The sequence below is a fragment of the Capricornis sumatraensis genome, chromosome 1 (assembly GCF_032405125.1).
Source record: "Capricornis sumatraensis isolate serow.1 chromosome 1, serow.2, whole genome shotgun sequence".
Classification (NCBI taxonomy): domain Eukaryota; kingdom Metazoa; phylum Chordata; class Mammalia; order Artiodactyla; family Bovidae; genus Capricornis; species Capricornis sumatraensis.
The window spans coordinates 149480556-149552644 of NC_091069.1; the positions used below are offsets into that span (position 1 = coordinate 149480556).

The window sequence follows — 72089 nt, forward strand, 5'->3', positions numbered from 1 at the left end:
ACGTTGTTGCCATGGTCGACTTAGTTGCTTAGTGTCCAACTCTTTGTGACCCCATGGACCGTAGCCCACCAGGCTCCTCTGTCCATGGGGTTTTCCCGGCAAGAATACTGGAGTGGGTTGCAATTTTCTTCTCCAGGGGACCTTCCCAACCCAGGGATGGAACCTGTGTCTCCTGCATTGGCAGGCAGATTCTTTACCACTGAGCCACCAGGGAAGCCCAAAAGAAACATTAGTTGGGTATTAACACTTCTTGCAGAGAAGGCAATGGCACCCCACTCCAGTACTCTTGCCTGGAAAATCCCATGGACGGAGGAGCCTGGTGGGCTGCAGTCCATGGGGTCACTAAGAGTCAGACATGACTGAGCGACTTCACTTTCACTTTTCACTTTCATGCATTGGAGAAGGAAATAGCAACCCACTCCAGTGTTCTTGGCTGGAGAATCCCAGGGACGGGAGAGCCTGGTGGACTGCTGTCTATGGGGTCGCACAGAGTCAGACACAACTGAAGCAACTTAGCAGCAGCAACCCTTCTTCAGAGGTCTAGACCATTGGAAAGAATACCTCAAGATGTAAGAGAGGAGATGAAGGGCAGATGGTGTCTGTATTCAGAGAAGAAAGATCCACTGGGCAGTCTGGGACCTCAACCCCATCAGGGATACTCTTGCTGCGTCCTGGATTCCAGGCCAGTGCACCAGCCCACAGTCACTAATCACTGCTAATCCCATTCCTGCCTCCCTTCTCTTTACCTGACCAACTCTTGTGTGCCCTTCAGAACTGGACTCTGGCCTCACCTCCCATGATGCCATCCCTGACACTCGCAGGTTGACTTGGATAGCATCTTCTCCTCCCCTCGGACCCTGTGCTCACCTCTACCTAATACTTGTCCTACAGACAACAATGTCTGTTTACCCTACCAGACTGTGAGCTTCATTAGAGCAGGGTCTTTGTATCCCCAGCACCTACCACAGTGCCCAGAATGTAGTTGGCCCTGAATGCTTATAGAATGAATGAACAGAGGGCACACTAGACAGGAGAAACAGCCAGGTGTTCCGAAGGAATCAAGAAGAGTGTTGTGAGACAGTGAAATGGGGCTAGGGGGGACAAAATGAATGAAGGGAGTTAAAAGATACAAACTTTCAGTTATAAAATAAGCCCTGGGGCTGTAAGCTACAAGCATGATGACTATAGTTAACAATACTATATTGTAATTTGAAAGTTGCTAAAGGAGTAGGCCTTAAAAGTTCTTACCACAAGAAAAAAATGTTAACTCTGTATGGTGATAGATGTTAACTAGCTTATTGCAACCATCATTCTGCAATAGATACATGCTTATAAAATCATTATGTTGTACAACTAAAATCAATTTAATATTATAGGTCAATTATACCTTAATTTAAAAAAAGCAAACAAACAGAAAAAGAACTGTCACTCAAGAAAGGGTTTATTTGCCTTTTCCAGATGCCTGTGATGGAATTGAAATTCATTAATAAAAAGGAAACTTTCTGGCCTATTAATGCCTTAATTCTGGGAATACCCATAAAGTTAGTAAAAGATAAGCAGGCACAGGCTATTTTGAACATTTGTTCAAGCAGATAGGCTGGTCTTGAGCCCAACTGTCTGCTAGTTTCCAGATTTCCACTCCTCCCCATCCTTAGCCTTTCTATGCCTGGGGCCTCTCTCATTTCTTCTTCTGGTTTCCAGTGCCTTCCCTACCCTCACCTTGTTATGCTATGCTTGAAAAAAAGACCTTAACAGCCTGATCAGTGCGAATTTAAACCACAATTCCTAGGGATTCAAATTGTCTCCAAGGAAGACACTAGTATGTAAGTTTTATTTGTCAGTGTAGAGTAAAAGACAAGCCCTAATCAAGCAGTTTCAAGCATCAGAAAGTTGACAGGGATAAAATCTTGCAAGTTTACAGTAAGTGGTTAAGACTTAAGGTGTAAGGTAGAGGTTCTCATCCTTTTCGAACCCTGGTGCCTGCACTGCTTTGCGTTCCATGTGACCCTACCAGCCAAAAGATTTTGTCTAGCCTTATTCCAGGTCACAAGGTATAGGTACATTATCAGTTTTCAAATCTACATGCTTCCCAGAATCCTTATGGACTTCCCCTCCTCTATGCCCTAAAGTTGTCAGCTAAAACGCATTTCACAACCTAAATGTTAACACTTATGTTTCATTTGATGATAATTTTTAGGAGGCAGCATCTCAAGTAATCCTGAGAGAACTGTTTTGAGAAGGTGAGGGGTGGAGGTGGGGAGTCAGGATATATAGAAAATTTGCAACAAAGGGCAGGTAGTCTGAAGTCAAAGGTTATTAACAATAAAGAAAACCAGATAGCTCAAGTTAAGGAATTTAGTGCTTTTTCTATGCATGAGAAGGTGGAAGAGCCTGGGCTCACTGAAATAATTCCTTTGATATGCACCTCACCTATTGGGGCCAATATCCTGTGTTTTCACAACCTGAGTTCCCTCAGGGCTCACTAGCTCACTGTCCAGTGGTGGCTGCAATCTCTGATGATTGTGATAGCCTTTGTTTACTGATACGGCAGGAAATATCCCGTTTATCAAAGCTCTGTTGAGTAACTGACTTCAGGCCTGCCAATAATATATGAGTCTCCCTTTTGTAGAGAGAATTAGAAGAGACCCTGACATCCCTCTGGTACCTTTCCTGCCTTCTAACAACACACACAGTCATAACTCCACTGCATTTACTAAATTGTATTATGTTCACCAATTCCCAAGTTTGGAGAGCCAAACTTAAGAAATGTATTATTCAAGTGACTCAGTTTAGTTACTTTCAACTAGCTACAGAGTCAGGCTAATTATTAGCAAAGTACTGTATTGCAAAACAGATAGATATGTTTGACTTGGCTTACTTAGGCCAATTTATTAGAAATTCTAATGGGGGTGATTGTTGGTTTATAGGGCTTCTCAGATGTTGCTACTGATAAAGAATCCACTCAACAGTGCAGGAGACATAAGAGATTCGAGTTTTATCCCCGGGTCAGGAAGATCCCCTGGAAGAGGGTGTGGCAACCCATTCCGGTATTCTTGCCTGGAGAATCCCATGGACAGGGGAGCCTGGCGGGCAACAATCCATGTGGTTTCACAGAATCAGACATGACTAAAGCAGGTTAGTATGCACAAACGTGGATTGATAGCAGTGAGTTTATCAAAGAAGTGGAATATTTTAAATTTTTACTCTATTTTTGACTGAGAATTTGCATTCTAAATGTTTAGGTCTTTAGAGGCAAATATTTACACGAATCATTCAAATGATTTTTAAAGCTAAATATAAGCTAAATATCCAATTCAGTGTTGCTGACTTGCTCTTTTTCTTTACTGAGGTAATTTCGAAATTAGCTTTTCATAGAGGTATAGATATTACCAAGTATTCTAGAAAATTTTTATAAAATAAAGAAAACCATGGTGCCAGCCCCTTAAGTCTTTCATTTTCTGTCTTTAGCTCCTCTGTAATTCTTCCCTATAGTAATATGTATGTGATATCTGGAGTTGCAGCAACTATTTTGTGACCGTAAGAAAGTCCCATTAGACGACATTCTTGAGCAGATGCACCAGCCCTGGGCTGTCTACCTTTGTAGTTGTTGTTATACAGGAAAAAATAAAGAAGGTACTAGTTGTCAGATTTTGTTTTACTTGCAGTTTAAGTCTTTCTAATACTCTAATTATTCCCCCTTTGCTCAGATACCCACCCTGGAAGCCATCAACAATAGCTAAGGGTAGAAGACAGGATCATGTTAAGACACAGGGGACCTCCCTCTGTAATTAGTGTTGGAGAGAATTGGTGGTGAGTGTGGGATGTTATTTCTAGAAAATGACAATTAAATAGAAAGGAAAATGATATTGTAAATGCCTACTTTAGAGAGAAGTTTTTGAAGATGATTCCAGCAATTGAGCCAGTGTGGATCTAAAATTAACAAAAATATGAAATTCAGAAAGAGAGGAGATAGGAGGTAATAACTTTGATCCAGACAGTCATTGAAAGCGTTATTTCCTCCAGCTTAGCTGACGCTCTCCGGATGGTCCTTTGTGTGAATGCAGGAGTTCCACTTCTTTCCGCCCACCCCTTCACTATGCTATGTTCCCAACATCCATTCTAGATGGCTTAAAAATATCATGGGTCAACTGAAAAGAGGAAGCAGGGGAGTCATTTTGGAAAATGTTAGGGGAAAAGTGTGATATATGCAAGTGTCCTTTCTGTTAGGCAGTCAAGGAACAATGGGCATTAGATTGCTACTGAGTAATCTTAATGAGCAGACAGAAATAAGAATAACAATAACATTGCTCCTGGGTACCTGCCTCCATGATGACTTCCTGACACTTGCAACTGGTGGTTTTTGCATAAGAGATGAAAGCTGCTCCTCCCATTCACATCACGGAGAATTCATCTCAGGTGGTGGATGGACTGGAATATTATCTTGGAAAAGGAGAGGGTAACAGGCAGGAAGGCTAGGGGCCCCAAACAGGAACTAGGCTGCAAGTGCCAGATGCTTTTTGTCTCTCTCTTAAGTGGCAGGAGGGAAAAAGCTACAAGTGTCAGATTTTTTTCCCTTCTCTATACAAAATTAAAAGGAGGTTTCTTTTAGAATTCTGTGTTGACATGATGATACCTGGTTCCATCTGAACTTAACTCTTCTCAAACCTTGAGCTAACCAATGTCTTTTTCTTATGGAAATATTCTTCTTGAGTTATGTTAATGAATTATGTATTTACCCTAGACTCTGTCTTGCTTCAAGTCAGTTCTGCCGAAGACTCAGAACCTATAATGGTTCAACAAACCAGTGTGTTTTACCCATGGAAATGTTCTCTTAAGCTATGTTAATGAGCCTATGTATTTGCTTGGAAACCTGTCTTTCTTCAAGATTCATGTCAATCGTTTTATGGCCCAGGATGACACCTTGTGCCAGTGTTATCTCAAAATGAATGTTGCGGGTGCGGGGCCTGGTGTCACTCTCTGAGTTCTGAGACATTTCTTTTCTCTAATTAGCAGCCTGCTGATAGGTATATAACTTCTTGCTGAAAACTAGGAATGGGGCATTCTTTCTGCCCCCTCTGATGTCTGTGTCAGAAGCTTTCTTTCTTTTACACTTTAATAAAACTTTATGACACAAAAACTCTGAGTGATCAAGCCTTGTCACTGGCCCTGGATTGAATTCCTCTCCTCTGGAGGCCAAGAATCCAGGCATCTTTCATGGCTCAGCAGCAATCTTTCAGAAAAATATACATGTAAAAGCCTTTTGACGTAAACCCATAAACCCAAACATTTTAGTAAGTTTAGGAGCCAAGAATCAGTTTCCTTTGTTCTCTGCATCTATCTAGAGTGAGCTTTTCTCCCCTATCTGTTTAGCTAGAACCAGGAGTTGCTTCTAGAAGTGATGGGGTTGAATGGATGTAGAGGGAGAGAGAAGCACATTTGAAACACTTCCCTCATTACAGACACATTGAGCTTAAGATCCTGGTGGTCTGTGTAAACTGAAATGCGGGTCTAGAGAGGCATAAGGACTGAAAGGGTAGATTTATGAGATACCCATAGCTGAAATGATGAAAAGTTCACAGAATAACTTTGAAACAAAGGGATGAAGGGCTCAAAGTTAGAAGACAGGGCACCAGACACATTTAGGGACAAAAGAAACAAGAAGTCTTATGTCCCAGAAGCATGAGATGAGGAGCCAAGGAGGAAAGTGTGGCCAGTGGATAGAAAGCTGAACTTTCTGATTGGAGAGCTTAGTGCTGAGTACTGGATACTAGAAATTATGAAATCACTGGATGCCTTTGTAACAAGAGCTTCAGAAAACCAGAGAGAGGGCAGGTAATTTAAAAGAATGTGTAGAACAATAATAGCTTGGGTAGGCACTTATAAGACTGATCTTTTGTCTGAGTTGGAAGACTTGAGCATGTTTTTTGTTTTTTGCTGAGAAGAGTGAGGCAACAGAGAGAACTAAAAATGCAAGAATAGGCGCCATTAGGAGACCCTGAGGCCGGACCCAAGGTCTAATCCCTTTGCTCCTTTTCCCAAATCGAACCATTCAACCTCCAGTAAGAGAGCACAAAGGTCAAGGGGAATAGGAATGAGGACTGAGGGAAAAGATTAAATACTTTTGGTCCTAATACATGTAGCTCCAAGGGATCAGGCTTTCTTGCTCCAAGTATTTGACCCCCCTCTCACCCTCATTCTAACTAGTTCTGAGGCAGCCTGTCCTAGTCTCCACTGTAATTCAAGAGGTTATGAGAACTTTATGGGATAACTATTCTCAGTGATACTGAGTCCTGGTCATTCATTCTTCTATAGACATTTATTTAGCACCTTTTATGTGCTACATTGAAAATAACCTCATAAAAGAAAGAACCACTGTTACTACCCCCACGTGATGGATCAAGAAACTGAAGCTTAGGTTTAGACATAGAGCAAGGGTGGAGTTTGTTTCTAATGTTGTTTTAACATCACTTTACTATCTGATTCAGAGCCTTTCTACTAAAACAATGAGACCAATATTTTCTAAATCCCTACGTCTTGCTAAAAACTTCAGAGTACACAAAGGAGCTAATACCCTCTCCCACTGTCCCAGAAAGAAATTCCATTTGAGCCACCAGACAATCTCCTTAAATGAAATATCACACAGTCAGTACCCATTTTGCATGGTACTTTGGGATCATAAAAATGACCATGCGAACAGAAGCTAAACCAATCAATCTTAATAATCAATGTAAAAAAAAGACCTGTCTGTTCTGTAGTCTTTAAACTATTTTGTCAAAACATTAAAGATTTGGTTACTGTAAGTCATAAATAAAAAAATATCAAAACTTGTAAGGCTCGGAGAACCTCACTCTGAAAAGGACACTCAGGGACAGCCTCTAGTGAACTGACAAAGTTTATTATCCAGTTGTGTAGTTTTATAATTTTCAGGGAATAGAGCATAAGGCTGACTTGCACGTAGCCATTCCAGATAAACATTAAAGCATTCAAGCATAAAATACAGTTCCCACTGCCCAAGCCATAACATAGCTTTGGCGAAACTCTAAAGGGAGTCTTATCATGAAACAACAGTCCTTGCTCCCAGAAACAGGTGGTCAGAAGGAAGCCTTCAAACGCCTCAAGGCCGGGCGTATTGACCCTCCGTCATCCGTTCCCAGCCTTGGGCACTCAGTGAACGCTCATAACCCTTTGTTATGCTCGTCCCAGCTTCCAACCTTCGTCAGGAGTGGAGCAATACATTTTCAGTATTTGCTTAAAGCCTTCCAGCTCCACCACAGAAACTAATATTTACTTAGTTCCCTTCAATTTAAAACATTAGAAACATTCAGAAGTAAAGTGTTTTATTTCTTTGTACTTATCAAGAATAGTTTTGGGAATTGCCTGACTATCCAGTGGTTAGGACTCTGTGCTTTCACTGCAAGCACATGGATTCAGTCCCTGGTCAGGAAACTAAGATATTGCAAGCAGTGAGGTGTGGCAAAAAAAAAAACTGCCTTTTTTTGTTGTATATCTTGCAATATGAAACAAGCATCTTTTCTATTCCTTGGTGAATTGTCAGTCTTCTTTCTAAGTTTGTATTAGCTTCTAATATTTTATCCTTGCACTTTTGATGTTGTCAAATATTCCAAGAGTTTTGTAATGTGAAGATTTCCTGTTTGTTTCTTTGTTTACCACCAACACTTCCTCTGGGACATCTTTATGTGGCTTGTCATAACCACTTTTTTCATCTGTGTCAATAAGTTAACCTTCACGAAGTTCCTTTGATGCTTAATGCTGCTAAGTCACTTCAGTCGTGTCCAACTCTGTGTGACCCCATAGACGGCGGCCAACCAGGCTCCTCCATCCATGGGATTTTCCAGGCAAGAGTACTGGAGTGGGGTGCCATTGCCTTCTCCGAATGATGCTTAATGTTATGTATCAACTTGGTTGGGCCATTGTGTCCAGATAATTAGTCACATCTTGAATTACACCATCAGCTTTCACCTAGGTCTCCAGTACACTGGTTCACCCTGCACATTTTCACATGTCGGCCTCCATAGTCATGTGAGCCAACTCTTTAAAATATGTCTCTCATGTGTGTGTGTGTGTGTGCGTGTGTGTGCGTGTGTGTGTATATATATATATATACAAGTCCTATTGACTCTATTTCTCTGGAGAACATGGACTAACAGTTCCTCTGGCTAAGTATCTGTGTCTCAAACAGCAGCAGTGATGACATTTCCTTGATCAGCTTTTTCTAATTCCATTTATATTCAATTAGAATTTCACTTTTTGTTTCTTTACTCCACTTTCATCTCTACTGTCCAATTATCATTTTTGTAAAATGTCACATGGGTTTATCACTGGTAGACAAAGAAGCAACATAGCTACACACTCTGCTCTCTGTATGTAAACTGAGTAGCAGATGTGCAGTGGCCAGTCACCACAAACCTTTTTTTTTTAATTTTTATTTTATATTGGAGTACAGTTGATTGACAATGTCGTGTTAGTTTCAGGTGCACAGCAAAGTGATTCAGTTATACTGATATGTATACATCTATTATCCCATTCTTTTTCAAGTTCTCTTCTCATATAGGTTATTAAAGAATATTGAGTAGAATTCCCAGAGCTGCACATTAGATCCTCATTGATTACCTGTTTTTAAAAATAATCCATCTTATTTATTTTTGGTTGCGCTGAATCTTCATTGCTGCATGCAGGCTTTCTCTAGTTGCAATGAGCAGGGGCTACTCTTCATTGCAATGCATGGGCTTCTTATTGCGGTGGCTTCTCTCGTCACGGAGCACAAGCTCTAGGCACACAGACTTCAGTAGCTGCAACACTTGGGCTCAGTAGCTGTGGTGCATGGGCGCAGCTGCTCCATGACACGTGGGATCTTCCTGGACCAGGGATCAAACCTGTGTCTCCTGCATTGGCAGGCAGATCTCCATCCACTGTGCCACCAGGGAAGTCCCAATTATCTATTTTGTATTTAGTAGTGTATATATGTTAATCCCAACCTCCTAATTTATCCTCCACCCCAGCCCCATTTCCTCTTTGGTAACCATAAGTTTGTTTTTGAAATCTGTGAGTCTGTTTCTATTTTGAAAATAAGTTCATTTGTATCATTTTTTTAATTCCACATATAAGTGCTATCATATGGCATTTGCCTTTGTCTGACATATTTCACTTAGTATGATAATCTCCAGGCCCGCCCATGTCACCGCAAATGGCATTATTTTATGGCTGAGTAATATTCCATTGTATATATGTACTGCATCTTTTTTATCCATTCCTCTGTCAATGGACATTTAGGTTGCCACCAATAGACTTTCCAAAAAAGTAATGTGATTGGTCCGTGAAGAGCATGTGCATCTCTTATCTATGTAGTGATCTGTGGACTGAAGAGTTTGCACCAAGTTTGTACTTTATATATCCATCTCTATCTCTGTCTACCACATATATGTGTGTGTGTATGTGTGTGTGGGGGGGGGATGGGGTCGGGTGGGTGTAGTAACTGAAATTTGAACTGTGTGGTTCGACGACCAGTGATATTTAACTAAACCACAGTAACTAATTAAACGTATGCATATTGAAGCCATGCAATGCAAGGACTGCTTCTATTTACTTTTGAACTAATTGTCTAGGTTCCTAAATCTCTACTATGAAGGACAGTCCCTTGGACAGGAAAGAGATCAAACCAGTCAATCCTAAAGAAAATCAACCCTGAATATGCATTGGAAGGACTGATGCTGAAGCTGAGGCTCCAATACTGTGGCCACCTGATTCAAAAAGCTGATCCATTGGAAAAGACCCTGATAAAGCTTGAGGGCAGGAGGAGGGGCAACGGAGGATTAGATGGTTGGATGGCATCACCAACTCAATGGACATGAGTTTGAGCAAACTCTAGGAGATAGTAAAGGACAGGGGAGCCTGGCATGCTGCAGTTCATGGGGTCTCAAAGAGTCATACACAACTTAGCAACTGAAGAACAACTCTGATGGATAACAAAACAGGTTCTCAACTTAATCAGTAGTACCTGTGTAAAAGTTGTATCATTTCATCAACTGTTATTCTTGAAATACCTGATACTTGCTTTCTTGCCTATTTTCTGTGAATAGCTGGCTGCTTAGAAAATCACATAAAACTGTTCAAATATAGAAGGTGGTTTGTGGTACAGACAACTATTTGTCCACTGAAAATCCATTCTCCAATTCTTTCTTGAATTGTGAAAGTCACAGTTTTAATTCTAACTAATGGGTGGTTTCCTGTTTGGGAATATGCAATAATGTAACATAGTAATACAGGGGATTTACATATATTTATATCACAAATTCTTTTCCCTTCCAGCTCTAACTTAAAGAGGATAAGAAAAAACAAGGTTCTAAGTGTAATCCCCTTCTGAGAAGATAAATTGAGCAGAACCTCTTGAAGACAATTAATGATGTCACGAAGCCACCACAGATAGGATGAGTAAGATCTGCCACTCTGCAATGTGCATTTGATGTTTCACAGTTAGCAGTTACGGTGCACTAAGGCTATGAGCCTCTATTTCTAGTCACCAGACATGCTGGGATGAAGGCTTCCAATAATTAAATTTCCAGAAGCTGCTAAAATCTGATGAGACAGTTACTGCAATAATTACATAATTTTTGTGGCAAAATAAATTTAATATAGTGTTAATCAGTTAAGTTATTGATATGGAAATACTTTATCCTAACGCAGTTCTTAAAATTTGTGCATCATGCAATGTGTCTTCTCAGTAAGCAACATATTTAAAAGATCTGATTTAACATGAACAAATGCGTAACACTTCTCTTGTGCCTCAGCTGGTAAAGAATCGGCCTGCATTGCGGGAGACCTGGGTTGCGAAGATCCCCTGGAGAAGGAAAAGGCTACCCTCTCCAGTATTCTGCCCTGGAGAGTTCCATGGACTGTATTCATTAGTCCATGGAGTCGCAATTTCGTCAATTCAATGTGTAACACTTGTGTATATGCACTAGAGGGCACTCACCTACTGTTTTCTAGTTGAGCAAAAACGGTTTCGAACAAGGCTATTGAAGAATTACCTTAGAATCTTGTTTAAAATATAGACTCTTAGACTGTAAAGGAACCCTGTGAATCTGCATTTTTAGTAAGAGCGTATTATAAGGGAGCGTGGTTAAGAGGATGACTTGTGAAGCTTGACTGCCAGGATTTGAAACCTGGCTTTGACACTTGTGAACTCGGATAATTATTTAATCTCTCTTTACCTAAGTTTCCTTATCTGCCAGATAGAGTCAGGAATAGCACCTATGTCTTAGGTTGTTGAAAAGATTAAAAGAGTTAACCTAGAACATACAATATAATGCCTGGCAGTATATATTCACTCTATTATTAAAAGTTTTTTGTTTGTTTGTTGTTTTGGTTTTTGGTTTACCCAAACAATTTTATTTGGGCAGCCCTGGGGACTGGGAAGAACTGCACATAAAATAAGGTATTGGGCCTCTTGTTGGTGAACGTGGCCTGTGCTAGCAATGCAGGACCTGATGCGGCAGTGCGAAGTTACACACTGAATTGATCTTGGAGTAGCGGAACTGCTTGACTCCTGGTCAGCGGCACTTATACTGACTGTGGTCTCCTCCACCTTCATGATCAGTATTCAGTGTGCTCAGGCACCCACATCTCTGTCTGCAGGGATTGAAAGAGGGCACGGTACATGTGTACATTCCCCCATACCTCCCATCACATATAGGGGAAGAAGGCACTCGGGGACCCAATGGCCACAGCATCCGTCCCCAGCAGGCACTGGCTACCAGAGCTGTAGAACCTTCAATTTCATTTTGAGGGGCAAGGCCAGAGCCTCCCAAAGGCAATGAAATCCACTTGGTACTAGCACCTCTGTTTAAACTATAGCTATAAGGAACAGCAGGCTTCCTTGGTGGCTCGATGATAAAGAATACACCTGCCAATGCAGGAGACTCAAATTGGATCCCTGGGTCGGGAAGATCCCCTGCAGAAGGAAAAGGCAACCCACTCTAGTATCCTTGCCTGGGAAATCCCATGGACAGAGGAGTCTGGTGGGCTACAGTCCCTGGGATTGCGAAAGAGTCAGACACAACTTAGTGACTAAACAAGAAACAGCAGTTTTCAGGTTTAGGTGCTTAGAAGTATTTTTTTTATAAAGATGCACATTGATATTGTTGCAAGAAGACTTGATAACTACTCCTGAGCAACACAAGACTATTTTTAAAAGAAAAAAGAAGATATTCTCAACATTCTACCCAGCTGGGCTAAAACTTCAGGTTCTGACCCCCAGCTAGAGTGACCGCAGAATGGGAAGAACCAAAGCTACAGGATAAAGCTGGTGTTTGTATGTTCTGCCAAACAGTTTTTCCTTTATTCAGAAGTCAGTGGAAAGTCATCACAGGCATTGAGGCAGAAGAAGGCATGACCAGGTCTATATGTGAGATGGATTACTCTGCAAGCAGAGTGGGGGTTGGAATGGGATGGGTTACACTGGAGGCAGATGGGTGAGGGAGCTCGGGTAGATACAATGCTTCTCCTTTTCCAGCCCAGGGAACGGTCTCCAGAAAGCATTGCAATTATCCACATCAGTGACTCTAGTATTAACAATTTGAACCTTATAAATCTTTTCTTCTTAGGTGAAAATAGAGTTTGTTATGAAACACTCTGTGCCAACTCTACCCGATGTTTTATACACAGTATAGCGCACACAGTACCTGGAAGGCATCCTCCCTAAGTTTTGAGGCAGCCAGTCCTGCAATGAAAGCTCATTAGCTATGCAGTCATCAAGGAAAAACTGGACTGCTTTCCACCATACCAGAGGCTATGAAAGGACCACATTCTGTGCATCAACTGGTGAGCCTGTCAAGGTTGGGGTAGATTTCCAGGAACTGTGGCAGCTTTGAAGTGTCTGACCTAAGAGAGATTAAAATAAACTTCAGTTCTGCTCTATCACACCCCAGCCAAAATGGGAGGAGCCACCAGGGGGGCAGGAGAAAGTGGTGGAGGAGGAGGGGAAAACTGAAGTCACAGTCTCCTCATTGGTTTTGCCTTGAATTCACCAACACTGCTCTGCTGTCATTAAATTAGTGGAGTCAACAGTGCTTGGGGAAATAGCTACAATACATGAGTCTTTTCTCTAGTTGCTGAGGAGGGGCTATGAATGATTTTATGAGAAAAGAATCCATCCCTGGGGCCCTCTCTAACGGGATCAATTCTTGCTTGCTCCCTCAGCCAAGCCTCATGTATCGCCCATCTACCTAGTCACTTAGTTCCTTAGAAACATATCTGTTTCTGAGTCTCTGAAAACCCACAAACTATAAAATGATAAAACAACTCTTTCCTCTGTTAACATTGCAGAATCAGTCTTAGACTGCGTAGAGCTAGAAAGAATCTAATCCAATGGTTTTCAAGCTCGTTTTAGTATCTGATCCCTTCAGAGGAAATCCAGTGAAGAAGTTCAAATAATATGTGAACAGGAAGCAGAGCTGCTTTTTTGAAAGGGATTTCTGGCTGGGCAATGCCTCTATCTCCAACACCCCATTTTGTGAATTAATTCTTTGAACACCCAGGACTCAAAGGAGCAAAGTCTGAAAGTCATGATTAAACAAGTTCTTCCATTTCACAGAGGACAAAAATGAGTCCCAGAGAGTTCAGAGTTACTTGGTTTTATGAGGGCTCCCCAGAGTAGTCATTCGCTAAGAAACACTTGTGAAAAAAATAATGTTTTCTTGATGGATGATGATGTAGGTACACAGATATATTAAATGCAACTAGAGCATTTATCAGTGGATATTATTTTTTATTCAGCCCCTTAATTTTCACATTATATTTTTAAAAGTAAAGGAAGCGAATTTGCCATTAACCATATGAAAATTTTTGGAACGAACTGATTCTCCCTAAGGCTTACTAAGAGAAAAATTTAACCCTAAAGTTATAACCAAACATTTGAGACTATGAGAAAATCAGAATACTCAAACATTAATCCAGAAAATGAGTGTATCCTATGCATGCATGCGTGGTCAGTCATGTCTGGCTCTTTGAGACCTCATAGACTGTAACCCACCAGGCTCCTCTGTCCATGGAATTTCCCAGGCAAGAATACTGGAGTGGGTTGCCATTTCCTTCTCCAGAAGATCTTCCTGACCCAGGGACTGAACCCACATCTCTTGCATTGACAGGTGGATTGTTTACCGCTGAGCCACTGGGAAAGCCCATGACATACTTTATAACTTGTATTTTTTATATATACATATAGTAGCTTCATTGAGCTATGATTCATATATTATGCAATTCACCATTTAAAATATACAGTTAGGGGGCTGAGATTGTGGAGTAGGAAGAGCCTAAGCTCACCTTCCACAGGCGTATCAAAATTACAACTATTTACAGAGCAACTATTAATGAGAAAAATGTGAAGACTAGCTGAGAAGATCTCTACAGCTGAAGATATGAAGAAGAACACTACAATAAAGATGGGTAAGAGGGGCAGAGATGTGAGATACGTGAGACCCACCTTCCCAGATAGATGACTCACAAACAAAAAGATAATTACAGACATTGTTCCCAAGGAGCTAGGAGTCTGAGCCCAATACAGAGCTCTAGGCCTAAAGAATCCTACCCTGGGAGGATAAGCCACCAAAACAGCTGGCTTGGAAGGCCGGTGGGGGTTTTATATACATATATGTGGTATGTTAGACCACAAAACCCATCTCAGTGAATTTAAGAAGACTGAAACTATATCAAGCATCTTGTCCAACAACAATATAGGACTAGAAATCAACTACGAGGGAAAAAAATTTGTGGAAAACCACAAACACACAGAGGCCAAATAATATGCTACTAAACAACCACTGGGGCTTCCCATATGATGTAGAGGTAAAGAATCTGCCTGCCAATGCAGGAGACTCAGGAGACATGGGTTCAATCCCTGGATCGGAAAGATCCCCTGGAGAAGGAAATGGCAAGCTGCTCCAGTATTTTTGCCTGGAAAATTCCATGGACAGAGAAAACTGGTGGGCATGAAAACTGATCCATAGGGTCACAGAGTCAGATGCTACTGAACGACTGAGAACACACAACCAATGGATCAATGCAGAAATCAAACAGGAAATTAAAAAAAAAAAAAAAACACCTGGAGACAAATGAAAATGAAAACAATGATCCAAAAATCTGTGGGATGCAGCAAAAGCAGGGCCAGGAGGGAAGTTGACAGCAATACAACCCTTCCCTACGGAAATAAGAAAAATCTCAAACAATCGAAACATACACCTCAAGGGACTAGAAAAGGGAGGACAAACAAAACTCAGTTGAAAATGTTTCCTTTAAATCAAAGATTAACCAGTGTAGTTCACCACTGTAACAGAATAAAGAGGGGGAAAAAAAAAACATAAGAACTAAACAGGCGATGATAAAGGTACTTGATAAACTTCAACATTTATTCTTGCCTGGAGAATCCCAGGGACAAGGGAGCCTTCTGGGCTGCCATCTATGGCATCGCACAGAGTCGGACACAACTGAAGCGACTCAGCAGCAGCAGCAACAACATTTATTCATGGTTTAAAAACCTCTGTGGTATAGCCACACTGGGAAATAGTTTGGGACTTCTTTATAAAACTAAACATGAAACCGCCATACGACACAGCAATTTGCACTCACGGACATTTATCCCAGAGAAGTGAAAACTTACATTCACACAAAGATCTATACATAAATTTGCAGAGCAGCTTTATTTGTTTAGTCCCAAACTGAAACAACCCAGATGTCTTTCAATGGGTGAATGTTTGCACAAAGTGTGATATATCCATACTAAGGAAAGCAATAAAAAAAGAATGAATTCTTTATCTGTGAAACAACTTGGATGAATCTCCATGGAATTATATTGAGTGAAAAAAAACAGTTCCTGAAGATTGCATACTACACGATTTATTTGATTTGTATAAAAATTTTTAAGATGAAATTTTAGAAATTAAGGACAGATTAGTGATTCATAGGAGTTAGGGAAAGAGATGTGCATGCAAAAGGGCCACATGAGCAATCTTTGTGTTGATGAAAATGTTCTGTATTTTGACTATGGTCAATTCACATGTGATGAAATCACATAGAACTAAATACACATGAGTATAAGTAAGATGGAGAAAGAAATGGCAACCCACTCCAGTACTCTTGCCTGGAGAATCCCATGGACAGAGGAGCCTGGTGGGCTACAGTCCACGGGGTCACAAAGAGTCGGACACGACTGAAGCAACTTAGCAGCAGCAGCAGCAAAACCACCCATATCCCCTATTCTACATTGGCTTGTGGCCCCTTTCCTCAATCTTCAAGATCAACAGTGTTGCATCTCTCTGGCTTGTTCTTCCCTAATTAAATTTCCCTTTGACTGCAGCTTGGAAAGATTGTATTTTAGAGCTCTATTTGGTTAAGTTGGGCTCAATCAGATAATACAGGATAAACTGGTCATCCCAGAGTCACATCTGCAAGGTCCTCTCTGCAGCAGAAGGTAACATATTATGAGGCTCCAGGGATCAGGACCAGGACATCTTTGTAGGGTCCTCATTCTGCCTACGACAGTCAACTAGATACTCTTTGTGAAAAATAAGAAAACTTCCTTCACCACTCATCAAATACCAAATCAATTCCAGATGGGCCATAACTCTACATGTGAGAGTTTGAAAAATTAAACTTTTGGAAGAAAATATAGAAAAACGTTTTCATGATATTGGGGTAGTAAAGGATTTCCTGACCAGAACAACAACAACAACAAAAAAACACCTAAGATTGAGAAATTGATCTAGGTTAAAGTTAAGAATTTTTCATCAAAATCTCCTATAAATAATGAAAATGCAAGCCACAGAGTGGGAGAAGGTATGGGCAACACACATCATCAATGAAGGGCTGTGTCAAAGTTTGGGTTCCCCTGAAAGCAGAACCTGAGGAAAAGGCTTGGTACAGGAGCTTCCAGGGATCCATCGTGTGTGTTAGGCTTCACAATAAAACAAGTTAACACCAATAAAAACAAAAGTCTTAAATGTAATATCTAACATTTATTCAATGCTTTCTATGTGCTAAACTCTGTTCTAAGCATTTTATGCAAATCAACTCAGTTAATGCCTCAGACATGCCCAGAAGTAGATGCCTTTATGGGCTTCCCTGGTGGCTTAGACAATAAAGAAGCTGCCTCCAATGCAGGAGACCCAAGTTCAATCCCTGGGTTAGGAAGATCCCCTGGAGAAGGGCATGGCAACCCACTCCAGTATTCTTGCCTGGAAAATCCCACAGAGAGAGGAGCCTGGCAGGCTACAGTCCATGGGGTTGCAAAAGAGTCAGATGTGACTGAAGCAATTTAGCAAGCAAGCAAGCAAGATGCCTTTGTAATCCCTGGAGAAGGAAACTGAATCACAGTGTAGTTAATGTCCTAAAGCTACTAGGCAAGGTTGTGATGGCAGGGATTGCTGTCTGTTTTGTTGACTGCTACATTCCCACTGCCTGGAAAAGTGCCTCTTCATTGAATAAAGTTGCAAAATAAGATTCACACCCATGCTGCCTTTGGCAAATCTTGCATTCTTAACCATAACACGGAACAGCTTATAATGTTATTCACTTAAAATCTCCTATTCAGATCCAGGGTGTAAGAATGAAGATAATAAAAGCAGAGAAAAATTAAAATTATTTTTTAATTTAAAAATTAAGTTTTTATTAAAAAAAATAAAGATGCATTTAAAAATGTTATCCATTCATCTAGATTTCTTAGAAGAAAGGGGGATGGGAGAAACCAAAGGCCAGGAGAATGTTTTCAAATACTTTTCTTCCCCACAGGTTTGTTTAAGATCATATTCCCGTCTTTGCCAGCCAGCATTTTAGCCCTTGCCAATGAACTTCCCAGATCACGGAAAGCCACCTCATAACCCTTTTCCCAAGAACTGAGCCTAATCCCAACCCTCTCTCAACTGAAAGACATGTTCGTGTTGACTGTTGGTTCAGCAGTTGTGTTTCTAACCACTGAATCAAATTAAACTGAAATCAAAACCAAACACATGTTCCTCTAAGAAACAACCAAGACTTTCACGCTAAATACCAAACATTCTCCCTCCAGCAGTTCAGGAGTTCTTAGCACACAATTTTAAGATGTTAACCAAGAATTGTCCAGACTACAGATCATTGCTTGGAAAATTTCCGTTGCTGCTGGTGGTGATGATGTGTGTGTGTGTTTAAAACCAGTGTAGAAAAGTTCATGCAACAATATGCTCCCATTTTAAGAAAAAATGATTACAGTATAATTTTGTACAATAAAGTCTCTTCTGAGCGATCACAGTTTTTCTTCTGTTGGATGATGTTTTTGGTGGTCAAGGGAAATACTGAAAAGTAGTATTCTTTTTTTTTTTAATGAAATGGGCATTTAAATGAACCATAAATCAACATTGGTCAATTGAAGCTATGGAAGTGACTGTTACAATGACTTTATTATTTTTTTTTTATATTGGTGTAAATCAACAATGTCGTGTTAGTTTCAAGTATATAGTAAAGTGATTAACTTATGCATATATATGTATATATTCTTTTTCAAATTCTTTTCCCATTCAGGTTGTTACAAAATATTGAGTAGAGTTCCCTGTGCTACGCAGTAGGTCCTTGTTGGTTATCCATTTTAAATATAGCAGTGTGTACATGTCCATCCCAAACTCCCAAGGTTTTGGTGCAATGTCTCCAAAGAAACTACACAGCTTAAAATAATAATATATTACTACTCTTTGTACATTTTACTTTCTATGAACTATATTTATGTACATATCCATTTTCATATCAAATCATAATCCCTGCTTATTATTATTTCCTTGAGCCTATTAAAATACATGATTTCTATTTTCCCTAGAAAGTTCATATACAGTATTTTATTCAGTCATAAAGAACATTTTTAAAAACTAAGGTCATGGCATCCAGTCCTATCACTTCACGGCAAATAAAAAGGGGAAAACTAGAAGCAGTGACAGATTTTACTTTCTTGAACTCAAAATTCACTGCAGACAGTGACTGCAGCCATGTAAATAAAAGACACTTGTTCCTTGGAAGGAAAGCTATGACAAACCTAGGCAGCATGTTAAAAAGCAGAGACATCGCTTTGCTAACAAAGGTCTATCTAGTCAAAGCAATGGTTTTTCCACAGTTGTGTACAGAGCACTAAAGAACTGATGCTTTGGAATTGCGGTGCTGGAGAAGACTCTTGAGAGTCCTTTGGGTTGAAAGGAGATTAAATCAATGAATCCTAAAGAAAATCAACCCTGAACATTCATTGAAAGGACTGATGCTGAAGCTGAAGCTCCAATACTTTGGCCACCTGATGGGAAGAGCCAACTCACTGGAAAAGACCCTGATGCTGGGAAAGATCAAAGGCAACAGGAGAAAGATGTGGCAGAGGACGAAATGGCTAGATAGTGTAACTGACTCAACAGACGTGAATTTGAGCAAACTCTGGAAGACAGCAAAGGACAGGGAAGCCTGGTGAGCTACAGTCCATGGGGTTGCAAAGAGTCAGACAAGACTGAGCAACTGAACAGCAACAATGAACAATACAATTCTATTCATTCAAATTATTGACTTAAGAAATATAAATTAAAAAGATAAAGTAGACTGTAATGCCTTGTAACATGTCACTGGAGCCTTGTGCTAAGGTGTTCCCAATCCAATAAATGGCTACCTTTGATTTTCAGATGCCTTCTAGTGTAACTACATGTATTATCATCTGGTACATATTTCTACATCTTTTCCACCAAGATATAGAAGTCTTTAGTTGTATTCTGGCATTCCTCTCTAATATTCTTTAAACATTACCAAAGTACTTCCTAGAGTCACTTACAGAAGTCATTATTCCAACCAAAGAATAAAGTTCATCTAGACCTGGACGTGTTCTACCTAGATTTAAATTATCTAGGTACCCTTATTCCCTACTACTCTATCTGGACTTCCTTCAGTCTTCTTGGGTGGCTCAGACAGTAAATAAAATCTGCCTGCAATGCAGGAGACTTGGGTTTGATCCCTGGGTCAGGAAGATCCCCCAGAGAAAGGAATGGCAATTGACTTCAGTATTCTTGCCTGGAGAATTCCACGGACAGAGGAGTCTGGTGGGCTATAGTCTATGGAGTCACAAAGAGTTGGACACAACTGAGTGACTAACACACACACACACACACACACACACACATACACTATTTCCTACTTCCCTACTATTCATATTTCTCTATTAATATTTGAGATTGGGTTTATCTACACGTTTCTCTTTTATATACCACTTCAGTTATTCTGCTTTCTCTCTGTCTTTGTCTAACTTCAATTTTTGTCCCATTAGTGTGTCTCTTTCTCTCTACTTTGTTCTCTTTTTTTCATTTAATGGTATTTGTTTTTGGCTGTTCTGGGTTCTCATTGTTGTGCACAGACTTTCTCTGGTTTCGGCAGGTGGGGGCTACTCTCTAGTGCGGAGCTTGGACTTCTCACTGCAGTGGCTTCTCTCGTTTCAGAGCATGGGCTCCAGGCGCACAGGCCTCAGTAGTTGCGGTGTACCACCTTAGTTGTCCTGAGGCATGTGGAATCTTCTTGCACCAGGCATCAAAGCCATGTCCCCGGAACTGGCGGGCAGATTTTTAACCACTGGACCACCAGGGAATTTCTCTACTTTGTTCTTTTTGGCTAAAAACATCTCCATCTCCTAACCCTGCCATGTACTTCTTGCCTCAGATCTTTGTTGCTATTAGCTTGAAACATATGAATACATATGAAAGTTTATTTTGCCTGATATTTCTTTTACATTTCATTCCCCCATATATTTGTCTTCCATGTTTCTGTTTTTGCCCTCCCAGTGTTTGACCATTTACTTATTCACTCTTAGTGGATGAATATCTATTGACGACCTGCAACGTCCAGGTCTACGCTAGATGATGGTAATACCAAGTCATGACCCATCAAGCACCTTCAAAGAGCTCATGAACTAATGGAGAATTCATACAGATAAACAAGAAGTCACAAAGATGTGGAAAGAATGACTATAACCAAGGAGCACAAAGGTGGGGATACCAAACCCAGACTGTGAAAGTCAGAAAACATGTTCTGGAAGATAAGATAGCCATTCTAAAGCCAGAAGTAGAGGCTACAGGACATATGCGCAGGCACACAGATTTCTGGAGATGTCTTTTTTCATCAGAATCACTTGTGACATCTTAACTTTTAAAGTTTACTAGTGAGCTATCTTGATAAATTACTTCTCACTCTTTCATTAATAAAAATGTTTAAGGACCCACTCAGTACCAGGACCACATTAAGTGTGGTCTTTTCTTTTTAAGGCTCATTCTTCAATATTTATTTTAATTTATCTCATCTTAGCTGCAGCATGTGGGTTCTTCAATCTTCATTGAGCCACACAGAATCTTTTTTAGTTGTGGCTTGTGGAATCTATTTCCCTGACCAGGGATCGAAACTTCATTGGAAGCATGAAGTCTTAGCTACTAGACCACCAGGCAAGTCCCTAAGACTCATTTTAAAGACTCAAGGAATTCCCTGAGTCTTTCACCCTCCCCCATAATTTGGGGGAACTTTAACCTGTTTTTCCAAAATGCAAAGTACTCATTTGGCTCTTGCTACTGTTTCTTCCTCGACAACAAATGACTTTAAATTTTTAGTTTCCTTTTTACTTTGAAACTGCTCAGTGTAATTTATTGAGTGCTTTCTATGGACAAGGCACCATACTATGAGCTCTACAAAGAGATAGGCAAAGATGACTAAGCTTCCTCATGAAGCTTATAAACTAATAAGAGAAATGTGCACAAAGAACAGAATATAGAGAATAATAGATGCTCTACTAAAGATGTTATATGTTTAAAGAAAAGGATTTATTAGTTTTAATTAAATTCAGAAGAGCATTGCTTGTTTTTTCCTGAATCATTAGAGAGTTGATAAGATTAGGACAGAAAGTCTAGATTAGGTCAAAACATTTTTGAGAGGCATTGTGTAATTTTTTAAAAATTATTTTTGTTTTCAATACATCCCAGAGGAAAGGGTGCCTGTACCAGTCTGATTGTATCCAATAATTCAGAAGTCAGTTCATTAGATTAACAAAATTTAATAGTGGTATTATGGGTTCAGTTAGATTTTAAAATAGGTACTGGAATTTCAGTGTTACCCCTGGGCTTTCACATTCTACATTATGTATTTCTGTAATTTTGGAATACTTCTTAGTAATGATAATGCGTTACTTTTTTAATTAGAAAAAATATATTCATAAATACATATATGGAGCTTCAATTAGGAAAATGAATGTGTGCACTAAGTCACTTCAGTCATGTCTGACTCTTTGCAACTCCTCTGTCCATGGAATTTTCCAGGCAAGAAATCCTGGAATGGGTTACCATTTCCTACTCCAGGGGATCTTCCTGACCCAGACTGAACATTCACCTCTTATGTCTCCTGCGTTGGCGGGTGGGTTCTTCACCACTAGCGCCACCTAGGAAGCCCAATTAGGAAAACACATTGTGCTAATTCTCCAGAAAGGTATCTGTTAGCTTCCTTTGTTAAAATGAAATATATATATACATAATTATAAAAGTTGAAAAAAAATGGAAAAAATTACTTATAAAGCCACTACACTAACTCAGTTGTTTTTTATGATGTGTTATTTCCCTCTTGTTTTATCTATACATTGATGAGATTGTTTTTAAGTGATTAGATAGCAACAGTTCATTTTAAAATTTTAATTTGTCTTATTGAAGTATGGCTAACTTACAGTGTTGTGTTAGTTTCTGATATAGAGCAAATAATTCAGTTATGCTGCTGCTGCTGCTGCGTCACTTCAGTCGTGTCTGACTCTGTTCGACCCCATAGACGGCAGCCCACCAGGCTCCCCCGTCCCTGAGATTCTCCAGGCAAGAACATTGGAGTGGGTTGCCATTTCCTTCTCCAATGCATGAAAGCAAAAAGTGAAAGTGAAGTCATTCAGTCGTGTCCGACTCCTAGCAACCCCATGGACTGCAGCCCACCAGGATCCTCCATCCATGGGACTTTCCAGGCAAGAGTACTGGAGTGAGGTGCCATTGCCTTCTCCAATTCAGTTATACATGTATATAATAGTTTGCATTTGTTTATCCCAAACTCCCAGTGCATTCCTCCCCAGCCCTCCTCCTTTTTGGCAATCACGAATCTGTTCTCTATGTCCTGTGAGTCGGCTTCTGTTTATAGATGCTTGTTTGTGTCATATTTTATTTATTTATTTTTATTTTATATTGGAGTATAGTTGATTAACAATGTTGTGTTCTTTTCAAGTGTACAGCAAAGTGATTCAGTTATATGTACATATATGAAAGTGAAAATCACTCAGTCATATCTGACTCTTTGTGACACCATGGACTATATAGTCCATGGAATTCTCTAGGCCAGAATACTGGAAAGGGTAGCCTTTCCCTTCTCCAGGGATCTTCCTAACCGAGGGATCGAACCTAGTTCTCCTGCATTGTAGGCAGAGTCTTTACCAGCTGAGGCACCAGGGAAGCCCAAGAATATTGGAGTGGGTAGCCTATCCCTTCTCCAGTGGATCTTCCTGACCCAGGAATCAAACCATGGTCTCCTGCTTTGCAGGCGGATTCTTTACCAGCTATGCATGTATTTATTCTTTTTTCAATTTCTTTTCCCATTTAGGTTATTACAGAATATTTACTGGAGTTCCCTGTGCTATACAGTGAGTCCTTGTTGGTTGTCTATTTTAAATATAGTAGTGTGTCACACCAATGTTTGTTGCAGTGCTGTTAACAACAGCCAATACATGTAAGCAACCTAAATGTTCATCAATAGAATAATGGATAAATAAGATGCAGTGTGTGTATATATATATACACCACATATATATATATATATATATATATATACACCATATATGTATAAAGACCCCACACCACAGTCTTTTTAACGGCTGAGTAATATTCCATCATATATATATATATATATATACCATCATTTATATATATACATAAATAATGCTGTTTGCAGCAACATGGTACTCTTGCGTGGAAAATCTCGTGGACAGAGGAGCCTGGTAGGCTGTAGTCCATGGGGTCGCTAAGAGTCGGGCACAACTCAGCGACTTCACTTTCACTTTTCACTTTCATGCATTGGAGAAGGAAATGGCAACCCACTCCAGTGTTCTTGCCTGGAGAATCCCAGGGACGGGGGAGCCTGGTGGGCTGTCATCTATGGGGTCACACAGAGTCGGACATGACTGAAGTGACTTAGCAGCAGTAGCAGGATAGACTCTAAGAGATTATCATACTAAGCGAAGTAAGTCAGAGAAAGACAAATATCATATGATACCACTTTTATGCAGAATCTAAACAAAATAATACAAATGAACTTGTATTTACAAAACAGAAATAGGCTCACAGACTTAGAAAACAAACATATGGTTACCAGAGGGGAAATGAGGTGCAGTGAGGGATAATTGGGAGTTTGGGATTGAGAGAGCAATATTTCTTAATAATATTTAATCCACAGGAATAGGAACATTTTCTTCACATGTGTGCAGTTATGTGTTTTAGGCCCAGATGGAAAGGTAGAATCATGGAATATTTACATAAAAATATCTTCTAGATTATCCTGAAATATTCAAACTCTCATTATCATCTCCCACTAGGTAAAACCATTATCTTCCAGATTTACAACTTGTAGATGGAGTCATATTAACAGTAATAATCCAGATTTTATTGACACTTGTCATGAACAGAGGTTCATGACATTGTACAGGAGGCAGGGATCAGGACCATCCCCAAGAAAAAGAAATGCAAAAAAGGAAAAGGGCTGTCTGAGGAGGCCTTACAAATAGCTGTGAAAAGAAGGGAAGCAAAAAGCAAAGGAGAAAAGGAAAGATATACACATTTGAATGCAGAATTCCAAAGCATAGCAAGGAGAGACAAGAAAGCCTTCCTCAGTGATCAGTGCAAAGAAATAGAGGAAAATGATAGAATGGGAAAGACAAGAGATCTCTTCAAGAAAGTCAGAGATACCAAGGGAACCATTTCATGCAAAGATGGGCATAATAAAGGACAGAAATGGTATGGACCTAACAGTAGCAGAAGATATTAAGAAGAGGTGGCAAGAATACACAGAAGAACTGTATCAAAAAGATCTTTATGACCCAGATAACTAGGATGGTGTGATCACTCACCTAGAGCCAGACATCCTGGAATGTGAAGTCAAGTGACTTAGGAAGCATCACTGTGAACAAAGCTAGTGGAGGTTATGAAATTCCAGTTGAGCTATTTCAAATCCTAAAAGATGATGCTGTGAAAGTGCTGCAGTCAATATGCCAGCAAATTTGGAAAACTCAGCAGTGGCCACAGGACTGGAAAATGTCAGTTTTCATTCCAGTCTCAAAGAATGGCAATGCCAAAGAAAGCTTGAACTACCACACAATTACACTCATCTCACACACTAGCAAAGTAATGCTCAAAATTCTCCAAGTCATGCTTCAACAGTACGTGAACTCTGAACTTCCTGATGTTCAAGCTGGATTTAGAAAAGGCAGAGGAATCAGAGGTCAAATTGCCAACATCCGTTGGATCATTGAAAAAGCAAGAGAGTTCCAAAAAATCATCTACTTCTGCTTTATTGACTATGCCAAATCCTTGACTGTGTGGATCACAACAAATTGTGGAAAATTCTGAAAGAGATGGGAATACCAGACCACCTTACCTGCCTCCTGAGAAATTTGTATGCAGGTCAGGAAGCAACAGTTAGAACTGGACATGGAACAATAGACTGGTTCCAAATAGGGAAAGGAGTATGTCAAGGCTGTATATTGTCACCCTGCTTATTTAACTTCTGTGCAGAGTACAGCATGAGAAATGCTAGGCTGGATGAAGCACAAGCTGGAATCAAGCTTGTTGGAAGAAATATCAATAACCTCAGATATGCATATGTTACCACCCTTATGGCAGAAAGTGAAGAACTAAAGAGCCTCTTGATGAAAGTGAAAGAGGAGGGTGAAAAAGGTGGCTTAAAACATTCAGAAAACTAAGATCATGGCATCTGGTCCTATCACTTCACGGCAAATAGATGGGGAAACAGTGGGAATAGTGAGAGACTTTATTTTGGGGGGCTCCCAAATCACTTGCAGATGGTGACTACAGCCATGAAATGAAAAAACACTTGCCCCTTAGAAGAAAAGCTATGACCAACCTAGATAGCATATTATAAAGCAGAGACATCACTTTGCCAAAAATGTTCTGTCTAGTCAAAGCTATGGTTATTCCAGTGGTCATGTATGGACGTGAGAGTTGGACTATAAAGAGAGCTGAGTGCTGAAGAATTGATGCCTTTGAACTGTGGTGTTGGAGAAGACTCTTGAGAGTCCCTTGGACTGCAAGGAGATCCAACCAGTCCATCCTAAAGGAAATCAGTCCTGAATATTCATTGCAAGGACTGATGCTGAAGCTTAAACTCCAATACTTGGCCACCTGATTTGAAGAAGTGACTGTTTTGAAAAGACCCTGATGCTGGGAAAGATTGAAGGGAGGAGAAGGGGACAACAGAGGATGAGATGGTTGGATGGCATCACTGACTCAATGGATATGAGTTTGAGTAAGCTCCAGGAATTGGTGATGGACAGGGAGGCCTGGCGTGCTGCAGTCCATGAGGTCACAAAGAGTTGGACTGTGCAACTGAGCTGAACTGAACTGTCCTCACTTCTCACATAGGACCGTAATGTCACGAAAAGGTCCCCCAAATTTTTCTGGGACTTCAGATAATGTTTCACTTGTGCTATAAGTAAAACCAGTTACCTGTCTAGTCACCTCCTTTTTTCTTTCCTCTTCTCAGCTCTAACCATCATGGGCTAGATGATGCTGAGTTTTCTAGTGACACTGCCTTCCCCAGGATGCTGCCACAGACGTCCTGGAAATGCCAAAGCAGTGCTGTGGTGTGTGCAGAAGCATAGACTGCACTTCCCTGGTGGTTGATAATCTGCCTTCCAAAGCAGGGAACATGGGTTCGGTGCCAGGTGAGGGAACTAAGATCCCACATGCTGCAGGGTGACTAAGCCCTGAGCATCACAATGAAGATCCCCAGTGCCTCAACTCAGACGTATTTACGTTGATGTATGACAGAAACCAAACCAGTATTATAAAGCAATCATCAGTCAAAAATAAAATTTTAAAATAATATAAATATTTTTTTTAAACAAAAGGAAGCACAGAATGTCCCCTTGGAGGTTCCCTGGCACACTATTTGTGTCCCATGTCTTGGGACACTTTCTACTCAAAATGTGATCCATGGGCCAGCATCATTGGGTAGAATTGTTAGAAATGCAGACTCTCAGGTCCTGTATATCAGAATCTGCCTTTTAAGAAGAGTCCCAGGTGATTCATATACAAGTGACGGTCTGAGGAACACCTACTCAAGACACGCTCTGAGGCTACAATAAGAGCAGTGTTGGGTCAGAAAACAAAAGTAGCAAATAATAGCCCCTTTTATAATGATTTCTTCTCTCTGAAGAACTTGTCTTTATGACTGGGCCAAACGTAGGCTGCGTGGCCCCTTCTCTTAGGATGCACTCTCCCTCAGGAGCCCCTCGATCCTCACTGCCTCACTGAGAGAGCCTTTTGATGACCTGTCCCTTCTATTTCAGTGTAACCAGATGTGGCTTAGGCTCAAACTAAGACTCCACCACACTATGGGAGATCTTATACCACTACACATGTAAAATAATCTTTTTGGTAACAAATATTGATTCAGCAGCTATCATTTCCTAATGGAGAAAGAACCAAAAGGTTCCCACATGGAAGGGTCTTACTGTAGCTTGGAGAAACCAGCCTTATATCTTGACCCTACAGCCTGTCTGTGCCCCTTCTCCAGGTGAAACACCCTCTTCCAGTTCTATTTCTCTACATTCTTACCCACACTCCAAGGCCAATTTCAAATGCCAGTTTATCAATGTAACCTGCTGTAATTCCCTCCTATAAATATGCCTTTAAGAATTCAGAAGCTTGTGTGTGTTCAGTTGTGTCTGACTCTTTGCAACCCTGTGGCCTGTAGCTCACCAGGTTCTCTGTCCATGGAATTTTCCCAGCAAGAATGCTGGAATGGGTTGGCATTTCCTCCTCCAGGGGATCTTCCCGACCTAGGGATCGAACCCGCGTCTCTTGTGTCTCCTGAGTCGGCAAGCAGATTCTTTACCACTGGGGAGCTCTGACAGGTCAGAAGTCCCATCATATCCTGCTTTAAGATTGTGTATGTTGAGGCCTTGTGAGAAGGGAATATGTCCCTTATAGGCAAAAAGTGTATTTTACCCAGTTTTCTTAGATTCTCCATAGGACCTAGCATGATATGCCATAAGTACTTTTCGAAAAAAGGAAACAATTAAAGGTAATGAGTCTATTCTGTTACTGCTTCCCCATTCAGGAAGTGTTTAAATCAGCCTTCTCAAATCATACTCAGAGAACATGAGGGCAAATACAAAACACTGGCTGGGATAGTTAGGAGAATTCACTTTTTTCCCCACCTTTTTCTCTATCAGATTGGTTCTTTCATGCAAAACAACATCCGCATTGGTAGGTTAGTAGCTGTAATCTCAGCTGAATAGCATTTCATCTTGTTTTCAGCTGAATAGAAGTGGGCTGGCTATATATATATATATTTAAGCCTGTTAGTATTTAAGAAGTCTCTTACTTTGGCGGGTAGCAATTTTTATGCCTGGTTTTTCCTAACGTTGAGATGGCATCCCAGGCAAAGGGCCTTCTTTCTGAAGAATGTAGGGATGCTATTAATCAGATAGCATCTTACGAGCTGCATGTCAGTGATGCTTATTTATCTATGGTTAGTATGTGTCCTGGAGTCACTGTCAGGGAGGTTTCAGATCTGGTCTGGGTAATATATCTCACAAAGCCTTACTCATTTTTGTTGCAGCCATGTTTGTTGTTTGATACTAGAGGGAACAACAATTTAGCAGCTGGGATTTTGCTGCTCTGAGGCCCAGTGATTTAGACCTGTGATTGCAAACTGTGGGTGAATAGTTGGAGGAATAATTCTTTTCCAGAGTAGTCCCAAAACTGGCGTGGGCATCAGACACGGTTATAAATAATTTTTCATCTATCTGCTAGTTTGAAGCTAGTGTTGATATGGTAGGGTTAATGAAATAGTTTGACCTTTGTAGAGTTCAATGGTTTTACACATTTTCTTAAGTGTATTTACTTATTGGCTGCATTGGGTCTTCATTGCTGTTGTGTGTGCTTTCTCTAGTTATGGTGAGTGGAAACTACTCTAGTTGCGGTGCATGGACTTCTCATTACAGTGGCTTCTCTTATTGCAGAGTACAGGCTCCAGGGCACATGGGCTTAGTTGCCCTGCAGTATGTGGGATATTCCTGGACTAGGGATCAAACCAGTTTCCTTTGCATTGGTGGGTGGATTCTTAACCACTGGACCACCAGAGAAGTCCCAAGATTGACTCTTGAACGTCACTTACTTTATGCTGGACTTCTGCCAGTTGTCCACATAAATGCTGGTTATAGTGCTAGCATATAGGGTTCATAAACCTGACCCTTAAAGAGGCCTAATGGCCAAATGCTAGGCACCAGTGTGTTAAAACCTGAGTCGTGTCTCTTTGAGGTAGCCTGGGTTAATGAAGGCAGTTGGGGCCTTCTGGAAGTCAAAGAGCAAACTGAGAACCCTGGACTGAGCAAAGAAGGCCTCTTCTGGACAGCCATAGAGATAACAAAGTGAGTTTGCGTGAGATTCCGGTCCTAAACATCGACTCCTCTCACCTGTAGTCTCTCCCCATTCTTATCCCTGCTCCAGGCCTGTTATTACATTGAAGATTCAGAAGCACCTACTTTTCATACATTCTTCCAAGACCAAGCTGATGTGAAGAGGGAGCATGCAAAGCAGTTCATAAAATATCTAAGAAAATATAAGTGTAAAATCTGCCTTCCAGTGATTAAGGTGATGATGTAGCTTTGTTATGGTGATCTCTATAGGGCCTTTGCTGGGTCTAGATAACAAAGTTATTAGTTATCTGACTTGTTTCATTACTCATGTTCCTACATGGGATTATAGCAGCTGACTGAGGGTAAGCATGTATCTTGTTTGTAACCTCTTCATATCATTTTGAGTAAATTTCAGTCACTAAATCTTAGTTTTTCTTTTCTGAAAGACTGATACAAAGTGTGACCTCTGGACTAGCAGCACCAGCATCACCTGGGACCTTATTAGAAACGCAAATTCACGGGCCCCACTCTAAGAAACTGAATTACCCTCTCTAAGAGTGGGGCCCAAGGAGCTAAAGAGCTTAACAAGCGCTCCAGATGATTCTAATCCTCTGTATAGTTTTGAGAAGATCTACTGTTCTCTTCTAGAGTGGTTTGTATCTTATGTTAGCTCTTTAATTCAGATACATCCTCATGTAGTTAATACAGCTGCCTCTTCAATGTATTTAATAAAACAAACCTTTTTTCCACTGGAACAGACTCTACATTTGTAGAGTTGTACATTCTAATTGCTACATGCTGCCGCTGCCGCTTAGTTGCCTCAGTTGTGTCTGTCGACTCTGTGCGACCCTATGGACTGAAGCCTGCCAGACTCCTCCGTCCATGGGATTCTCTAGGCAAGAGTAAAAGAGTGGGTTGCCATGCTCTCCTCCAGGGGCTCTTCCCAATCCAGGGATTGAAACTGGGTCTCCTGCATTACAGGCAGATTCTTTAACGCTGGGCCACCAGGGAAGCCCTGTTGCTACACACTTGTCTCTTATTTCCTCTTTCTTAGAAATAATTACGATTACCAACTTAAACATTATGAATAGGGACACACCCACATGATAGAGAATAGGCATTTATGTTCTAAAAGGGCTTCCCTGTGGCTCAGACGGTAAAGAATCTGCCTTCAATGTAGGAGACCTGGGTTTGATCCCTGGGTTGGGAAGATCCTCTGGAGAAGGGACTGGCAACCCACTCCAGTATTCTTGCCTGAAGAATCCAGTAGATACAGGAGCTTGGTGGGCTACAGTCCACGGGGTCTCAAAGAGTCGGACACAACTGAGTGACTAACACAAACATACATATTTATGTTCTAAAACCAGGAAAGAGAAAAAAGCGACAATCTAAAATTGATTTACTCCTAATGTTTTTGATATACTCTAAAGAAACAATCTAAACCTTAGTTGAAGCTATTACATTTGGAAATATCCCTCCTTCTCTGAAGGGTTCTTTTAACTCCAGGTCTCCGAAGACAACTAAATGTCTGGTGATAACTGAACTGAACTACTCTCCAAAGCTAAAGGAATTCCAGAGCTAATGGAAGAGCACACATAACTGTGCCTAGTGGTAGCCATGCTTTGCAGAACATTAAAGTCACCTGGAGAACTTTTAAAAGCCCTGCTCCTCGGTACCAATTAAGTCAGAATGTCTGCTGCTGAAAGCCAGACAGCAGTATTTAAGGGGCTTCACTGATTCCATCGTGCCACAAACCATGGAAACTACTGGCCTCTGCAGGCCTATAAATCTACCCAGGAAGTAGGGTGTAACTAAGCTGTGCCTCAGCTAGGAGAGTGACTTCCCTGTTTCTCTCCAACAGAGGCCTGATATAGATAACTGGGGAACTGGTAAACAAGCTCTACTGTCTGCTCTGCAGTTGGAGAATGAGTTAAACAAGCTCCTTCAAGACCTGAAGGCCTCAGCTTCTAGGAATAGAGAAACCAATGTGAGTAGTAAACGGGTCATTTCACTTCTAGATGATGGCTTGCTTCTAGGAAATGAACCCAAGGCAATGGATCATCTAATGAGTTTATTTCCTCTGAAGGAAGTATATGAACTTATTTCTTAGAGTAGTTGGGAGGTGGGAGGAGCAGGGGCCCTGGTAAGGAGGAATGCAACTCAACACAAAATGGAGAAGACTTTTCGGGAATAATCTGCACTCTGGATATTCAAATAAACCCATCTTGAGAATTGCTATCCTAGACTACCCCCACAAGAGTGAATGTCACCTAGTCTATAGACTTCTCTGAAGTGTTCTTTGGTCGATGGTGGACACTCTATTGCAGTGATAACATTTCTCACCAAACTTCTTAATTTCTCTGGAGGTTGAAGAAAATGATCTAGTAGAAGAGCTATCAACCTTGCTGCATAGTGGACTCACTGGAGACCCCTGAAAACTATCAAATGCCTGAGCCTTACACCAGAACCCTAAAATTTCAGTGCTTGGGAATGAGGTCTGGGAGCCTACTTAACACTTACCTACGATTCAAATAGGGTGAAAAACCACTACAGTAGTAGCTTATTAAATTAATCTGTGCTTTTGAAGAGATGCCTTAATGCTCATACTCATTGAAAGTGGATGTTTGGTGGGAGGCGGGGTTCAGAATGGTGGGGGGAGACACACATATACCTGTGGCTGATTCATGTTGATACATGGCAAAAACAATCACAGTGTTGCAAAGTAATTATCCTCCAATTAAAATAAATAATTTTAAGAAAAGATAACATTGTAAACCAACTATACTCAACTTTTTTAAAAAGTGGGTGTTTGTGTTCATCTGGAGGTCTTGAATGTCAGAGATTGATGCCTTTGAACTTCATTATGCATGTAAATCATCTAGTTCCTTCTTAAAACATAGATTTTGATTTAGTAGGAGTGGCAGAGATTCGAGATTCTGCATTTCTGACAAGCTCCTAAAACTGCTTGTCCGTGAACTGTAATTTGGGTAGCAGATTAGATTGTCTCCTGCTGCAGACAAGGTCCTTAATGAGTTTTTTCTTGTTTTTATTTCTGTAGCTCTTACGCTTCACGAAAAAGTTCCTGGATGAACAGACCAGGAATATAAGCTATCTGGAATACCAGCTTAATTATCAGAAGGATTTGGAAAAGTCAACCCAGAGTGAAGGACAGCCTGAAAATGCCGCCGGACCATCTGGAACAGCAGGTCAAGAGACAGAATCTGCAGGCAACTCTCCAAGTCCTCCTGCCCAGAAGGTCCCAAAGTCAGCTCCTTAAGAATCCTGATCTCCATTTGACAGAAGTATGCTTTTCTTTTCATCTCAGATCCTAATCCTCCTTGTTGTACATGCAAATAAATGTGTTTTGCATTATGATTATGTGTAGAGAAATTGCTATTGGAGCACAAGAAAGGTTAGGTTCATACATGGGAGTTTGAAAGCTTCCTGAGGTACCGTGGATGCATTACACTTGAAAAAAAAAAAAATTCCCTCAACACCCAGATGTAGAGTCAGGTTCTAGTGAACTCAGTCCAAGTGGACACAGATGAAATTAAGTAGCAAAACCTAATGTCTTGCTAATTCTCCTCCCCACAACTTCATATATTGCTGCTGCTACTGCTAAGTCACTTCATTCATGTCCTACTCTGTGCGACCCTATGGACAGCAGCCCACCAGGCTCCTCTGTCCACAGGATTCTCTAGGCAAGAATACTGTAGTGGGTTGCCATTTCTTTCTCCACTTAATATATTAAGTTTACAAAATAGTAGGGTTTTCTAGTAAATGCAAAGCTAAACTTAAACAAGAGCTCTTGGTCTAGAAAAGATGACTTCACTTGAAAGATATACAGTGAATACGTAGCTGCAACCCAGGTGCACTTCCAGTGCTGGAGGCAGGCATAGAGAATGGATACACAGGTAACTAAGACACGACAGACCAGAGTTAGGATGGCCCTACCCCCTCCTCTGTGGGCTAGCCAGCAACTACTGGGGGAATTGCTTTCAGGAGCAAAGAATGAGCATGCAATCACGGATCACACCCAAGGGCCTCAGGTGGCTAGTAGCACCTCGGTAAAGGAGGGGTCTGTAACAGGTGCCTAAACTCTGGGATCTAATGTCTGATGATCTGAGGTGGAGTTGATGTAATAATAATAGAAATAAAGTGTGCAATAAATGTACTTGAGTCATCCTGAAACCATCCCCAACCCCTGGTCGGCAGAAATACCTTCCTTGAAACCGGTCATTGGTACCAGAAGATTGGAGACCACTGCTCTATAGGATTGTGTCCTGACTTGAAAACTAACTCAGTGGCTTTGAATAAGTTTATTTGCCTTACTCATTGATGCAATTTAATCATCTGTAAAGTGGGATTACTATTACTTAGTTCATAAAGTTAAAAGGATTGTGCTGTGTTGTGCTTAGTTGGTTAGTCATGCCCACATAAAAGGATTAAGGATTATATAAAGTATCTAAAAACAGTGCCTGCTCAGATTATGTATTCTGTTATTTGTTCAATAAATAGTGCCGCTGCTTAAACATGTAGAAAGCCGGTACATAAGAAAAGCACTGACAGTAAGAAAACAAATCACTGAAATTAAGCCAGAATCTTAATACATTTAATCTTAGAATAATCTTGTTTGAAACAAGGATAAGTGATCATGAGAAAGAACCAACTATATATCTTGGGAAAACTGAAGTTAACAAATGGGCTGAATATTCAAATAAACACAGCTAATCAAACAAGTGATCTGCAAGTAAGCTAAGAAGTTCTCTGGCAAAAGAATAAAGAAATGGTCTTTAAAAGTTAAAACATGGAGTTGCAACAAAAGATCTAATTAGGGTTCCAAGAGGAAATAAACCTATTATAGTGAAATTTTAAAGCATCAAGGATGAAAAAGTTTGCCATTAAGTCATCATTTAAGGAAAACTGATGTATTAATTTTGGAGGGGCTCCAAAATCACTGCAGATGGTGATTGCAGCCATGAAATTAAAAGATACTTACTCCTTGGAAGAAAAGTTATGACCAACCTAGACAGTATATTAAAAAGCAGAGATACTACTTTGCCAACAAAGGTCTGTCTAGTCAAGACTATGGTTTTACCAGCGGTCATGTATGGATGTGAGAGTTGGACTGTGAAGAAAGCTGAGTGCTGAAGAGTAGATGCTTTTGAACTGTGGTGTTGGAGAAGACTCTTGCAAGTCCCTTAGACTGCAAGGAGATCCAACCAGTCCATCCTAAAGGAGATCAGTCCTCAGTGTTCATTGGAAGGACCGATGCTGAAGCTGAAACTCCAATACTTTGGCCACCTCATGCGAGGAGTTGACTCATTGGAAAAGACCCTGATGCTGGGAGGGATTGGGGGCAGGAGGAGACGGGGATGACAGAGGATGAGATGGCCAGATGACATCACTGACTTGATGGACATGAGTTTGAGTGAGCTCTGGGAGCTGGTGATGGACAGGGATGCCTGGCATGCTGTGATTCATGGGGTCACAAAGAGTCGGACACAACTGAGCAACTGAACTGATGTATTAATAACAGCTTTTTCACCAATATTAGAAGCAGAAATAAGAAAAATCTTCCAAACACTGGAAGGGGAAATTAATAGACCTAGGATAGAATAGACCAATTCAGGTATACACTAAACTTATCAGAAGCTTTTAACCTGAAGACCTTACTGTGAACAGTATCACTGTTTCAATAGCAAAATGTAAGGGCATGGGCTTCTACCGGCAGATTCAAAGTAACCTAGCTGATATTAATATAAGTGTGCTATGCTTGAGCAATTCTAATGGGAAAGGGTAAGCCCCTAGGGAATAGTCAACCACATCACGGATTTTTCCTACCTTTTCTACAAGTCACACATCTTGAAAATCATTGCCATGTCAAGCTTGTCACCACTGGAGAAATACTAGTGTACAAAGCACTCTTGAATAAAGTTCTCACTTTCACAATTACTAATTTATATTAATTTTATACTTATTAGTGAATGATAGAAATTCACATTAAATTGAGAATAAGACAAAACCACATTACCTCAGCACTAATTATTTTGTTCTGAACGTTCTCGAACAGCATTTCTCAACCTCAGTACTATTGTTTTTTAATTGATGATATTCCCCATTCTATATATTACATCCCCATGACTAATTTTTTTTATAATTTTATTCATTTTTGTCTGTGCTGGGTCCTCACTGCTGAACAGGTTTTCTCTAGTTGTGGCGAGTGGGGGGCTACTCTCTGGCTGTGGTGCACAGGCTTCTCACTGTGGTGCTTTCTCTTGTGGAGCACAGGCTCTAAGGCACACGGGCTTCAGTAGTTGCAGTACATGGTCTTAGTAGTTTTGAGTGCCAGGCTCTAGAGCACAGGATCAATAGATGTGGTACAAGGGCTTAGTTGCTCCATGGCATGTGGGATCCTCCTGGAAAAGGGATTGAACCCATGTCTCCTGCATTGGCAGGCAGATTCTTTACCAATGAGCCACCAGAGAAGACCTCAACCTCAGCACTATTAGTATTTTGAGGCTAAAGACCCATTGTTATAGGGAGTAATCCTTCCCATTGTAAGGTGTCTAGGAGCATCCCTGGCCTCTAACTATTAGATAGAGCCTTCTCCAGTTGTAACAAAAATGTCATTCTCTTGTGGCTAAGCAATATTCTATTGTATATACATATTACATCTTCTTTATCCATTCATCTGTTGATGGATTCATAGGTTGCTTCCGTACTTTGGCAATTATAACTAATGCTGCTATGAATGTTGGGGTACATGTATCTTTCTGAATTAGCGTTTTTGTTCTTTTCAAAATTTACCTAGGAATTAAGTGGCTGGGCCATGTGGTATTTCTATTTTTAGCATTTTGGGAAGCCTCCATACTGCTTTCCACAGTGGCTGCAGGAATTAACATTCCCACCAACACTTTAGGAGGGTTCCCTTTTCTCCACATCCTCACTAACGTTTATTTCTGTTCTTTTTTAAAAATGTGACTTTGGATTGTTCTTTTTATATTTATTTATGTTCCACTTCATGGCATGTAGGACCTTAGTTCCCCCACCAAAGATGGAACATGAGGCCCCTGAATTGGAAGTATGGAATCTTAACCAACAGACTGCCAAGGAAGTCTCCTATTTGTGTTCTTGATGATAACCATTCTGACCACTATGAGGTGATAACACATTGTGGTTTTGATTTGCATTTCTTTGTTGATTAGTAATGTTGAGCATCTTTTCATGTGCCTTTTGACCATCTGCATTTCCTCTTTGAAAAAAATGTATTCAGTTCTTCTGTACATCTTTTAAATGGATTGTTTGTTTTTTTGATGTTGAGTTGTATGAGTTATTTATATATGTTGAATATTAACCCCTTATTAATCATATCATTTGCAAATATTTTCTCCCATTCAGTAGACTCTCTTTTTGTTTTGTTGATGGTTCCCTTTGCTGTGCAAAAGCTTGTAAGTTTAATTGGGTCCCACTTGTTTATTTGTTCCTTGGTTTCCTTTGCTTTGGGAGAGGGATCCAAAAAAAATATTGCTACAATTTCTGTCAAAGAGTGTTCTGCTTATGTATTCCTCAAGGAGTTTTATAGTATCTGCTCTTACAGTTAGGTCTTAAATCCATTTTGAGTTAATTTTTGCATATGGTGTTAGAGAATAGTTTTGTTTCATTCTTTTATGTGTGTCTGTCTAGTTTTCTCAGCAGTACTTATTGAAGAGACTATCTTTTCTCCACTGTATATTCCTGCCCCCTTTGTCATAGATTAATTAATCATAAGTACTTGGGTTTATTTCTGGGCTTTCTTTCCTGTTCCATTGATTTATGTATCTGTTTTTGTGCCAGTTCCACACTATTTTGATTACTGTGGCTTTGTGGTATAGTCTGAAGGCAGGGAGTATGATTCTTCCAGCTCTGTTCTTCTTTCTCTAGATTGTTTTGAGTATTTGGGGTCTTTTATGTTTCCATACAAAATTTAAAGTTATTATAGTCTTATGAAAAATGCCATTAGTTCTATTTTCTTGAATCTGCCACCTCTGTGTGACTCCTCATCCAAACGTATTCTACTTCTATCTCCAACACTCTTGTTGCACTAACCCTCTTTGATCACAGAAGTTCTCACTCATAATGGGACCTCATCCTTTTGGGAGTGAATATTTGCTATTGATTTCTGACACCTACCACTTTTGCAAATCCTATTCTCAGAAAAATGTGCACTGTTGTGGCTTTCTGAACTAAAGCCTATGACTTCAGATGCTCCAAACAGTTATCATCTAGGATACTTAAAGGAAGAGAATGAGGAGAAAAAAAATTCAGGAATAATAGAGTGTGTGTCATAAAGCACACACACTAAAATGTTTACTTCCTAAAAGTGAGGAATACTTCTTGAGTGCAAAAATTATATCATTTATCTGCTAATGAGGTTTCAGTTCATTCCATGTTCAAGGTCAGGAGAGGCGGCAGTGAGGAGATACTCCTCGTCCAAGGTAAGGAGCAGCAGCTGCGCTTTGCTGGAGCAACCGTGTGGAGATACCCCACGTCCAAGGTAAGAGAAACCCAAGTAAGACGGTAGGTGTTGCAAGAGGGCATCAGAGGGCAGACACACTGAAACCATACTCACAGAAAACTAGTCAATCTAATCACACTAGGACCACAGCCATGTCCAACTCAATGAAACCAAGTCATGCCACCCAAGACGGGTGGGTCATGGTGGAGAGGTCTGACAGAATGTGGTCCACTGGAGAAGGGAATGGCAAACCACTTCAGTATTCCTGCCTTGAGAACCCCATGAACAGTATGAAAAGGCAAAATGATAGGATACTGAAAGAGGAACTCCCCAGGTCAGTAGGTGACCAATATGCTACTGGAGATCAGTGGAGAAATAATTCCAGAAAGAATGAAGGGATGGAGCCAAAGCAAAAACAATACCCAGTTGTGGATGTGACTGGTGATAGAAGCAAGGTCCGGTGCTATAAAGAGCAATATTGCATAGGAACCTGGAATGTCAGGTCCATGAATCAAGGCAAATTGGAAGTGGTCAAACAAGAGATGGCAAGAGTGAACGTCAACATTCTAGGAATCAGTGAACTAAAATGGACTGGAATGGGTGAATTTAACTCAGATGACCATTATATCTACTACTGCAGACAGGAATTCCTTACAAGAAATGGAGTAACCATCATGGTCAACAAAAGAGTCCAAAATGCAGTACTTGGATGCAATCTCAAAAACAGCAGAATGATCTCTCTTCATCTCCAAGGCAAACCATTCAATATCACAGTAATCCAAGTCTATGCCCCAACCAGTAACACTGAAGAAGCTGAAGCTGAATGGTTCTATGAAGACCTACAAGACCTTTTAGAACTAATACCCCAAAAGAATGTCCTTTTCATTATAGGGGACTGGAATGCAAAAGTAGGAAGTCAAGAAACACCTGGAGTAACAGGCAAATTTGGCCTTGGAATACAGATTGAAGAAGGGCAAAGACTGATAGAGTTTTGCCAAGAAAATGCACTGGTCATAACAAACACCCTCTTCCAACAACACAGAGAAGACTCTACACATGGACATCACCAGATGGTCAACACCAAAATCAGATTGATTATATTCTTTGCAGCCAAAGATGGAGAAGCTCTATACAGTCAACAAAAACAAGACCAGGAGCTGACTGTGGCTCAGATCATGAACTCCTTATTGCCAAATTCAGACTTAAATTGAAGAAAGTAGGGAAAACCACTAGACCATTCAAGTATGACCTAAATCAAATTCCTTATAAATATACAATGGAAGTGAGAAATAGATTTAAGGGCCTAGATCTGATAGATAGAGAGCCTGATGAACTATGGACTGAGGTTCATGACATTGTACAGGAGACAGGGATCAAGACCATCCCCATGGAAAAGAAATGCAAAAAAGCAAAATGGCTGTCTGGGGAAGCCTTACAAATAGCTGTGAAAAGAAGAGAAGTGAAAAGCCAAGGAGAAAAGGAAAGACATAAGCATCTGAATGCAGAGTTCCAAAGAATAGCAAGAAGAGAAAAGAAAGCCTTCCTCAGCAATCAATGCAAAGAAATAGAGGAAAAGAACAGAATGGGAAAGACTAGAGATCTTTTCAAGAAAATTAGAGATACCAAGCGAACTTTTCAAGCAATGATGGGCTCGATAAAGGACAGAAATGGTATGGACCTAACAGAAGCAGAAGATATTAAGAAGAGGTGGCAAGAATACACGAAGAACTGTACAAAAAAGATCTTCAAGACCAAGATAATCACGATGGTGTGATCATCTAGATCACACCAGAGCCAGACATCCTGGAATGTGAAGTCAAGTGGGCCTTAGGAAGCATCACTACGAACAAAGCTAGTGGAGGTGATGGAATTCCAGTCGAGCTATTTCAAATCCTGAAAGATGATGCTGTGAAAGTGATGCACTCATTATGCCAGCAAGTTTGGAAAACTCAGCAGTGGCCACAGGACTGGAAAAGGTCAGTTTTCATTCCAATCGCAAAGAAAGGCAATGCCAAAGAATGCTCAAACTACTGCACAATTGCACTCATCTCACACGCTAGTAATGTAATGCTCAAAATTCTCCAAGCCAGGCTTCAGTGATACATGAACCGTGAACTTCCAGATCTTCAAGCTTGATTTAGAAAAGGCAGAGGAACCAGAGATCAAATTGCCAACATCTACTGGATCATGGAAAAAGCAAGAGAGTTCCAGAAAAACATCTATTTCCGCTTTATTGACTATGCCAAAGCCTTCGTGTGGGTCACAATAAACTGTGGAAAATTCTGAAAGAGATGGGCATACCAGACCACCTGACCTACCTCTTGAGAAACCTGTATGCAGGTCAGGAAGCAACAGTTAGAACTGGACATGGAACAAGAGACTGGTTCCAAATAGGAAAAAGAGTACGTCTGTATATTATCACCCTGCTTATTTAACTTATATGCAGAGTATATCATGAGAAATGCTGGGCTGGAAGAAGCACAAGCTGGAATCAAGATTGCCGGGAGAAATATCAATAACCTCAGATATTCAGGTGACACCATCCTTATGACAGAAAGTGAAGAGGAACTAAAAAGCCTCTTAAGAAGTGGAGAATGAAAAAGTTGGCTTAAAGCTCAACATTCAGAAAACGAAGATCATGGCATCTGGTCCCATCACTTCATGGGAAATAGATGGGGAAACAGTGGAAACAGTGTCAGACTTTATTTGGGGGGCTCCAAAACCACTGCAGATGTTGACTGCAGCCATGAAATTAAAAGACGCTTACTCCTTGGAAGAAAGTTATGACCAACCGAGATAGCATATTTAAAAGCAGAGACATTACTTTGCCAACAAAGTCCGTCTAGTCAAGGCTATGGTTTTTCCAGTGGTCATGGATGGATGTGAGAATTGGACTGTGAAGAAAGCTGAACCCTGAAGAATTGATGCTTTTGAACTGTGTTGTTGGATAAGACTCTTGAGAGTCCCTTAGACTCCAAGGAGATCCAACCAGTCCATTTTAAAGGAGATCAGCCCTGGGATTTCTTTGGAAGGACTGATGCTAAAGCTGAAACTCCAGTACTTTGGCCACCTTATGCAAAGAGTTGACTCATTGGAAAAGACTGATGCTGGGAGGGATTGGGGGCAGGAGGAGAAGGGGACGACAGAGGATTAGATGGCTGGATGGCATCACGGACTCGATGGACGTGAGTCTGAGTGAACTCCGGGAGTTGGTGATCGACAGGGGGGCCTGGCGTGCTGAGATTTTTGGGGTCATAAAGAGTTTGACACAACTGAGCGGCTGAACTGGACTGAACTGAACTGAGGTTTCAGTTATAGGGCTATGCTAACAGAAGATCCTTATGGAAACTTTAGGTACATAAGTGCAAAAAGGCAAGTCCTCATAAAGTATCATGAAGGCAACCTAGATTGGAAGAAGCCAGTTAATTTTGTGACTGCAGAATAGAGGTACTACTTTAGCAAAAAGTATCAAAATCACTTAGCCTAGGTTTTCACCTACAGGAAATTCTTAAAAAGGAATGATTTAGAAATCCCCATCTCAAATAACAATGATCAATACAAAAGAGGAAAGGGCTTGGTGGGGAACTGACATGTAGATGCTATAGAGAAAAAGGAAGGGAAATAAACCATAGTTTATTAACATATGAGGACTACTTTGATATGGAATAGTTGCAAACTGTGAACGAACATTTATTTATTTACTTGGATCTTGTTTGTTTATTCATCAGCCGCTCAATATGTTTTGACTGGGAGTTTAACCCGTTTACATGTAATTAAATTACATGTAAATTACTGATGGAGAAGGGCTTTCTATTGCCATTATACATTGTTTTCTGTATGTCTTTAGTGACTTTCCTCTCTTACCGCCTTTCATTGTGTTTTTTCTTTTTTTTTAATATAAATTTATTTATTTTAATTGGAGGCTAATGACTTTAAAATATTGTATGGGTTTTGCCATACACTGACGTGAATCCACCATGGGTGTACATGTGTTCCCCATCCTGAACCCCCCTCTCACCTCCCTCCCCATCTCATCCCTCTGGGTCATCCCAGTGCACCAGCCCTGAGCACCCTGTATCATGCATTGAACCTGGACTGGCAATTTGTTTCACATATAATATACATGTTTCAATGCCATTATCCCAAATCATCCCACCCTCTCTCTCTCCCACAGAGTCCAAAAGACTGTTCTATACATCTGTGTCTCTTTTGCTGTCTCACATACAGGGTTATCATTACCATCTTTCTAAATTCCACATATATGCATTAGTATACTGTATTGGTGTTTTTCTTTCTGGCTTACTTCACTCTGTATAATAGGCTCCAGTTTCATCCAACTCATTAGAACTGATTCAAATGTATTCTTTTTAATGGCTGAGTGATACTCCATTGTGTATATGTACCACTGCTTTCTTATCCATTCGTCTGCTGATGGACATGTAGGTTGCTATTATAAACAGTGCTGTGAAGAACATTGGGGTACATGTGTCTCTTTCAATTCTGGTTTCCTCAGTGTGCATGCCCAGAAGCGGGATTGCTGGGTCATATGGCAGTTCTATTTCCAGTTTTTAAAAGAATCTCCACACTGTTCTCCATAGCGGCTGTACTAGTTTGCATCCCCACCAACAGTGTAAGAGGGTTCCCTTTTCTCCACACCCTCTCCAGCATTTATTGCTTGTAGACTTTTGGATCACAGCCATTCTGACTGGCAGGAAATGGTACCTCATTGCGGTTTTGATTTGCATTTCTCTGATAATGAGTGATGTTGAGCATCTTTTCATGTGTTTTTTAGCCATCTGTATGTCTTCTCTGGAGAAATGTCTGTTTAGTTCTGTGGCCCATTTGTTGATTGGGTTGTTTATTTTTCTGGAATTGAGCTAGAGGAGTTGCTTGTATATTTTTGAGATTAATTCTTTGTCAGTTGCTTCATTTGCTATTATTTTCTCCCATTCTGAAGGCTGTCTTTTCACCTTGCTTATAGTTTCCTTTGTTGTGCAGAAGCTTTTAATTTTAATTAGGTCCCATTTGTTTATTTTTGCTTTTATTTCCAATCTTCTGGGAGGTGGGTCATAGAGGATCCTGCTGTGATTTATGTTGGAGAGTGTTTTGCCTATATTCTCCTCTAGGAGTTTTATAGTTTCTGGTCTTACATTTAGATCTTTAATCCACTTTGTTTTTTTTTTTGTTTTTTTTTTTTTGATGCCTTAGTCTGTGAATTGGCTAAGTTGTTGGTTTATTTATTTTTTTTTATATTTTTATTTTTTTTATTATTATTATTTTTTTAATTAAATTTTAAAATCTTTAATTCTTACATGTGTTCCCATCCACTTTGAATTTATTTTTGTGTACGGAGTTAGAAAGTGTTCTAGTTTCATTCTTTTACAAGTGGTTGACCAGTTTTCCCAGCACCACTTGTTGAAGAGATTGTCTTTACTCCATTGTATATTCTTGCCTCCTTTGTCAAAGATAAGGTGTCCACAGGTGCATGGATTTATCTCTGGGCATTCTATTTTGTTCCATTGATCTATATTTCTGTCTTTGTGCCAGTACCATACTGTCTTGATGACTGTGGCTTTGTAGTAGAGCCTGAAGTCAGGCAGGTTGATTCCTCCAGTTCCATTTTTCTTTCTCAGGATTGCTTTGGGTATTCAAGGTTTTTTTGTATTTCCGAACAAATTGTGAAATTATTTGTTGTAGCTCTGTGAAAAATACCGTTGGTAGCTTGATAGGGATTGCATTGAATCTATAGATTGCTTTGGGTAGTATACTCATTTTCACTATATTGATTCTTCTGCTCCATGAACACGGTATATTTCTCCATCTATTAGTGTCCTCTTTGATTTCTTTCACCAGTGTTTTATAGTTTTCTATATATAAGTCTTTTGTTTCTTTAGGTAGATATATTCTCAAGTATTTTATTCTTTTCATTGCAATGGCGAATGGAATTGTTTCCTTAATTTCTCTTTCTATCTTCTCATTATTAGTGTATAGGAATACAAGGGATTTCTGTGTGTTGATTTTATATCCTGCAACTTTATTATATTCATTGATTAGCTCTAGTAATTTTCTGGTGGAGTCTTTAGGGTTTTCTATGTAGAGGATCATGTCATCTGCAAACAGTGAGAGTTTTACTTCTTCTTTTCCAATTTGGAATCCTTTTATTTCTTTTTCTGCTCTGATTGCTGTGGCCAAAACTTCCAGAATTATGTTGAATAGTAGTGGTGAGAGTCATTTCCCTGACTTTAAGGGAAATGCTTTCAATTTTTCACCATTGAGGATAATGTTTGCTGTGGGTTTGTCATATATAGCTTTTATTATGTTGAGGTATGTTCCTTCTATTCCTGCTTTCTGGAGAGTTTTTATCATAAATGGATGATGAATTTTGTTAAAGGCTTTCTCTGCATCTATTGAGATAATCATATGGCTTTTATTTTTCAATTTGTTAATATGGTGAATTACATTGATTGATTTGTGGATATTGAAGAATCCTTGCACCCCTGGGATAAAGCCCACTTGGTCATGGTGTATGATCTTTTCAATATGTTGTTGGATTCTGTTTGCTAGGATTTTGTTAAGGATTTTTGCATCTATGTTCATCAGTGATATTGGCCTGTAGTTTTCTTTTCTTGTGGCATCTTTGTCAGATTTTGGTATTAGGGTGATGATGGCCTCATAGAATGAGTTTAGAAGTTTATCTTCCTCTGCAATTTTCTGGAAGAGTTTGAGTAGGATAGGTGTTAGCTCTTCTCGAAATTTTTGGTAGAATTCAGCTGTGAAGCAATCTGGTCCTGAGCTTTTGTTTGCTGGAAGATTTCTGATTACAATTTGAATTTCCATGCTTGTGATTGGTCTGTTAAGATTTTCTATTTCTTCCTGGTTCAGTTTTGGAAAGTTGTACTCTTCTAAGAATTTGTCCATTTCTTCCAAGTTGTCTATTTTAATGGCATATAGTTGCTGATAGTAGTCTCTTATGATCCTTTGTATTTCTGTGTTGTCTGTTGTGATTTCTCCATTTTCATTTCTAATTTTATTGATTTGATTTTTCTCCCTTTGTTTCTTGATGAGTCTGGCTAATGGTTTGTCAATTTCATTTATCCTTTCAAAGAACTGTCTTTTGGCTTTGTTGATTTTTGCTCTGGTCTCTTTTGTTTCTTCTGCATTTATTTCTGCTCTAATTTTTAAGATTTCTTTCCTTTTACTAACCCTGGGGTTCATTTCTTCCTTTTCTAGTTGCTTTAGGTGTAGAGTTAGGTTATTTATTTGACTTTTTCTTGTTTCTTGAGGTATGCCTGTATTGCTATGAACCTTCCCCTTTGAACTGCTTTTACAGTGTCCCACAGGGTTTGGGTTGTTGTGTTTTCTTTTTCATTCGTTTCTATGCATATTTTGATTTCTTTTTTGATTTCTTCTGTGATTTATTGGTTATTCAGCAGCGTGTTGTTCAGCGTCCATATGTTGGAATTTTTAATAGTTTTTCTCCTGTAATTGATATCTAATCTTACTGCATTGTGGTCAGAAAAGATGCTAGGAATGATTTCTTTTTTTTTTTTTTTAATTTACCAAGGCTAGATTTATGGCCCAGGATGTGATCTATCCTGGAGAAGGTTCCATGTGAGCTTGAGAAAAAGGTGAAATTCATTATTTTGGGGTGCAATGTTCTACAGATATCAATTAGGTCTAACTGGTCTATTGTATCATTTAAGGTTTGTGTTTGCTTGTGAATTTTCTGTTTAGTTGATCTATCCATAGGTGTGAGTGGGGTAATAAAGTCTCCAAATATTATTGTGTTATTGTTAATTTCCTATTTCATACTTGTTAGCATTTGTCTTACATATTGCGGTGCTCCTATGTTGGGTGCATATATATTTATAATGTTATATCTTCTTCTTGGATTGATCCTTTGATCATTATGTAGTGTCCTTCTTTGTCTCTTTTCACAGCCTTTGTTTTAAAGTCTATTTTATCTGATATGAGTATTGCTACTCCTGCTTTCTTTTGGTCTCTATTTGCATGGAATATCTTTTTCCAGCCCTTCACTTTCAGTCTGTATGTATCCCTTGTTTTGAGGTAGGTCCCTTGTAAACAACATATATAGTGGTCTTGTTTTTATATCCATTCAGCCAAGCTTTGTCTTTTGGTTGGGGCATTCAACCCATTTACATTTAAGATAATGATATGTATGATCCCATTGCCATTTACTGTATTGTTTTGGGTTTGAGTTTATACACCCTTTCTGTGTTTCCTGTCTAGAGAATTTCCTTTAGCATTTGTTGGAGAGCTGGTTTGGTGGTACTGAATTCTCTCAGCTTTTGCTTATCTGTAAAGCTTTTGATTTCTCCTTCATATTTGAATGAGATTCTTGCTGGGTACAGTAATCTGCACTGTAGGTTTCTCTCTTTCATCACTTTAAGTATGTCCTGCCATTCCCTTCTAGCCTGAAGAGTTTCTATTGAAAGATCAGCAGTTTTGCTATGGGAATCCCCTTGTGTGTTATTTGTTGTTTTCCCCTTGCTGCTTTTATTATTTGTTCTTTGTGTTTGATCTTTGTTAATTTGATTAATATATGTCTTGGGTGTTTCGCCTTAGGTTTATCCTGTTTGGGACTCTCTGGGTTTCTTGGACTTTGGTGATTATTTCCTTCCCCATTTTAGGGAAGTTTTCAACTATTATCTCCTCAAGTATTTTCTCATAGTCTTTCTTTTCATCTTCTTCTGGGACTCCTATGATTTGAATGTTGGGGCATTTAGCATTGTCCCAGAGGTCTCGGAGATTGTCCTCATTTCTTTTAATTCATTTTTCTTTTTTCCTCTCTGTTTCATTTATTTCTACCATTCTATCTGCTACCTCACTTACCCTATCTTCTGCCTCCGTTATTCTACTCTTGGTTCCCTCCAGAGTGTTTTTGAACTCACTTATTCCATTATTCATTATATATTGACTCTTTTTTTTATTTCTTCTAGGTCCTTGTTAAACCTTTCTTGCATCTACTCAATCCTTGTCTCCAGGCTGTTTATCTGTGATTCCATTTTGATTTCAAGATTTTGGATCATTTTCACTATCATTATGCAGAATTCTTTATTGGGTAGATTCCTTATCTCTTCCTCTTTTGTTTGGTTTCATGGGCATTTATCCTGTTCCTTTACCTGCTGGGTATTTCTCTGCCTTTTCATTTTGTTTATATTGCTGTGTTTTGGGTGGCCTTTCCATATTCTGGCAGTTTGTGGAGTTCTCTTTATTGTGGAGTTTCCTCACTGTGGGTGGCATTGTACAGGTGGCTTGCCAAGATTTCCTGGCTAGGGAAGCTTGTGTCGGTGTTCTGGTGGGTGGAACTGGATTTCTTCTCTCTGGAGTGCAATGAAGTATCCAGTAATCAGTTGTGAGATGTCAATGGATTTGGTGTGACTTTGGGCAGCCTGTATATTGAAGCTTAGGGCTATGTTCCTGTGTTGCTGGAGAATTTGTGTGGTATGTCTTGCTCTGGAACTTGTTGGCCCTTGAGTGGTGCTTCGTTTCAGTATAAGTATGGAGGCGTTTGATGAGCTCCTATCAATTAATGTTCCCTGGAGTCAAGAGTTCTCTGGTGTTCTCAGGATTTGGACTTAAGCCTCTTGCTTCTGGTTTTCAGTCTTATTCTTACAGTAGCCTTAAGACTTCTCCATCTATACAGCACCAATGGTAAAACATCTAGGTTAAAGATGAAAAGTTTCTCCATAGTGAGGGACACCCAGAGAGTTTCACAGAGTTCCATGGAGAAGAGAAGAAGGAGGAGGGAGATATAGGTGACCAGGAGGAGAAGAGGGGGAATCAAAAGGGGAGAGAGCAAGCTAGCCAGTAATCACTTCCCTATGTGCTCTCCACAGTCTGGACTGCTCAGAGATGTTCACGGAGTTATACAGAGAAGAGAAGAGGGACAAAGGAGACAGAGGTGGCCAGGAGGATAAAGGGGGGAATCAAACGGAGAGAGACAGATCCAGCCAGTAACAAGTTCCCTAAGTGTTCTCCACAGTCCAGAACACACAAAGAGATTCACAGAGTTGGGTAGAGAAGAGAAGGGGGAGGGAGGAGATAGAGGCGACCTGGTGGAGAAAAAGGAGAGTCCAAATGGGGAGAGAGCAGTCAAGCCAGTAATCTCGCTCCCAAGTAAAAATGGGTACTAAAGATTGGGTTCTTAAAGGTACAAAATTGATAACAAACACCAAAAAGCAAAGATTAAAAATCTAGAATAGAGGTTGGATTCTCAAAAATACCACAGTAAAGAAAGAACAAAGTCACAAAAGTTATAAAATGTATATATATGAAGTTTTCTTTAAAAATTTGGTCTTTTTTTGCAAAATAATAGTAGGTTATAAAAAAGAAAATTAAAGAAGTAATAGAGGACTTAAAATAAAAATTTTTTTTAATTTAAAAAATGATAATAGTAAAAACATATCTAGGACTTTCTCTGGTGTTGTTGTGGACAGTGTGGGGTCAGTTCATTTGCAGATAGTTCCTTGATCTGGCTTATACTTCTCAAGAATTATAGGCCCCTTCCTATGTAGTCGGTGCTAACTACAGGGTTTTAATCTATTACACCTGTCACTTCCAAGGTGGTTCCCTTTGTTTGTTTCAGCTTCTTCTGTTTGCTGGTCTCTTCCATGTCTATAGCCATGAAATTAAAAGACACTTACTCCTTGGAAGAAAAGTTATGACCAACCTAGATAGCATATTCAAAAACACAGACATTACTTTGCCGACTAAGGTCCGTCTAGTCAAGGCTATGGTTTTTCCAGTAGTCATGTATGGATGTGAGAGCTGGAATGTGAAGAAAGCTGAACGCTGAAGAATTGATGCTTTTGAACTGTGGTGTTGGAGAAGACTCTTGAGAGTCCCTTGGACTACAAGGAGATCCAACCAGTCCATTCTGAAGGAGATCAGCCCTGGGATTCTTTGGAAGGATTCATGCTAAAGCTGAAACTCCAGTACTCTGGCCACCTCATGCAAAGATTTGACTCATTGGAAAAGACTTCAATGCTGGGAGGGATTGGGGGCAGGAGGAGAAGGGGACGACAGAGGATGAGATGGCTGGATGGCATCACTGACTCGATGAACGTGAGTCTAGTGAACTCCGGGAGTTGGTAATGGACAGGGAGGCCTGGCATGCTGCGATTCATGGGGTTGCAAAGAGTCCAACACGACTGAGAAACTGAACTGAACTGAACTGAACTCAGTGTCTAATTTCCAACCTGACACAAGGAGGGGTGGCGGTGGTGGACACTTTTTTAGGCTCATTTGTTCAGTCGTGCTGTGGGGAGGGAAGAACCCTGCAAACAAATAACACTGGAGTGTGCTCACACTGTCTCGGCCACACTGGGTTCGCCCCCGATCACGGAGTGTGTGCTTTCCCTGTCTACACTACTTAGGCTCTAGGTTGCTCTGCCGGGAACTGTCTGAGGCTGGCCCTGGGTTGTATACACTTCCCAGGTCCACGCCGCTCAGGTTCAGGTACTTGGGTACTCCACAAAGGCGCAGACTCAGTTGGGCCTACATTTTGTATCCTTCCCAGGTCTGAGCAGCTCAGGTGACTAGGTGCTTAGCGAGCATGGTCGTTGAGACTTATCGCCTCCCCCGTCCCTGCCAGTCAGTTTTCTGGGTGTACAACCAGCGCACCTTCTCAGGTGTGCCATGTGTCTCTTCTGGGGAGCTGATCTCTGGCTGTGACCCCCCCTGCGGATGTTGACCCTCCAGAATCCCAAGAAGTCTTGGTTAGCAATGAAGCCTGCTTGCAGTTTGGTAGTTGTTGCCTCTCTGGAGCCTCGATTGCCCCCTTCCCGCTCTGGCTGCCCTTGCCTGCCTGTCTCTGGTGGGGGATGGGCCAGTCCACAGCTGGCTAGCTCTGCTCAGTCCTTTGTTCTGTGAGTGGGCCTGGTGGTGTCTTAGGTTAGAGTTTTTGGCGGGATAGCTATCCCACAGTCTTGTTTGCTTTCCCAAGTTAGTTCCCTCAGATTGCCCTTGGGGCATTCAGGCCCGGTCCTTACCATAAGCAATGCAGCCCACGGCTCCCTGCCCAGCCCCCGCTTGCTGGTGGCGGATGCGGCCATCTGCGCTGCTTCTCTGCTGGGGGAGTCTTACGTGTCCCACCTGGGCACATAATCTGTGGGTTTAAATTATTTATTTATTTATCCTCCCGGTTCTGTTGCCCTCTGAGGTTCCAAGGCTTGCCACAGACTCGCCAGTGAGAGAGTTTCTTGTTTGGAAACTTCTCTCTCTTTATTTATTTATTTTATTTAATTTTTACTTTATTTTACTTTACAATACTGTATTGGTTTTGCCATACATTGACATGAATCCACACACACCCATGGACAGATCAACTAAACAGAAAATTAACAAAGAAACGCAAACTTTAAATGATACAATAGACCATTCAGACTTAATTGATATCTATAGGACATTTAACCCCAAAACAATGAATTTCACCTTTTTCTCAAGTGGTCACATAACCTTTTCCAGGATAGATCACATCCTGGGCCATAAATCTAACCTTGATAAATTCAAAAAAATCAAAATAATTCCAAGCATCTTTTCTGACCAAAATGCGCTAAGATTAGATCTAAATTACAGGAAAAAAACTATTAAAAATCACAACTTCTCTCTTAAGACTCCCTTCCTGGGACGGATCTCCGTCCCTACCTCTTTTGTCTCTCTTTTTATCTTTTATATTTTTTCCTATCTCCTTTCAAAGACAACGGGCTGCTTTTATGGGGCCTGATGTCCTCTGCCTGGATTCAGAAGTTGTTTTGTGGGATTTACTCAGCATTCAAATGTTCTTTTGATGAATTTGTGGGGGAGTAAGTGGTCTCCCCATCCTATTCCTCTGCCATCTTAGGACCGCCCCCCAAAACACTGTAATTTTAGCTACTCTAGTGGGTATACAGTGCATCCTATTGTAGTTTTCATTTGCATTTCCCTGATGACTATGAAAAGCAAATGTTTAAAACTGTTACAAAATAATATTGGAAAATAACTTAACCTTCTGCCCTGGTTCTTTGAAGGAGCAGAACTGAGTCTGATTAAGAGGAATATTACGAATACAGTCTGCTAGAATGGCAACATACAGACACTGAAGGCTCTCTAGGATCCTGCCTGTTAGCATTAGATGTATGAATACTGGATCACTGCATGGAGGTTTGAGATGCTCGCAGATACTATTATTACCAATATTGTTATGCATATTTTTATTTTTTGTTTATTCATTTATTTTTGGCTGTGATGGCTCTTTGTTGCTGTGTGTGGGCCCTCTCTAGTTGTGGTGCACAGGCTTCTCATTGCAGTGGCATCGCCTGTCGTGGAGCTAGGGTTCTGTGGCATGCAGGCTTCAGTAGCAGCAGCAGGCGGGCTCAGCAGTTGTGGCTCTCAGGCTCTAGAGCATGAGAACTCAGTATTTGTGGCACAGGGGCTTAGTTGCCCTGTGGTATGTGGGATCTTCCTGGAACTGGGGTTGAAACTGTGTCTCCTGCACTGACAGGCAGTTTCTTAACCACTGGACCACAAGGGAAGTCCTGTTTTGTTTACTTGACTCCTGAAAGATGAAAGAGCAATTTTGCCTGTGCAAATAATTTATCCATGCCTCTTTAATTCCTAGCAATATGATGTTACCAGTAGAAAAAAAATTTTTCTTCTTAAAGACACTGCAGAGAACTCTTCTTAAACATTAGAAAACAAAACTGCTAGATTTTGTGTCTCTTCAGTCATAATAAATCAGCTCAATTAAACAAGTACCTGTAGAGTACCTTCTATTTATTGTGGACTTTACTCAGATCCTGGGAATACAAAATTGAATGAGCTATGCCATCAAGATGTGCACTATCTCGTAAAGGATGCATAGTTATGTAAATAATTAGAACTGAATGTGGTAAATGCACCAATAAAGGCCTATGTGCGACAGAGTGGAAAACAGAAAGAGTGACCATTTGTGTCAATGTAAGGGGAATACAGGGCTTCCCAGGTGGCTCAATGGTAAAGAATCTGCCTGCCAACAGGACTCAGGTTTGATCCCTGGGTCAGGAATATCCCCTGGAGAAGGACATAGCAACCCACTCAGGTATTCGTGCCTAGGAAATCCCATGAACAGAGGAGGCTGGCAGGCTATAGTTCATGGGGTCACAAGAGTTGGACATGACTTAATGACTAAACAGCAGCAGCAACACCCAGAAGGATGCCACATAAAAAAGTCATCTGATGTGGACTTGGGTGGATGACTCAGATTTCAGTGGGATGGGGAAGCAGAATAGAAACTTCAGGCTTAGCCAGTGGTAAAGTTCAGATCCTGAAGGGTTTTGCAGCATGTTAACATCCCTTAATTTTGGTCTTCAGAGGGTGGGAATGAAACAAGCAGTTTAGACAAAGCTTATGACTTGATAAACTTGGTCAGTTTATGACCTGATCAGATTTGCAGTTTAGAACAATAACCATGGTGGTACAGTAGCTGATGGTGTTCTTTTTATTCTGACATCACTGTCTATCTGTATTATGTGATGAAATAAATAAACATTTATGTCATTGTTTTTGAGAACTGAGATTTTCTGTGTGAAATGAAAATGTAGGATGAATGAGATTAAGTAAAAGTCCTATAGATATTTAATTGTAAAGATCAGAATGAGCTCATGATATAGTTACCTTTTAAAGAAAATTCTTAACTGCCCGCTGAAAAGACTTAGAAACAAGTAGCAAGGGGCACCCCGACAACCTCATTTTGGTCTCTAAATACGTTTTGTCACTAAAAGGAACAAGGGCTCCTTTGAGAAACAGGTGCTTGTAGTTCTGAGTCAGGAAAAATATTAAATAATCCTGAAACATATTATCATATTAGAAATCAAAGCTATCAGAAAGAAGTCAGAACAGAGCAAACTAGTGGTCACCAGTAAGGAGGGGCAATATAGACTAGGTGGGGGAGCAGGAGGTACCAAGTATCTAGTGCAAGATAGGCTACAAGGATGTGTTGTACGACACAGGGAATATAGTCAGTATTTGTAATAACTGTAAATGGAGTGTAATCTTTAAAAATTATATTAAAAATTTTTAATTGTAAAAAAAAAAGAGCAAACTCAAAAAGGCTTCCTTTGGGTAAGGTTAGCCACTTTGAGAAAAAAATAACTGCAGTGGACTACATGCGTGCTAAGTCACTTCAGTTATGTCTGACTTTTTGCAACCCAACCCTATGGACTGTAGCCTGCCAGGCTCCTCTGTCCATGGGGATTCTCCAGGCATACTGGAGTTGGTTGCCATATCTTCCTCCAGGGGATCTTCTCAACCCAGAGATCAAACCCATGTGTCTTATATCTCCTGTATTGGCAGGTGGATTCTTTACCACTAGCACCACCTGGGAAGCAGTGGACTAAGACATATCAGATGCTTGAATTTATGAATAAAATATTAAATAATAATAAATTATTAGTAATTGTTACTACTTAATAATTATAATAAATGATACTAAAAAATAGTAGTCACCGTTGGAGGATAGTAGAGACCTAACTGAAAACTATATATTGTCACCCTGCTTATTTAACTTATATGCAGAGTACATCATGAGAAACACTGGGCTGTAGGAAGCACAAGCTGGAATCAAGATTGCCAGGAGAAATATCAATAACCTCAGATATGCAGATGACACCACCCTTATGGCAGAAAGTGAAGAGGAAATAAAGAGCCTCTTGATGAAAGTAAAAGAGGACAGTGAAAAAGTTGGCTTAAAGCTCAACATTCAGAAAACTAAGATCATGGCATCTGGTCCCATCATTTCATAGAAAATAGATGGGGAAACAGTGGAAACAGTGTCAGACTTTATTTTGGGGGGCTCCAAAATGACTGCAGATGGTGACTGCAACCATAAAATTAAAAGATGCTTACTCCTTAGAAGGAAAGTTATGACCAACCTAGGCAGCATATTGAAAAGCAGAGACATTGCTTTGCCAACAAAGGTCTGTCTAGTCAAGGCTATGGTTTTTCCTGTGGTCATGTATGGATGTGAGAGTTGGACTACAAACAAAGCTGAGTGCCAAAGAATTGATGCTTTTGAACTGTGGTGTTAGAGAAGACTCTTGAGAGTCCCTTGGACTGCAAGGAGATCCAACCAGTCCATCCTAAAGGAGATCAGTCCTGGGTGTTCACTGGACAGACTGATGTTCAAGCTGAAACTCCAATACTTTGGCTACCTGATGCAAAGAGCTGACTCATTTGAAAAGACCCTGATGCTGGGAAAGATTGAGGGCAGGAGGAGAAGGAGATGACAGAGGATGAGATGGCTGGATGGCATCACCGACTCAATGGACATGAGTCTGGGTGAACTCTGGGAGTTAGTGATGGACAAGGAGGCCTGGCGTGTTGCAGTTCATGGGGTCACAAAGAGTCAGACATGACTGAGTGACTGAACTGAACTGAAAACTGGTAAAAGAAAGAATCAAAGATTTATTTTAACCTGTCTTTCCTACATAAACTACCTTAGAATAACCAAATTTTAATAAGGGAAAGTTTTCATTCTAGAAAATAATATGGTGTGAAATTTACCCTTTTGCCAGTCTTTAAAAATAACTAGGCAATGACCATCAATGAGTATTAACAGAAGGAAAACCAATCAGGCATTTTGTGCCCGCTAACAAAATCACACACTACTACTTATGAAGTCATTTTGAAAAGAAAAGGTGAAATTACATCATATCAAGCCTCAAGGTTTCACTTTCCCCTTTAGGAAATATGGGAGAGAAGTGTCCATTGAAGAACAACAGAAATGCGTCAACAAAATCCAGAATGTGAGAAACTATTGAACAAATGTCGCAAGTTCTCCAACAAATTATATGGGGGAGAAAAGGAGAAAAGAGGCGTGTGGTCTTTGATCCTGATTAAATCAAATTTCTAAAACTTTAAAGAGAGGAACTGTAAAGATAGAGGAGGAATAGGACGGGAAGACCACTTTCTCCCTCACAAATTCCTCAAAAGAACATTTCAACGCTGAGCAAACTCCACAAAACAACTTCTGTAGGCTGGCAGAGGACATCAGGCAACCAGAAAAGCAGACCATTGTCTTAAAACTTTAAAGAATTTTGTCTCATAACTTTATGAGACAAGCAATAAAATCTGAACATTGATAATATTTGATATTAAGGAACCATTATCAGTTATTTTCAGTGTGATCATTATATTATGGTTATGTATAAAATAAGAATCTTTACATTTACATTTTAGAAATATAAATTAAAATATTTATAAATGATGAAATTTTAAAGGGAGGAAAGAGAATGGGGTAAAAATGAAGCAAGATTGGTTATTGTTGAAACTGGGTAATGGGATCCTTGGGGGTTTACTACACTACGCTGTATACTTTTCAAAAATAATTTTTTAAAGTTGCTTTTGAAGGGCAATTTTATTTCTTTAATATCTGATTAAGAACAAGGGAAGTTCAATTCACCACAATCTCTAGGTTCTGATATTGGCACCCTGAATTTCTTGCCCAGGTGTCCATCTTTCCTTTGCAGAGCTCTCTGTAATCATCATTACATTAATGTTCACCTTGTCGTGCTTTACAGAGAGGTCAGGGGTTTTTTAAATTTTTATTAATTAATTTATTTATAACTGTGCTGGGTCTTCAGTGCTGTGTGGCTTTCCCTAGTTGCCACGAATGGGGGCTTCTCTTCCTTGTGGCACGGTAGCTCCTTTGTTGAGGAGACAGGCTCTAGTGTGCAGACTCAGTAGTTGTGGGGTCTGAGCTTAGTTGCTCCCAGGCAAGTAAGGTCCTCCCTGGCCAGGAATGGAACCCATGTCCCCTGCATTGGCAGAGGTATTCCTAACTGCTAGACCATGAGGGAAGTCTCAAAGAGGTCAGAGTTTGGAGAGCTAGTCATGTAGTCCTTTTCAAGTTGCTACAGTTATCACTGGGCCCAAGGATGTCTGGTTTCCTGTTTCCTTGAGTAAAGCACAGTGCGGATTGCCACCAGTGAATTACTAGGCTATTTCAAGAGTGCTCTTTTCTGCCTGGTGGACTTCCCTGGTGGCTCAGACGGTAAAGCGTCTGCCTACAATGCGGGAGACCCGGGTTCAAACCCTGGGTCAGGAAGATCTCCTGGAGAAGGAAGTGGCAACCCACTCCGGTATTCTTGCCTGGAAAATTCCGTGGACAGAGAAGCCTGGTAGGCTACAGTCCATGGGGTCGCAAAGAGTCGGACATGACTGAGCAACTCCACTTTCACTTTCACTTTTCTGCCTAGTTTTTCTTTAGAACAGGAGGGTTTCCAAAAATGGCCTCCAAACCATTTTGTCCTTGATGTCCCTGACTTTCACACTAAATCAAAAGGGTCTCACTTAACATCTTCTCAAGTGGGCTCCCTGTGTGTAGCCCATGCAGCTGCCATGATGACTGAGTTCCCACTAGCTTCATCTTACGCCTGCATATGAGTGCATTGCAGATTTTCCTGAGGAGTTAGAAGTAATAAATGAAAATTACACAAAGCACAAAAAGGCAACACGTAAATAGAATACTAGCTGTTTCACTGCCCCAAAGCCTCTCAGCCAACCTGCCATCTCTAGCCATCTTCTTTTCAGAATCAGCCAGAATATTGTGGGTCCACACCTCTCTGTTCTAGGCTTTCTCCAACATCTCAGCATTTGGATCTCCATCATGGACCAGTGAAGAATCTAAAAATTATTCCTTCTTTAATATGAAAGCCCTAAACTCTTCTTTGTCTGAACCTGACCCAGGGGGCCAAAATCTGCTCACGCATTTTACTGAACAAATGTGCAGCTGTCTCTCCAACAGGAATTCTGATTTCCTGTAAGCTAACAAGCTCCAACTGGTGCTTACCTTCCAGGATAACAAGCTTTTACAATAAAGTTTTTCTCTTTTCCTTTCACAATATTTCTCCTTAAACTACAGTAGGCACTATGACTTTCCTTACACATTGAAAGAAAAAAAATAAGATTATCAATTATGCACATAGAAAAAGAACATCTAGTTGGGAGCAAATATACCCACAATAAATATACCCAGAAAACTATATATATTTTTACTATTTACTTTGTGTTTGGGGATGTGTATTGTCTTAAAATATTATCTAGAATGGGAAAAATGACCTTCCTGTACTGTGACTAAATTTTGCTTTTGTTTGTGGTAAGCTGACCTATTGTGAAGCTGAAATTATAAATATACATGGAAAAGCAGCTTAAATGTGCTACTTACTAATAAGTATAAAATGATGTAGAAGCATGACACATTTTAAAAACTACCTTCTGGAGTTGGGGTGATGACAATAAAAGTCAATATTTCCCGAGGGCATGTGATGTTATACTTCTAAATGCTTCACATTGGTGCACTTGATTACCTTAATCATCCTAAATGGTTCTTTAGCATTAATGCAAGGAACACTCTTTGCAGGAAGTACTGATATTAGTCCCAACTACAGTGAGGAAACTGAGAGGCTAAGTAATCAGCAAGTCAGTCTGGTGAGTTACTCTTAAGCCAGTGGTCCTTGCCTGCTCAGTTATGTCCAACTCTTCGTGACCCTTTGGACTGCAGCTCACCAGGCTCTTCTCTCCATGGATTTTTCAGGCAAGAATGCTGGAGTGGGTTGCCATTTTCCTCCTCTAGAAGACCTTCCTGACACAGCGATTGAACCCGAGTCTCCTGGGTTTCCTGCATCACAGGTGGATTCTTCACCCGTTGAGCCCTCAGGGAAGCCTTGCCCCGTGGTAGTGACTCTGTTATGAGGATGCTGAGTGATTTGATTTAGAAACAAAGGCAGGTAATCTCTTGGCTCCTTGTTCTCTAGAGCTATATCGTGTTTTGTCCTGTCTCTATACGTGCACCTGCGTCTTTCTTTTCCTTTTTCCAGCTTCTCTACATTCTTAGCTCATAGTCAACTGAGTCCTCGCAACTTGGTATGTCCTTCATTTAAGCAACCAGCAAAAACTGACCACTAGCTTTGAATTTCAGTTCCAAAGTACTGTGAGAAAGACTTCAATTAGCCTTAGGAGTCAGGAGTCCCTTGCCCCTGGGGACACGGGCAGTGGCTTTAGGAGTAAAACAAGGTCATATACTATAAATATAGCTGCCAGAGTTCACTAGTTCTGAAATTAGTCTTCAGAGATGTGTATGGGTTGGCAGAAAAGACCCAAATATATCTATTATTAGACTGGTATAATGTGTTCACTGCATTGGTATCTTTTGCATGTACAAGTCTGTTTGGATTAAGGTCACAAGAATGTTTTTAGACAGACACACTCTTTCAGCTCGTTCCAGAACAATGATTGCTGGTATTCTTCCACGGCCTGACAAATACAGAATCTGTATAGACTTACAGCAGAACTCTGGGTTAGCTCTCTGGAGCCACCACAACAAACTAGGAATTCATTTTCCCACAGTCCTGTAGGCCAAGATCCAAAATCAAGGTGTGAGCATGGTTGGTTCCTCCTTGAGACTCTAAGGGAGAAAATGTTTCATGCCTGTCTCCTAACTTCTGGTGGTTGCTGGCAACCCTTGGCATTCCTTGGCTTGCGGAAGCATCACTGCCACCTCTATCTTCACATTGCCTTCTCCCTGCATTTCCCCTCTCCTGTCTCCTATAAGGACATTTGCATTGTATTTAGGGCTCACCCTAACTCAGCATGATTTCATTTTGATCCTTATTCTAAGTATATCTGAAAAGACTCTTATTGCAAATAAGATCCCATTTTGAGTTTCTGGGTAGATATGAATTTAGGGGAACACCATCCAACCCACCAAAACATCCATAAAGTGTCTGCAACTGACACCTTAACACCCCTACTTATTGCCTCTAAATTGATTTGTTCTACTTTTAGCAAATACTTACTCTATGGCAGGTACTGTTCTCAGTATTTCACAGATAATAATTCATTTAATAGTTGTTATCAATTGATGGGGGCTTCCCCAGTGGCTCAGTGGTAAAGAATCCACCTGCCAATGCAGGTAGACATAAGAGATGTGGGTTAAATCCCTGGATCAGGAAGATGCCCTGGAGGAGGGCCTGGCAACCCACTCCAGTATTCTTGCCTGGGGAATCCCATGGACAGAGGAACCTGGCGGGCTACAGTCCACAGGGTTGCAGAGTCAGACACGACTGAACCAACTTAGCATGTACACACACACACACACATGAGTTGGTGTTGTTTTTCTTCTGGGTTATTGCTCCCATGTCTAAAAGACAGGCCACACTTTCCTTTGCAGCTGGTCCAGTGCTCTGTGCTCTGTGTGTGGGAATTTTGATAAAGACTAAGCTGAGACCCAGCTGCAGTGCCTGACTCTGACAGTTCACGTAGTCTCTCACTTAAGAATAATGTGTCCCATCCTGGAGAGAGCTAAGTAAGACATTCAGGAAACTAACACATAGGACTTAAGATCCCTTGTGTTAGTATCTCCCTGGAAAATGAGCAGCAGGAGAGCTCCATAAGGAAAGAAAGGGACAATAATGAAGATGGCCACACAGCCACAGCAGGAAGCAGAACTGGCTGTTTCATTCCCCGCGGTGCTCAGGGATGTTCCCAGAGTTTCAGGGACAGGGAGGAGATGTCCAGATCACGTGCCCCACCCACCAAGTTTTCCTAGATTGCTACTTTTGTCTTCTTCTCCTCCACTTAGACCCAGAGGGACAACTCATAAATAAGGTGCTAAGTTGAACTGAATATTTGGGTTTTGTTTTGTTTTAAAATACTGTGAGGATCCATAATGTAGCAATCTGGGAGCCAAATTAAGAATCCAGAAAATAGGGACTTCCCTGGTGGTCCAGTGACTAGGACTGTGCCCCCAATGCAGGGGTCGTGGGTTCAATCCCTGGTCAAGGAACTAGATCTCACATGCCACAACTAAGAGTTCATATGCCACAACTAAGCTTGGTGCAGCCAAATAAATAAATAAAATTAAATTTAAAAATTAGAATCCAGCAAATGAATTTTATTTCCTTTTAGTGGAGTAACAAATATCAAGAGTATATGTAACATTTGGAGCTATTGATTTACTTGGAATGTATATGTATCAGCCTGGGATTCAATGCTATTTATTCACTATATTTATGCCTTCACAAAGCATAGATGAGTTGAAGTTTTTATTCTGTAGGCACTCCATAAGATCTTATGATCCTTGTGGTTAGCTGGAAGGATTAACTTCCACCAGATGATAAAGGCAGATGTCACAGAACACTAAAAGAATAAAAGTGATACATGTGATAGGATTTTTTTTTTTTAAAGAATGAAATCTTACATTTGGGACAACATTTTAAGGGATATTATGCTATGTGAAGTAAGTTACAGAAAGACAAATACTGCATGATTTCACTTATATGTGGAATCCAAAAAACAAAACAAATGAAAATGTACAAACATTAAAAAACCAGAAACAGTTATAGATACAGGGACCAAAAGGTAATTGCCAGAGTAGAGGGAGGTAGGGGGAAGAAAAAAATAGATGAGAGAGATTATGAGGGACATACTTCCAGTTATAAAACAAGTGAGTCACAAGTATAAAGTGTATAGTGTAGGGAAGAGAGTCAATAATTATGTAATATTTTTGTATGGTGATATATCATAAATAGACTTACCATGATAGGCATTTTGAAATGTATGGGGAAAAAAATCACTATGTTATGTAACAGAAATCAAGGTAGTGTAGGTAATTATGCTTCAAAATTGAGTGCAATCACACTCATAGAAAAAGAGATCAAATTTGTGGATATCAGAGGTGGGAGGGGCATGCAGGGAGGAGGAACTGGGTGAAGGCAGTCAAAAGATACAAACTCCCAGTTACAAGATAAATAGATACTAGGGATATAGCATACAATATGGTAGCTATAATAAACATGGCTGTATGGTGAGAGCAAATCCCAAAAGGTTTCATCACACAAATTATTTTTTACTATTTCTTCAATTTTATGTTTGTGTGAAATGATGGATGGTCACTAAATTTTTGGATAATAATTTCATGATGTATTTTAAATCAAAACATTTTGCTGAAAACCCTAAAATTATATAGTTCTATTTTAACTGTATTTCAATACAACTGGGGAAAAAAATGGCCACAATAAGAAGTATTGAAAATTGGAATAAATTGTGATGTCCTCTATTCCAAACACAAGGAAATGGACAACTACAACAACCCAGTCCAGGCAGCATTACTAAGAGCCTCTACCCTTCAGGAATGAAGGTTTGGGTCACCACCAAACAAGGAACTATGACTAACTATAACTAACTGAGGTGCTTGCTGAAGGCAAAAGAATACATACTGGGTAGTAAAAGAAGGTAGTTATAAATACCAACTACAATCACATGACCACTCAGAAATGAGGACTATACTGGCTGTGAGCATTTACTCCTTATTATTAATGAATATTAATAAGGAGCATTTCTTCCAATTTTATTATGAATAGATTTGTATATACATGTTGATATATAAACAGTTGACCCTTGAACAACTTGGGTTTGAACTGCATGGGTCCCCTCGTACATGAATTTTTTTCAGTAGTAAATCCTACAGAACTATATGATCCATGGTTGGTTGAATCCACTGATGCAGAACTGAAGATATGGGGGACTGTGGATATGGGGAGTCAACTATAAGCTACAGACAGATTTTCAACTGCAAGGAGGGTCAATGCCCTTAACCCACCTGTTGTTCAAGGGTCAACTGTGTATCTTTGTTTTCTTTCCTCTTTTATTCCGTTACCATGTAACATAGATGTATTGACTTTATATCATGGTCACTTTTTATTGATTATATAAAAATATTAATTTAACAAAATAGTATTTAAGTTATAAGATTTTAAGGAAAAGAGTAAGCATCACTCAAGGACTTTACCTTCTCTTCTGGGGAAAGGGTTAGTGCTTTTTTCCCCCCCTTGGCTACACCATGAGAAATGTGGGATCTTTGTTCCCCAAGCAGGGATCAAATCCACACCCCCTGCAATGAAAGTATGGAGTCTTTTCTGCTAGACCTCCAGGGAAGTCCCAAGTGCATTTTTGATTATATACAGAATAGTTGTATCATGTTAGGCATGATTGTCTTGTCTTTGTTTTGAGATTAAGCATGGTTGAAGGAGATGGTATGTGTGCCAAGTTAATAAGGGTTAGACTTATGGTTAATTTTGTGTGTCAGCTTGATGGAGTCATACAGTGCTCAGATATTTAGCTAACATTTTTTCTCTGAGTTTGTCTGTGAGGATGTTTCAGGATTACATTAGCATTTGAATCAGTGGACTTTGCGTTCCTCATCCAACTTACTAAAGGCCTTGAAGGCCTGAATAACATAAAAGGCAGAAGAAGGGAGAATTCACCCTTTTTGCCTGACAACTTGAGCTGAACACTGGTCTTCCATTGCCCTCAGAAAGACTACCATCAGTTCTCCTGGAACTCAGGAGAGTTGGAATTGGACTTAGACTGAATCACACCACCAGCTCTCATGCATCTCCAGCCTGCAGATATATTTGGTATCAGATATATAGGGATGGCGGCAGGGAGGAGCAACCCTACGCCCAAGGAGTGGTGGCTGTGCAGGCTCAGGAGGGCCAAGAGGAGCCATCTCACGTTGAAGGTCAGGAAGGGCGGCAGTAAGGAGATACCCCTCATCCAAGGGAAGGAGCAGCGGCTGTGCTTTGCTAGAGCAGTCGTGAAGAGATACCCCACACCCAAGGTAAGAGAAACTCAAGTAAGATGGTAGATGTGGCAAGAGGGCATCAGATGGCAGACACACTGAATCCATACTCACAGAAAACTAGTTAATCTAATCACACTAGGACCACAGCCTTCTCTAACTCAATGAAACTAAGCCATGCCCACCGGGCAAACCAAGACAGGCAGGTCATGGTGGAGAGGTCTGATGGAATGTGGTCCACTGGAGAAGGGAATGGCAAACCACTTCAGTATTCTTGCCTTGAGAACCCCATGAACAGTATGAAAAGGCAAAATGGAAGAATACTGAAAGAGGAACTCTCCAGGTCAGTAGGTGCCCAATATGCTACTGGAGATCAGTGGAGAAAAAACTCCAGAAAGAATGAAGGGATGGAGCCAAAGCAAAAGCAATACCCAGTTGTGGATGTGACTGGTGATAGAAGCAAGGTCCGATGCTATAAAGAACAATATTGCATAGGAACCTGGAATGTCAGGTCCATGAATCAAGGCAAATTGGAAGTGGTCAAACAGGAGATGTCAAGAGTGAACGTCAACATTCTAGGAATCAGCGAACTAAAATGGACTGGAATGGGTGAATTTAACTCAGATGACCATTATATCTACTACTGTGGGCAGGAATCCCTCAAAAGAAATGGAGTAACCATCATGGTCAACAAAAGAGTCCAAAATGCAGTACTTGGATGCAATCTCAAAAGTGACAGAATGATCTCTGTTTGTTTCCAAGGCAAACCATTCAATATCACAGTAATCCAAGTCTATACCCCAACCAGTAACACTGAAGAAGCTGAAGTTGAACGGTTCTATGAAGACCTACAAGACCTCTTAGAACTAACACCCAAAAAAGATGTCCTTTTCATTATAGGGGACTGGAATGCAAAAGTAGGAAGTCAAGAAACACCTGGAGCAACAGGCAAATTTGGCCTTGGAATACAGAATGAAGAAGGGCAAAGGCTACTAGAGCTCTGCCAAGATAATGCACTGGTCATAGCAAACACCCTCTTCCAAAAACACAAGAGAAGACTCTACACATGGACATCACCAGATGGTCAACACCAAAGTCAGATTGATTATATTCTCTGCAGCAAAAGATGGAGAAGCTCTATACAGTCAACAAAAACAAGACCAGGAGCTGACTGTGGCTCAGATCATGAACTCCTTATTGCCAAATTCAGACTTAAATTGAAGAAAGTAGGGAAAACCACTAGGCCATTCAAGTATGACCTAAATCAAATTCCTTATAAATATACAATGGAAGTGAGAAATAGATTTAAGGGCCTAGATCTGATAGATAGAGTGCCTGATGAACTATGGAATGAGATTCATGACATTGTACAAGAGACAGGGATCAAGACCATCCCCATGGAAAAGAAATACAAAAAAGCAAAATGGCTGTCTGGGGAAGCCTTACGAATAGCTGTGAAAAGAAGAGAAGGGAAAAGCCAAGGAGAAAAGGAAAGATATAAGCATCTGAATGCAGAGTTCCAAAGAATAGCAAGAAGAGATAAGAAAGCCTTCTTCAGCAATCAATGCAAAGAAATAGAGGAAAAGAACAGAATGTGAAAGACTAGAGATCTCTTCAAGAAAATTAGAGACACCAAGGGAACATTTCATGCAAAGATGGGCTTGATAAAGGACAGAAATGGTATGGATCTAACAGAAGCAGAAGATATTAAGAAGAGATGGCAAGAATGCACAGAAGAGCTATACAAAAAAGATCTTCATGACCCAGAGAATCACGATGGTGTGATCACTCATCTAGAGCCAGACATCCTGGAATGTGAAGTCAAGTGGGCCTTAGGAAGCATCACTACGAACAAAGCTAGTGGAGGTGATGGAATTCCAGTTGAGCTGTTTCAAATCCTGAAAGGTGATGCTGTGAAAGTGATGCACTCAATATGCCAGCAAATTTGGAAAACTCAGCAGTGGCCACAGGACTGGAAAAGGTCAGTATTCATTCCAATCCCAAAGAAAGGCAATGCCAAAGAATGCTCAAACTACCACACAGTTGCACTCATCTCACACACTAGGAAAGTAATGCTCAAAATTCTCCAAGCCAGGCTTCAGCAATACTTGAACTGTGAACTTCCTGATGTTCAAGCTGGTTTTAGAAAAGGCAGAGGAACCAGAGATCAAATTGCCAACATCCACTGGATCGTGGAAAAAACAAGAGAGTTCCAGAAAAACATCTATTTCTGCTTTATTGACTGTACCAAAACCTCTGACTGTGTGGATCACAATAAACTGTGGAAAATTCTGAAAGAGATGGGAATACCAGACCACCTGACCTACCTCTTGAGAAATCTGTATGCAGGCCAGGAAGCAACAGTTAGAACTGGACGTGGAACAACAGACTGGTTCCAAATAGGAAAAGGAGTACGTCAAGGATGTATATTCTCACCCTGCTTATTTAACTTCTATGCAGAGTACATCATGAGAAACACTGGGCTGGAAGAAGCACAGGCTGGAATTAAGATTGCCGGGAGAAATATCAATAACCTCAGATATGCAGATGACACCACCCTTATGGCAGAAAGTGAAGAGGAACTCAAAAGCCTCTTGATGAAAGTGGAAGAGCAGAATGAAAAAGTTGGCTTAAAGCTCAACATTCAGAAAACGAAGGTCATGGCATCTGGTCCCATCACTTCATGGCAAATAGATGGGGAAACAGTGGAAACAATGTCAGACTTTATTTCTGGGGGCTGCAAAACCACTGCAGATGGTGATTGTAGCCATGAAATTAAAAGATGCTTACTCCTTGGAAGAAAACTTATGACCAACCTAGATAGCATATTCAAAAGCAGAGTTTGCCGACTAAGGTCCGTCTAGTCAAGCTATGGTTTTTCCAGTGGTCATGTATGGATGTGAGAGTTGGACTGTGAAGAAGGCTGAGCACTGAAGAATTGATGCCTTTGAAATGTGCTGTTGGAGAAGACTCTTGAGAGTCCCTTGGACTGCAAGGAGATCCAACCAGTCCATTCTGAAGGAGATCAGCCCCGGGATTTCTTTGGAGGGAATGATGCTAAAGCTGAAACTCCAGTACTTTGGCCACCTCATGCAAAGAGTTGACTCATTGGAAAAGACTTTGATGCTGGGAGGGATTGGGGGCAGGAGAAGAAGGGGACAATAGAGGATGAGATGGCTGGATGGCATCACTTACTCGATGGACTTGAGTCTGAGTGAATTCCAGAGTTGGTGATGGGCAGGGAGGCCTGGCATGCTGTGATTCATGGGGTCGCAAAGAGTCCGACACGACTGAGCGATTGAACTGAACTGAACTGATATATGCTCCAATACTTTGGCCCCCTGATGCAAAGAGAGGAATCATTGGAAAAAACCCTGATGCTGGGGAAGATTGAGGGCAAGAGGAGAAGGGGCAGCAAAGGATGAGATGGTTAGATAGCATCACCAACTCAATGGACATGACTTTAAGCAAACTCCAGGAAATAGGGAAGGACAGAGAGGCCTGTGTGCTGTAGTCCATGGGGTCACAGAGAGTCAGACATGACTTAGAAACTGAAAAGCAACAAAAAATTATATAGATATGGTATATCTGATATCAGCTATATATATTTTTTCAATATTTTCTTTGGCTCATTTGATTAGGAAAACTGAAAAGTCCCACAGTTTGCAAGAGGATACATATATATATATTTGTGTGTGTGTGTGTGTGTTAGTTGCTCAGTCTTGTCCAACTCTTTGTGACCCCATAGACTATAGCCCACCAGGCTCCTCTGTCCATAGGATTTCCCAGGCAAGAATAGTGGAGTGGCTTGCCATTTCCTTCTCATGTGTGTGTGTGTGTGTGTGTGTATCTAGATTAGAATAAAATTAAGTCCAATCTGAATCTGTACTTGTCTTTTAGATTGGAACAACAACAACAAAAGTCATAATGGCTAAATTTTTCAAATTATACCTGAGCAAGGGAAGTGACATTGGTAGGTAATTTATCTAACCACTTTATATATAGAGAGTAGTTTGGTTTTAAAACCTATGAGGAAATCTACACCTGATCATTTAAAAATAAATTTTACTTGTGAAATTTTCAATCTTTGTTTATCTTTTTTTTTTTTTTACTTTTTAAGTATTTTTATTTATTTATTTGACTGCACCAGGTCTTAGTTGTAGCTTGTAGGATCTTCCATCTTCATGCCGGCATGTGGGTTCTAGTTCCCTGACTAGGGATTGAACCCAGGCACCCTGCATTGAGAGCAGAGAGTCTTAGCCACTGGATCACCAGAGAAATCCCTATTTCTCTAACTTATTTTAAAATTTGCAAATAGTTTCAAGAAAAAAAGACCAATCTTAACATATCTCTACAGTACTTCACTGACTTAAAAATCTAGCAGACATAAAGTAAAGCAAGATTTCATATTACATGGCTATGTTTTTTCAAATTAGCCCTGGAGCAAAAGAAAATAATTTCCCTCTGCTTTTTGCCATTAGCTGCCTCTCTGCCTACCCCTGATTACTCTCAGGCCCTTGCCAGTAACCTGCAGCTCTGACTTGAAGGGGTAAAAGAAAAGTAGAAATCTGCAGTTCAGGACTGGCTCTCCTAAAATTTGTCTTCCTTTGCCTCTATGCAGGATATTCTCTTTAAAGGTGCCCATATATATATACTTCCTCAAAAATCTTGAACTTGTTAATAATACCCCAGCTTGGGTATGATGATGAGAATCTAAGGTTTGGAGCAAAAGACCTTGATCCTAATTCTGCCATCAGATTCTAATTGATGCCATCTGACATCACTGTGTGATGTCAGGCAAGTCACCTGACTTCTGAAATTTCAGGTTCATCCCATGTAATTCCTGGCAATCAGCTATATCTCTAAGAGCTATAGTAAATACAAGGGAAGTGAGTAAATTCTCAATAACTAATATATTGTTGGATAAGAACAAATGCTTATTCTTCATAGATAAAATCAGTCTATTTTATCTGTTTATAGATTTTATCTATTCATAGATAAAATCAGTCTTCATGACATATCTGAAATTTCTTCCTACCGATTAGAGTCATGGAAATTTGCTCAAAACTAAAAATTCAGTCTAATTTAAGAAGTGCCTGTTAACTACTAGGTATTTTGAAAAATTCAGGATAAGAATTGCGATACTGTTTTGCTTTCAATTTTCTCATGATTGCCATAATTTACTCTGGAATCTTAAACTCCTCAGTGCCTAATGTAAAAGTCACATTAATTTCCTCTTCTTCTTCTTTTTTTTTTTTTTTCTTTTTTGTTGCTCAGTCACTAAGTTATGTCTGACTCTGTTTAACCCCATGGACTGCAGCATGCCAGGCTCCTCTGTTCTCCACTATCTTCCAGAGTTTGCTCCAATTCTCATCCATTGAGTCAGTGATACTATTAACTCATCTTCTGCCGCCCCCTTCTCCTTTTTCCTTCAATCTTTCCCATCGTCAGGTTTTTTCTCCAATGAATCGGTCTTCAAATCAAGTGGCCAAAGTATTGAAACTTCAGCATCAGTCCTTCCAGTGAATATTCAGGGTTGATTTAGAATTTACTGGTTTGATCTTCTTGCTATCCAAGGGACTCTCGAGTCTTCTCCAGCACCATAATTCAAAAGCATCAATTCTTCAGTGCTCTGCCTTCTTTATGGTCCAACTCTCACATCCACACATGGCTAGTGGAAAAGCCATCACTCTGACTGTATGGACCTTTTTTGGCAAAGTGATGTGTCTCCTTTTTAATACACTGTCTAGGTTTGTCATAGCTTCCTTGCTTCCAAGGAACAAGCGCCTTCTAATTTCATGGCTGCAGACACTGTCCGCAGACAAAATAAAGTCTGTTCCTGCTTCCACTTTTTCCCCATCTATTTGCCATGAAGTGATGGGATGAAATGCCATGGTCTGAGTTTTTGAATGTTGAGTTTCAAGCCAACTTTACTTTTATAGCTAATTCTTATTGAAATACTGAGAATAAAAGTAATAGCTAAATAACAAACACAGGTAGACATTTCTAAAAAAACTTTTTTTTTGGCTGTACTAGGTCTACACTGCTTTGCACAGGCTTTCTTTAGTTGCAGCAAGCAGGGGCTAAACTTCACTGTAGTGTGTGGGCTTCTCATTGCTGTGGCTTCTCCTGCTGTGGAGCATATAGGCTTTAGGCACACAGACTTCAGAGTTAGGGCCCACAGGCTCAGTGAAAGTCACTCACTTGTAGTTGGGGTTACTCAGTTGTGTCTGACTCTTTGCGACCCCATGGACTATACAGTCCATGGAATTTTCCATGCCAGAACACTGGAGTGGGTAGCCTTTCCCTTCTCCAGAGGATTTTCCCAACCCAGAGATGGAACCCAGGTCTCCCGCATTGCAGGCGGATTCTTTACCAGCTGAGCCACAAAGGAAGCCCACAGGCTCAGTAGTTCCAATTAACGGGCCCTAGGCCCTGGGCTCAGCATTTTCAGTGCATAGGCTTAGTTTCTCTGCAGCATGTGGACTCTTTGGACCAGGGATCAAACCTGTGCCCCCTGCATTGGCAGGTGGATTCTTATCCACTGCACATTACTAGGGAAGTCCCACATTTGCACCAACATTCTACAAAATTTGTGACCTCATTTAGGAGATGGATGTGCATAATTTGAAAGTCTTCAGTATTGTCACAATTGCTTGGAGAATCAACAAGTAGCTTTACAATAAGGGAAGAGAGAATTGTACTATACAAAGGGAAGAAAGGATGAAAGAAAAGCTAGGGAAACAATTTATTATTTTTATTATTTTCTCAATTTTAGAAAAAAATATTAAAAATATGTTTCATTTGGTTTAACTGAGAGTTAGCATTGCTTCATCTTTAAAATATTTACTTGCAGGAATTCACTTGCAGTCCAGGAGTTAGGACTCGGCACTTCCACTGCCCAGGGACTGGGTTTGATCCCTGGTCAGGGAACTAAAATCCTGGAAGCCATGCAGCACAACCATCCCCACCTCCCAATTCTTTTTTTCTTAGTTGAAGAATCCTCTTCGAATGCAATTGAGAAAGAATACTATTTGAGTTTTTCCAAAATTATAGAATACATTATGATGTTAACTAATCAAATACTTAAATAAAGGAAGAGGCTAGAAAGAACAGTAAGATGAGTGTGAAAACCACGTTGTTAGTAGCATTAAAATTGATGTAGTATTTCTAGCAACATATAACAAGAACCCTAAAACAGTCAGGGCTTTTGACCTGTAATCCCACTATTGGGAATACATATTAAAGAATAAAAGTTATGTGTACATACCTTTGTAAAATAGTATTTGCAAAAGCAGAGTGCTAAAAACAATTTACTCATGCAGCAGCTACACAATGGGTAATTGAACAATGAGGGAATCTGTGCAACCACAAACAATACAAATAGACAGCTGCAGAAAAGTGAATGTAAAGCGATTTTAAGTACAAAGTAACTATGATTAGGTGAAATTAAAGTATGCATACATGTTGCAGAAGAAGTGGCGCAAAGACACAGATAACTCTCCAGTATGAAAAGCATACTTTTATATTAAATGGTTTAGAGAAATACTGGGTTGGCCAAAAAGTTTATTCAGGGATTTTCCCATAACATCTTGTGGAAAAACCTCAAAGAAACATTTTGGCCAACTCAATATAGTAAATATACCATGAGAGTCATCTGTTTAAAGTTTACCATTCAAGGGTTTTAAATATACTTACAGAGTGCTTATTTTTTAGAATTATTAAACTTTTCCTTTCTTTTTTTTTAAAGATGAGATCAGTAGATCTAATTGCCTGGAACAAAGAAAGAGGAGCCACATTTTAATTTAAGATCTATTTGTTTAAGATCTTTTGAAAACTTGTTGCTGTTATACCCAGGCAATGAACATAGTTTCCACTTACTATCTAAATAGATGTCCAGGCAATCCAATAAGACTTTCTTAAAAATCCAAATACACTGCTGATAGTAAATTAACTCTTTATTTTTCAGCTTACATAAGGTTTGTGTAGTCTGGTCCTTGCAAGTTTAAATCCGCCTTGTCTACTGTCAAATACAGGGACCCCAGTCTCTAGCTCATTCTGCGCTGATCTGAGGCTTTATTCTCAGGAATAAATGTGGTAAACACATTAGGCTTTGAATTTAGACTTTCTGTTTATAAACAGTCCTGCTGTTTATCATCTAATCTTGGCCTCACTTGCCCAGTTACTTCATCTGCAGAATGGGGATAATGGCATTTTCTTTCAGGGTGGTAACTGACATGATGGATACAAAAAACACAGTAGCTGGAATGCTGGTGAAGTTCACTCAAGGGTGTAATTACTACCATTATTACTCCTATTATGTTAGTATAGACCCAAATAACCACGAAAAAGTCTTGTTTTTCAGATTGACCAACCGTGAGTAAACCAATTAAGGACGTGAGTTGCTCCTAAGGAATTTTTCAGCACCCCTCCCATTTCCTGGGGTGCTCCTTTTCACCAACACTCAGGCTACGTGCCATTCCAGAAAGGAGGGGAGACTAGCCACCCTATTCTGCATGTGTGTGCATGCATATCCATGGAACTGTTCAGTAGCTACAACACCTCCAGCACTAATCTTCTTCCTGCACTCATAACCTGCCCCCAACGGGCCATCCACTCATCCAGATATGTAGCTCTGCTTTACTCCCAACTGTAGCTTTTGGGAAATTCCAAAGGATGGGCTTATCGGAGGAATAACCCAGTCACATCTGCCTTTGACTGTAAAATTAACTGAAAGTTCTGCTGTGTTGGCAGCAGCCTCACCAACCTATTTGCAAGAATATTCTGTACCTATGCAGATACAAACCTGCTTAAACTGTGACCCAAATATTTTTTAGATGTGCCCAAAGTGCTACCCAAAATATTTTGGTTATAAATCCCTTGTGTTCTTCCAACAGCGTTCCTGTAATTCTGTGTATATGTGTGTGTTCTTACATGTGGGCTCAGATGCTTCTTATTCTAAAGAGGGTAGGCAAGGTTTTGTATTATGAGAGCCTGAGCTTCACTTTTGCCAGAAAAGAAGTTTAAAAGGCTTTGTTTTCAAAAACCTGGAGCAGAGGCTCCAAGGTCAGTTGTCTGAAAAGATCAGGGTTCCAAGATGGAAATAGAGGGCAGAGGCCTAGACTTGAGGGACAGGGGTGGTGGGAAAGACTGACTCTGGTGGGGCTGCCCACTTCTCACATGAGGCATACCTGCCTGACTGCATGACAGTGAGGTCCCTGACCGTGTAGCTGGGGATGGAATACACTATTTAACTTGAACAGTAA

General features: G+C 40.3%; 1 long non-coding RNA gene and 1 other non-coding gene across 2 annotated transcripts; one reads left to right on the forward strand and one right to left on the reverse strand.

The window, feature by feature from the left end:
• Nucleotides 1–2994: 2994 nt before the first annotated feature.
• Nucleotides 2995–33030, forward strand: LOC138089904 (uncharacterized). Its single transcript, XR_011145830.1, has 3 exons — nucleotides 2995–3135; nucleotides 31569–31694; nucleotides 32766–33030. It is a non-coding gene; the product is annotated as an uncharacterized lncRNA (long non-coding RNA).
• LOC138093852 (small nucleolar RNA SNORA68) lies at nucleotides 11775–11911 on the reverse strand. Its single transcript, XR_011146162.1, has one exon. It is a non-coding gene; the product is annotated as a small nucleolar RNA SNORA68 (small nucleolar RNA).
• Nucleotides 33031–72089: the final 39059 nt, after the last annotated feature.